At 36.8% G+C, this 59,196-nt stretch overlaps 1 protein-coding gene across 4 annotated transcripts; it reads left to right on the top strand.

The window, feature by feature from the left end:
- Nucleotides 1-3,063: 3,063 nt before the first annotated feature.
- LOC106081866 (acyl-CoA Delta-9 desaturase) lies at nt 3,064-58,961 on the top strand. Of its 4 annotated transcripts, none has more exons than XM_059362827.1 (5): nt 3,064-3,105; nt 50,715-50,986; nt 57,588-57,924; nt 58,043-58,228; nt 58,297-58,961. In XM_059362827.1, exons 2-5 carry the CDS (start codon nt 50,719-50,721, stop codon nt 58,613-58,615), a joined length of 1,110 nt encoding a protein of 369 aa, XP_059218810.1. In that variant the 5' UTR covers nt 3,064-3,105; nt 50,715-50,718; the 3' UTR covers nt 58,616-58,961. The 4 variants fall into 4 exon arrangements, with proteins under 4 accessions (XP_059218810.1, XP_013099564.1, XP_059218811.1 ...); XM_013244110.2 differs by lacking the exon at nt 3,064-3,105 and adding an exon at nt 28,887-29,002; XM_059362828.1 differs by lacking the exon at nt 3,064-3,105 and adding an exon at nt 29,154-29,195.
- Nucleotides 58,962-59,196: the final 235 nt, after the last annotated feature.

Raw genomic sequence — 59,196 nt, 5'->3', positions numbered from 1 at the left:
TTTATAGAGAGCTCTTCAATATACCGGATACAAATTCTGAAAGAAAATAAATGGAATCTGCTATACTAACTAGCCAAAAACCTGTGTTATAAATTGGTCTAAGACTGAAGGTCAAGAAATGAAATCCAAGTTCAAATCGGTTTGCAAATTAATTTTAAGTATGGGCCACAAAATAACTAGAGGAAATTCTTTTCTTGTTCGAAAAAATGCCATGTCATGCTCCTTGCCAACACCATCCAAAATCATTGCTTATGATGATGTCTTTGGGTTTTTATGCATATTATTATATAATAATTATTAATGATTTACGCTTTATGCGATATTTTTCATCACAATAAAAAAACGTATGTGGTAATTTGTTTAAAGCAAGTGGAATAAGTTTTTTTTTTTGGTTGCAGTTGTTCTTAACGGTTTTTTTTTTCACTCGGACAGAAAAATTGAGGTTCAAGTTCGAGTCGGTTCCAACAAACTGGTACCAATTCATCTATGACTGAAAACGCGCCATCACACATGAAGAAGACTCTTTATCATATCGTCGTTTTATTTACTTTGTTCTGGTTATTAATAAAATACACATTTTGGCAGATTTTTCTTGGGGTTTATTGATGAAGCGATCTATTGTCATGCGGCGGTTTATGATGCTAAAGAACTTATCGGAAATGTGAATTCAAAACAAAGAATAGCGTTTATGCGATTCTTTATGGCCAATTTCTATGATGAATGTTTCCATTCAACTCGCAATAACTCGTTTGCAATTCTATATGATTTGTGTTTAATATGTTTGCAAAAATTTATTTGTATCCTCAGGCGTTTATTAATCGGGTATGGCTTTTGAAAAAAGCCTTTCTATGTTAGTAGACTTTATTGAAACAGGCCCTTTTATGAAACAGCAAACCAAGTAGTAACCAAATTCTCAACTATGACTACTGATGTCATCTACATAGATAGTTGTTACTAACACCTCATCAATGCCGTAGCAACCAGTTTTGAACCGCCGGATGGGGGGTATACTAATTTCGTCATTCCGTTTGTAACACCTCGAAATATGCACCAGGACCCCAAAAAGTATATATATTCTTGATCGTTATGACATTTTAAGTCGATCTAGCCATGTCCGTCCGTCTGTCCGTTCGTTCGTCTGTCGAAAGCACGCTATCTTTCGAAGGAGTAAAGCTAGGCGCTTGAAATTTTTCTCAAATACTTCTTTTAGTGTAGGTGGGTTGTAAATAGGCCAAATTGGTCTATGTTTTGATATAGCTGCCATATAAACCGATCTGGGGTCTTGACTTCTTGAGCTTCTGGAGGACGCAATTCTTACCCGGTTTGGCTGAAAAATTTGCACGTAGTGTTTTGGTATCACTTCCGACAACTGTGCAAACACTGGTCAAAAATCGGTTGATAACCTGATATAGCTGCTATATAAACCGATCTTGGGTCTTGAGTTCTAGAGCTTCTAGAGGGCGCAATATTTATCCGATTTGGCTGAAATTGTGCATGAAGTGTTCTAGTATGACTCCCAACAACTGTGCCAAGTATAGTCTAAATCAGTCCATTACCTAATATAGCCACCATATAAATCGATCTCCCGATTAGACTTTTTGAGCCTATAGACGACGCTATTCCTATCGGAATAAAAATCGATTGGTAACCTGATATAGCTGCCATATAAACTGATCTTGGGTCTTGACTTGATTCTTATCCGATTTGCAATATTGCATGAATTGTTTTATTTTGATTTCCTACAACTGTGTCAAGTCTGGTCTGTCACAGTCAGTCCATATCCTCATATAACCGCCATATAAACCGATTTACCAATTAGACTTCTAGGGTTTCTGGAGAGCGCAGTTCTTATCCAATATGCTTGAAATTTTGCATATGTCGTTTTGGTATGACTTCCAAAAAATGTTTCAAGTATGGTCTAAATCGGTATATAACCTGATATAGCTGCCATATAAACCGACTTTTTGAGCCTCTGGAGGGCGCAATTATTATTCGATTACCCTGAAATATTGGCGGTGGTGTTTTTCTATGACTGGTGTTTTTCTTTTTGAAAAACTCATTCAAAGAACTTGACAAATGAGATCCATGGTGGAGAGTATATAAGATTCGGCCCGGCGGAACTTAGCACGTTTTTACTTGTTTGGGCTCTTGTTTCCTGTTGCGATGAAAGGAAACCATAGATCTTTTGCCAGAGCTGAATCGGTAGCATCGGTCGGTTTTTGTGAGGTGTCACCAATGTTTGTATTGGGTGTATTTTCGAATTAGCTCTGTTACAACAATTCGCAAACATGAAAATAATAAATAAGTTGCAGGTTGCTGTGGCAACACAGTTAACAGTAATGGTCCTACGGTGTAGGAATATGTGATCCCTCCGATATTTCCTCACGCAGCAATATTTGTATCACCTAAACCAAATCTGTGAACATTTGACAAAACCATTTATCTCGAGTTAAGACAATTTTCCAGGATTTTTTTTATAAATGTGTCTCTTGAAGGCGGTTCTTTCTGTCTTACCAAGGTCTTTCTAACATTTCTGGTTCCAGAGTTATCCAATTGGTCAAATCGACCTATCTTCGCTTTTTTGTGAAATTGCATATGACAAAAGAACATAAATCAATTTAGTTCCCCGTTTTTTCAAAAGATTCGAAAATCTGAATATGTTAAACTTGTTTTTCTCTCTTTTTTTTACAGACTATAACTTTTTTTACAGACTATAACTGTTCGTCAAAAGGTGTACTAATTTTTAACAAAATTGGATTGGTTTTCCACATTATTTCCCCGAATACCGGTACCAATGCAGAAACAAATAGAAAAGAAATTGGAGGAGTATTGCCGAGAGAACAATGACACACTTTATGAGCTTAGTTTCGGAGTCTATCAATGAGCCGCCGGATTTGAGGATTGTAACGACAAGCACCACTAAAAAAATCGTACACCTGTCATCTGTGAAGACCGAGGTTTCATTCTCCTAAAAAACAATAGCACGCGCATCCCACTCCTCTCTTCCAAGGAAGCAACCGCTAACCCTCTGTCAGTCAATCTCGGTGCCAGATAGTCTGTGACTTTATGTAGTCCCACTGAAGATCAAGCTACGAGTCTTAAATTGTAAGTATTCTTTTCTGTGTTGGTATCTTTAATATACCATCATCGTAGGGGGATGGGGGTATGCTAGTCCAGTCATTCCGAAATATTGCTCTTGATCGTTTTGTGGAAATAACGATAGCGATCAAACGCGTAAAGTTAGCAATTCGAAATTTTGCCCCGATAGAAGTATGCCAGACTATATCGGTTCAAATTTAATGTTCTGTTTAGCCTTCCAACATCCTTCCCTAGTATGGTCCAAATAGTGGCGCCTGGGAGCCGCAATTTTTGTCCGCTTTGGTTGAAATTTGGACGTAGAGTTCTGTTAGTTCTCTCGATACACTGATAGAAAAGTGACGGTACTTTTCCAATAACGCCAGGTATTGGTAATAAAAATCTTTGCCAATGAAGCGAACAAAATATTCATTGGCAAAGATTTTTAATACCATTTGGTATCAGTTCAATACCAGACAAAGGAGGGTTTTAAGAATTGACGGTGTCATATTTCATCGCACCAGAAGTGTTGTTGAGCTTGAGTGCGTAGAAACCTGTTCTAATACTCGAAAACGGTGAAAATGGAAATTGTACAAATTCTACATCAAAAACATGATAGTCTCTTGTGTGAAAAACGATGCTGTGTTGGTGTATTCATATGAAAACCACTTCTGTGAATCAACGGATATGGAATCAAATGCTGAATACAAAGAATTGAGGTTGGTCACGGTGTAAAATTACATTTTGTAATTATCAACATAAATAATCCAAATAAAATTGGATTAAAATTATTTTCAATGGTTTTTTGGTTAATAAGGGGGAAGAATCAATAACGGTTTCGCACTAAAACCAATAACGGTCTGGTGCTGAAACCAATAACAGATTGGTATTATAACCAATAGTTGTGCAATAAGCTAGTACCAAACGGTACTAATCATTGTATGTTCTTTATTTTTGTACCATACGGCGTTGCCTAGAAGTTTACATGTTTGTTTGATTCGGCAGAAATTAAGTACGTAAAGTACACTTGTGGCTTTTAACTAAGTTTATTTGTGTAGATTCGGCCCGGACTAATTTAAGACGTGTTTCTAATATATATATGTCAATTTTGTAAAAGAAAATTTTATTCTTTTTGGCAGATATATCCAATTATAAACCGATCTGAACAATATTAAGGTCGGATATCGTGAGGCTCAGAAAAACAAACTGTTTCAAATTTCAGCGAAATCGGGTATTAAATAAAGCTTTTATTGGCTTCAGACCCCTTATCGGCAGATCGGTCTATATGGCAGCTATATCTTAATATAGTCCGATCTAAACCATATTTAGGTCGGGTATGAGGAGGCTAAAAATAACTCACTGTTTTAAATTTTAGCGAAATCGGATAAAAAATAAAGCTTTTATGGCCTTCAAACCATTTATCGGAAGATCGGTCTATATGGCAACTTTATCTAAATATAGTCCGATCTGAACCATTTTTGGGTCAGATGACGGGAGGCTTAAGATAACCCACTGTTTTAAATTTCAGCGATATCGGGTAATAAATAAAGCTTTTATGGCCTTCAGACCCTTTATCGTGAGATCGGTCTACATGACAGCTATATCTAGATATAGTCTGATCTGAACCATATTAACGGCAGATGTCGGGAGACTTAAAATAATCCACTGTTTTAAATATCAGAGAAATCGAGTAATAAATAAAGCTTTTATGGGCTTCAGACCCTTTATCGGGAGATAGGTCTATATGACACCTATATCTAAATATGGACCGATCTAATCCATATTTAGGTCAGATGTCGGGAGGCTTAAAATAACCCACTGTTGCAAATTTCAGCGAAATCAGGTAAAAAATAAAGCTTTTATGGTCTTCAGACCCTTTACCCAGCTATATCTAAATATAGTTCGATCTGAATCATATTTGGGTCCTATGTTGGGAGGCCTAAAACTACTTACCATTTCAAATTTCAGGGAATTCGGATAAAAAAGAAAGCTTTTATGAGCTTTAGATCCTTTATCGGAAAATCGGTCTATATGGCAGCTATATCCAAATATGATCCGATTTGCCCCGTTCAAGAATTTTCAGCTCAATATCTCAATTTTTGAAGGCTGTAGAGTGATTATAACAGTCGGACGGACAGACGGATAGACGGACAGACACATGTACATCGTTCAATCGTCTTAGAATTTTAACGATGATCCGAAATATATATATGATATTTATATATGATATTAAAAATATGATATTTCGATGTGTTGCAAACGGAATGACTAAATGAATATACCCCCTATCCTACGGTGGCGGGTATAAAAATAAATAAAATACTATCTTTAAATTTAATTTCCTATAAACCAACGGACACGGCCATCAATTTCAAATTTCGATCGCTGATTGATACTTAGTTTACTACAAGGATTAGTGTTCAATTATTATGTTTTTGGAAAATTCGCTTTTTAAACTTGGCTTCTTAAGGTGGGTATAAATTTCGTGCACCAGTGAAATTTTTCACAAAACTTTGTTTTACCAATTGTAGAAGTTCAGTGAAGTCTACTCTCATTTCGGGATTTGACATCAAAAAAGCGTTATTTACAAGCAAAATACTATTTGGCAACCCTATTTGAAAAATGTTTCGTGCACACTTCCGTGTCAAATTTCCAATCAGTGAAGAACCGCTAATGAAAATGTTTTCACAAATTTTTTTCACTATTTCTTTTATTTGATGTTTCACTGTGAAATCAGAAATTAATACCCACCTTTAACCTAAGAATACTAAACATTTAAAGAAGCTCCTATTTCTAAGGCTATTTTGCGTCTTCAACTAAGGTACACTGTTATCTTGTCCCAAAGATAATTTCCTAACTTCTAACAATTTTTTGACCTTCATTTTAGATTTTTGTTTTTAATAACAAGAGGCCACCTTAGCGCAGAGGTTAGCATGTCCGCCAATGACGCTGAACGCCTGGGTTCGAATCCTGGAGAGAGCATCAGAAAATTTTTCAGCGGTGGTTATTCCCTCCTAATGGTGGTGATATTTGTAAGGTACTATGCAATGTAAAAACTTCTCCCCAAAGAGGTGTCGCTCTGCGGCACGGCGTTCGGACTCGGCTATGAAAAGAAGGTCCCTTATCATTGAGCTTAAAATTAAATCGGACCACCCTCAATGATTTGTGAGAAGTTTGCCCCAGTTCCTTAATGGAATGTTAATGGGCAAATTTGCAATAAAAAGACGCAAAGTTAAAGATCTATTTCAAATCTTTCCTTAAAAAATTTATCATCTTTAGACAAAGTTTGTTTATGTTTGGATTGAATCTTTAAAATTTGTATAAAAAAGTTTTCAGTGTAAGAAAAAAATAACTTACTAAACGCAATCCATGGTGCATTGGTTTTCATGAATTTAATTTGGTTTCCATTTCAAAAATATAAATCACTCTTTATATAAATCACTATATGAACTTGAAAGAAGACATTGACATTTTTTGTTGAAATGATATTGGAAAATATTTTCGAAAATAAGCAACTTTCTCCTTTTAAGTAACCTTGAATTTGGCAAAGCATCGTTTTAATTTAATTATTTGTCGTCAGAAACAAGAAATAGGAACCAAGTACAATAGTTTATTACTTGGAGGTTTTCGCCTATTCCTTTTTACTATAACTCAAGCGGAAGTCTTAGTTGATGTAAAAAAACAAAAATAAACTCAATTAAGTTCTTATATCTTATACTTCAGTTAAATTGCACATCCGTTAAACGCAATAACTGAGATGAATTCTTTTAACAACGATTTCTTGAATATTAGGTGCGTTTTGTTTATTACTTCCTAACGGTGTGAGACAAAATTAAACTGAATAAAATATGAAAACAGAGGCCGATAGAAAAGAAGCTCATCTGTGTTTGAATGTTAAGGTAATGAAAAAACCTTAAAAGAAGATTTAGGGAGAAATATCCCATTTCGGAAATACTCCATTCAATTCTCCCAAAATTCTTTACTTTAGCAAGATACCCTGTAAACACTGTCATTACTAAATAACCTGGTTGATATGCAAACGCTAAAATTTGTATACTACTTATTTTTAAGGGAGACATGAATTAATCATTGAATTACTTTTACATGGCGATATTCTAGGAAGTAAGTATTTATTTGCACTTTACCGGTGGCCATTGGTGTAACTAGTCATTTTCTCTAATGTGGGGCTTCAACTCGACCAAAAAAAATTTTTTTTGATTCGAAATTTTACAATGTTATATAATTTACTAGACGAACCGGGCCCACTCCACTGCGCCTTCTTTAACACTCTAATATCTTTTGGAGGGTGTTTTGGGGCTAGGGCGGCCACCGGCACTTTGCACTGAAAATATATATCAAATACGCTCTTTATTCCCAACGGAAATGAAGCACAGTTACGGGGGTGGTTTAGGGCATACCCCAAAACACTTGGCTCCACAATTGGATATCAAATTAGTTTTCTACTCTCAAATACCTTTTATTTGAGTCCCAAATTGTCAAATAATCCATTTAATGTATTTTTAGGAGGAAAAGCGCCACCTAGACTTGAATGCAAATTTTAATGTCATATTCGTAATCTACTCCCTAATACCTTTCATTTGAGTCCCATATAGCTATGGTCGGCTAATATGCCCATTTGGGGGTGGGCGACCTCCTATTACTTGGACCCAATGTTTTATGCCATATTTGTAATCAACTGCCTAATACTTTTCATTTGAATCCCATATTGACATGAACTTCGAATATATATGTTAAGAGGAGTTTTGGGGTTGGGGGGCCCCGCTGGGTACTTGGACCCAAATTGTAATACCATATTCGTTTTCTGGTCTCCTATAACTTCCATTTGATACCCTTATTGTGCCCATCGGACCACTTTCGGTTATGGGTGGCGTTTTCGGGGGAGGGTCCGCCCCCACTCGATAACTCAAAATTATATCACCTATGTTTCCTTCCAGACAAACGTACACAATCTATGCAAATTTTAAGAAAATCAGTTCAGCCAAGTATCATATAGTCATAATGGATATAATGGCGTTTTTCAGGGGTGGCGTGACCCCCTATACTTCGATTTGATTTTGTATGCCAGATTCGAAATCTACTCCCGAATAACATTCCCTCATACCTTTGAGCGCCACATTGAAATGAACGTCCAATATATCTGTTTGGGGGAGTTTTGTGGTTGGGAAGGTTCGATGGGTACTTAGACTCAAATTTTAATGCCATATTCGTTTTCTACTCTCCAATACCTTTCATTTGATACCTATATTGTCCCGATCGGTCCACTTTTGATTTAGGGTTGTGTTTTTGGCATAAGGGGGAGGGTCCGTCCCCCTTCCGTTACCGAAAAATTATATAGCCTATGTTTCCTTCCAGACCAACCTACACAATGTGCGAAAATTTCGAGAAAATCGGTTCTGCCGTTTTTCAGTCTATATGGAACAAATACATCAAGTCCCATATATCCGTGATTGGCTAATGAGCCCAATTTGGGCGCTTTTGTGGAGGTGGGGTGACCCTCTAAAATTCGACATCCACTTTTGATTTTGGGTGGTGTTTTTGTGGTAACGGTGGAGGGTCCGACCCCTTCCGTTATCAATAAATTATAGATCCAATTCGTACTTCCTGACCATATTCGTAATCTACACCCAAATACCTTTCATTTGAGTCCCATTTCGTCATTATCGTCCAATAAACCTATTTTGGGGGGTTTTTGGGGTCGGGGCGGCCTCCCAATTTTTAATATGGAATTTGTACTCTACTCTTGAATACCTTTAATTTAAGTCCCATATTGTGTCAATCGGTCTACTTTTATTTTTGGCTGGTACTTTTGGGGTAAGGGGGAGGGTCCGCCACCAATGCAATACCAAAAATGTATATAGCCTATTGCTCCTTCCAGACCACTCCCCACAATCTGTGAAAATTTCAAAGAAATAAGTTTAGCCGTTTTTTAGTCTATACGGAACAAACAAATTTACAAACCCACAAACAAACATACAAACAAACATACAAACACAAATTCATAATTATATATATTGTATATAGATTTACTTTGAATTAACAAAAAATCTGTAACTTCTCTTTTGATTCGTTCCACCATTAGATGGAGAATCGTTATTTTGGAATAAATAAATTAGTATTTTAATATAAATGAAATGAAAAGATTGGGTATGATGACTGCTTAAAACGAAGATTAACAATAATCACTCAATATTTGTTGTTAAGTTAAAACCCGACTAATTTTCAATATCATTAACTATTCAAACATTTTGAAAAACTCATGATTGCAAACACGTAAACGTTAGTTTTATGCATGTTCAAATATTCAATTCATTGATGGAAGTCATTTGTCAATTGACCCGATCACCTCTATGCAGATAAATTAACTGTTACTTGATCAACTCCTTATACAATGATGTTTTTTTTTGCTCTTCTTTCGCTCCTCTTTTTCGTTATGGTGTTTCCGCAATGCGTGTCGTTAATGATTAAAACGAATTATGTATTATGCAGATTTTTTTACATTTTAGCAAACGTTTAAAATGGAATATGTATGAGAGGCAACAAACAGCAAATAAAATAAGAGTAGAAGTCGAAGTTGGAATTACTTTTTATTGGCAATTTATAATTTTGGTTTAATTTTTATTTTATAAAATACTAGCTGAAATGGGCCCGCTCCACTGCGCATTGTTTTACTTTATATGGAACAAAATTATCCTTTGAATATTTATTTTCGACAATTAAAGAGCTTTTGGTGAAATACCATGCTACGAAAATAATATATGTATATAGTAAAAGTATAACAATATAAATGTCTTTATCTGAATCCCCTATGATCTTTATTGATCTATGAATTCGCTCGGAGGGTTTAGGGTCATTACAATTTGGTTGTTAGTTATACTCCATTATTAAAAGTCTTTATTTCGATATTGTAATGATGTCTGATTTAGGGGTGTTTTCGGAGGTGAAGTGGTCCCTTAAACACTTGGCTCTGAAAAATTATCAGCATCGTGCCCCTCTCTCAAATACCATTTATTTAAACCCCATATTGCCAATGGTTTAAGGGGAGTTTATGGGATGAGGCGTCCTCAAACATTTGGCCCCAAAATTTGTACTCTTTGGGGGGTGTTTTGTGGAAAGGGGCGGTTCCCCAAATACATGGTCCCACATTTTATTATGGATATCAGATTTGTATTCTATTCCCAAATACCTTTATTTGAGCCCCATATTGCGATGGATATCAGATTCGTATTCTATTCCCAAATACCTTTATTTGAGCCCCATATTGCGATGGTCAGTAAATAATTGTTGTTTGTGGGATGTTTTAGGAAAGGGGTAGACCCCCAGAAAATTGGTCCCTATAGAGGGTATCAAATTCGTACACTTCTCCCCAATACCTTTCATTTGATCCCCACATTGACGTGGTTGGTAAATATGCCCGATTTAGGGGTGTTTTGGGGAGTGGTGTGGTCTGCCAAACACTTAGCCCTGAAAATATATCAGCATCGTGCATTACTCTCAAATATCATTTATTTGAACCCTATATTGCCATTGTCCTTAAAATTTGATATCAAATTCGTTTTCTAATCTCAAATACCTTTCATTTAAATCCCTTATTGCAAAAGTCAGCTAATATGTCCGGTTTGGGGTATGGGGCCTTAAAACTATTATTGTAATATCGAGATCCACTCCCTTTAAGACCCAAAATTGTCATGGTGAGCAAATACGTCCTCTTTGGGCGATGTTATGAGGGTTGGGACGTCTCCTAGGCAGTTGGTCCCGAATGTTGATATCAGATTCGTAGTTTACTCCCAAATACCTTTCATTTGAGCCCCATATTTCCAGAGACGGCAAATATGACCGGTTTCGGGGGATGGGGCGGCCCGCTCATGGACTTGGCATGAAAATATATATCAGATTCGTGTTCTACTCCAAAAAATACTTCTTATACAGCCCCATATTGGAATGGTCAGCAAATACGTCCTATATGGGTGGTGCTATGGTGGTGGGGTGCTTACACACCGAATATTGATATGAGATTCGTGCTTTACTCCCAAAGATCTTTCATTTGAGTCCCATATTGCCAAGGTCGGTAAATTTGTCCTCTTTGGGGTTATTTTTGGGAGGGGCGGCCCCCCATATACTTGGTCCCTCTTTTGGATATCAGATTCGTATTCTGCACTTAAATAACATTTATTTGAACTCCATATTGCCATGATCAGTAAATAAGTCCTGTTTGGCGGTGTTTTGGGGAAGGGGTGCACCCACAGAAACTTGAGCCCACATTTGGATACCAAATTCGTATTATACTCGCAAATAACTCTCATTTGAGTCCCATATTGCCAAGGTCGGTTAATATGTCCATTTTAGGGGTTTTTGGGGGTTGAGGTGGTCCCCGAAACACATAGTGCGATGATTGGATGTCAAATACGTTTTCTGATCTTCAATGCCTTTTATTTGAGTCCCATATTGTCATGATTGGTCTATATATATATATATATTGGGTTGCGCAAAAAGTAGTTGCAGATTTTTCATAAAGTCGGCGTTGACAAATTTTTTCACAGCTTGTGGCTCTGTAATTGCATTCTTTCTTCTGTCAGTTATCAGCTGTTACTTTTAGCTTGCTTTAGAAAAAAAGTGTAAAAAAAGTATATTTGATTAAATTTCATTCTAAGTTTTATTGAAATGCATTTACTTTCTTTTAAAAAATCCGCAATTACTTTTTGGGCAACCCAATATATTTGGTAGGTTTTGGGGGTGGGGCTGCCCCGCTAGATACTGCAGCCGAAATTTGGATACCAAATTTGTATACCCTCCACCATAGGATGGGTGTATACTAATGTCGTCATTCTGTAACTCCTCGAAATATTCGTCTCAGACCCCATAAAGAATATATATTCTTGATCTTCATGACATTTGATGTCGATCTAGCCATGTCCGTCCGTCTGTCTGTCGAAAGCACGCTAACTTTGGGTGAAGCTAGGCGCATGAAATTTTGCACAAATCTTCTTATAGGTGTAGGTCGGTTGGGATTGTAAATGGACCATATCAGTCTATGTTTTGATATAGCTGCCATATAAACCTATCTTGAATCTTGACTTTTAGAGCCACTACAAGGCGCAATTTTTATACGATTTAGCTGAAATTTTGCCTAAGGTGTTTTTTATGATTTCTATCAACTGTTCTAAGTATGGTTTAAATCGGTCTGTAACCTGATATAGATGCCATATACACCGATCTGGGGTCTTGACGTCTTAAGAATCTAGAGGGCGCAATGTTACGTGTTTCGTAAAGACTTCCAACAACTGTGCCAAGTATGGTTAAAATAGGTTTATAACCTGATATAGCTGCTATATAAAGCGATCTTGAATGTTGACTTCTTGAGCCACTAGAGGACGAAATTCTTATCCGATTTGGTTGAAATCTTACAAGAGGTGTTTTGTTATAACTTGAGGTGTTTTATTATAACATAACTTGATATAGCTCCAATAGCATAGCAATTCTTTTCTCCTACCCTTCCCTTCTTTTGGTTGCCTAAAAAGAGACACTGGGAAAAGAACTTGACAAATGCTATCCATGATGGAGGGTATATAAGATTCGGCCCAGCCGAACTTAGCACGCTTTTACATGTTATTTTAAGGTTACTATAAGAGAGCACACAAAATTTCGCTTAAATTGCTTAAATCGGACCACCCATCACAGAGATCTGGCGTTTCTGAAAATTAGGATAAGGGAAATATCAAGAAAATCGGTTCAGCCGTTTTTGAGTTTATAAGGAACACACAAACAAACAAACGAACACAAATTGATTTTTATATATAAGAAGAAGATATCCATAACAATGGGCTGTAACAAATCGGGTATGGATTGTCTCAACGAGAGAAAATAATACATTCGGAAGCCTTGTTTAGATCATTACATTAAAAATATGTATATAAATGAAAATTATATGTTTCTACCGATAAATTGGCGTAAATAATAAATCGGAGTATATCCCTATAATTCTATTCATATATCATCCGACTTAATTTTCTTCACACCGATTTTTGTACAATTTTAATTGGCAACTTAAATTCAATTTTACTCCGAATTCCTTCGGTATATTGCTATTGTAAATATAACCACAAGAAACAATTCTTTTAAATTAAAATATGAATTATTTTACTCAAATAATGATATGCTTATCAAAAAAGTAATAATTGCTAAAAAATCAAGAAAAAAACTAGTTTCTTACATAATTCGTGCCAATAAACAATAAAAAACCAACAACAACCCAACACAACTATCATAATAAATGAATTTTATTGACATGCTTAAACTTCAGAGGTGAATTGCATAAATTATTTATGTTGCCCCGTCTTTAAGAAATCGTATTTTTTTGGATGCTGAATTTTAAACTCTGCATGAATTGACCATTGAAATTGAAAGCATTTTTTTACTCATGCAGTCTCAATGGCGGGATAAATATTTTATAGAAAATGTATATTTGATGCATTTAAAATGCTACTGTGGATATATCAGGGAAACTGACTAAATCCAAGTTGAAATTTTTAGACGAGTGTTTGAAGATTTTTTTTCAGTAAAATACTTTAACAATGATTAAACTCTACTTTATATGGCTCTCGTTGCTGGCCTTCTGGTACATATTTCTTAAAAAAAAACCTTTTTAATACATTTTTGATTGTAAGCCCAACTATTGATTTAATGTAATATATATTTTTATGTGTCTTTTTCATAGAATTATCAATATTCGTTTTGGTGACACCTTACTTACACGGCAAAAATTAGAAACATGGTTCAATTAAGAAATTTGTACATTCAATTAAAAAATTCGCCGAAATGGGACCTATAAATGAATTTGTATCATTGTTTTATGTGTCTTTTTCATAGAATTATCAATATTCGTTTTGGTGACACTTTACTTACACGGCAAAAATTAAAAACATGGTTCAATTAAGAAATTTGTACATTCAATTAAAAAATTCGCCGAAATCGGACCTATAAATGAATTTGTATCATTGATTAACAATTTTCTAATTTGGATTTATGACAAGTTCAAAAATCCAATTAAAGTGTTTATTAACTCAATAAACCAATTTATTTAAAAGTTGTCCCTTCTCTCAAATAACATTTTTACCAATTTGATACAAGGAAATAATTGATATATTTTGCATTAATAAACAATTTTTATTTGGTTGGAATAAATTGCAGATACAAGTAATATATTGTTTTAAAATATTTATTTTTTAATTTATATTTTCTAAAAGAAAGAATAAAAAGTTGTCTTTCCATTGTGAGCCTCTCTTCACTATTGGAAATGTATCAAGTTATAGTCCGACTCGGACCATAAATGAATTGAATGCTGAACATTGTAGAAGTCATTGTGTAATATTTCTATCCATTCGCATAATAATTGCGCCTTGTAGGGGGTCAAGAAGCAAAATCGGGAGGTCGGTTTATATGGTAGCTGCATAAAGCTATAGATCGATTCTGACTATATTGAACACGTATGTTGTTGGTCATGGGAGAAGCAGTTGTACAAAAGTTCTGCCTAATCGGATGAAAATCGCGCCCTCTAGAGGCTCAAGAAGTCAAGAACCCAGATCGGTTTATATGGCAGCTATATCAGGTTATGTACTGATTTGCGCCATACTTAGCATGGTTATTGGAAGTCATAACAAAACACCTCATGCAAAATTTCAACCAATTCGGATGAGAATTGCGCCCTCTAGCCGCTCAAGAAATCAAGATCCCAGATCGGTTTATATGGCAGATATACGATGTTATGAATCGATTTGAACCATACTTAGCATGGTTGTTGGAAGTGATACCAAAACACCACGTGCAAAATTGCAGCCAAATCAGACGAGAATTACGCCCCATAGAGGCTCAAGAAATCAACACCCATGATCGGTTTATATGGCAGCTATATCAAAACATAGACCGATTTGGCTCATTTACAATCCCAACCAACCTACACTAATAAGAAGTATTTGTGAAAAATTTCAAGCTCCTAGCTTTACTCCTTCGAAAGTTAGCGTGCTTTCAACAGACAGGCGGACGGATATGGCTAAATCGACTTAAAATGTCATGACGATCAAGAATATATATAATTTATGGGGTCTGAGACGCATATTTCGAGGTGTTTCAAACAGAATGATGGAATTAGTATACCTCCATCCTATGGTGGAGGGTATACAAATATTTATAAATACCACGTCTAACTTCTTCCATGTCCTTAAATTTCTTTCGTTTGAGGACCAAGAATTTACGATAAATAAATGTTATTATATTGGACTTATACCATTTAGACATTATACCGAGTAAATGTGTCCCTATGTAAAAGTATAAATTGGAATGCAATGATAAAGATTCGGTTAAAATTGCGTCAGAAATCAACAAAATGTTCGGCATGCCATTTTTTTGCATAAATCTGAAATTTTCAATCATAATCATGATTACAATTTAAAAATTTTCAGTTAAAAAGTTAATTGAATCAATAGTATTTTTAATTGAATCCAAAAAGTTTGAGTTACAAATTGGTGTTAGACCCTATACCCCTTTTTTTATAATACATGCAATGTAGCCTGGAAGCAGGAAGGTCCATTGTCCCACATTTCGGTAAATTTATAGCAATCCCATGGCAGCCAAACCAGATTTCAAAAAAATTCAATCATTTGAAATGTCAATAATTTCAATAATTTTTTTAACTGAATATAACACTTTTTTTTTGAAGTTTTTTCAATTACTTCTTCACAAACGGTGATTGTTTTTATAATTTTCATGATTGAAGTATTTTCAACTAAAAAATTAATTGTATTCATTAATTTCGTGATTGAAACCAATTTTTATTTCTTTCTGTGTAGTGTTTTGTTACAACTTTGAACAATCGTGCCCAGTATGGTCTGAATTGGTCTATAACCTTATATAGGTCCCATATAAACCGATATCCCGATTTGACATCCTGAGCCTCTAAAAGCCGCAATTGTTAATTGGTTGGGGTGGAATTTTGCTTCAGTGTTTCGTTACGACTTCCAACAATCGTACCATGTATGGTCTAAATTATTTAAATGTTTGCAGAAATTTTTAGCAGAATCCATGGTGGTGGATTCCCAAAATTCGTCCCGGCTGAACTTAACACGTTTTTACTTGACCTATTTAAACCGTACTGGGCATAGTAGTTGGAAGTCAAAACAAAACACTTTACGCAAAATTTCGACCAAATCGGATAAGAATTGCTCCCTTTAGAGGTTCAAGAATTAAAAATCCTAGATCGGTTAGTATGGGGGCTATCTCTAAATACGGACCGATATGGCACATTTATAATCCCAACTGACTTACACTTCCAGGAAGTAATACTACTAATTTAGCGTGGAAAGCACGCTAAATTACTAAATACTTTGTAATTTAGCGTGCTTTCCACTAACGGACAGACGGACAGTCATGGCTTGATCAACTTAAAATGTCATGGCGATCAAGAGTATGAATACTTTATGGGGTCTTGGACCAATATATCGATGTGTTGCAAACGAAATGATGAGGTTAGTATACCCCCATTCTAGGTGGAGAGTATAAAAAGAGACGAATAATCTTCAGCAAAGCTGAAAATATACGTATACTCCAAATTAAGGTAGTAACTGAAAAGTCATATTTCATACATATTGGAGGCCAGTGTAGTAATTGTATATTAAATAACATTACTGATGCTGATTGTGCAAAATTCACATGCGTCTTGTCAGCTTATAACAAGTTTTGTACTTTGGTCGACAAAACCTTTATGCAGACTGTTGTTTCAAAAACGTTTCTTGCTTTGCAAAGTATAACTGGGCGCCCCCAAACAATACCATTATTTTGTTTTTGCGAGATTTATGTTATAATTTTTGTTAAAGCGAAATGGAATTGTGTTATGTGGTCATATGCAATAAGCCATCTCTAGTACAAATGAGTACAAATAAACCGCATAGAATTGTTGCAAAGGGATCAGATCAATCACGGTGATTCTTCTTTTCTTTTAGGTATTACACACAAATTCACCAAGTTATATCAATCATACATTGTACCACAGTATCGTTGTAGGGTAAAATATGAAAGAACCTTATGTCCTAGTAGAGCCCCAAACTCTTCATTTGATGAATGTTTAAAAAAAATCTGTTCAGTTGCTCTTGACTATAAACAGAATTAAAACCTTCAAGCAAGCTTATGATAACTCTCGCCAGACTATCTGTAATATACAATGAATATAGCTTTAGCCATTTTGGCGCCTATACATTTAAAACAAATAAAACACAAGAGCTTTATTATACCCACCACCGAAGGATGGGGGTGTAATCATTTTGTCATTCCGTTTGCAACACATCGAAATATCCATTTCCGACCCTATGAAGTATATATATTCTTGATCGTCGTAATAATCTTAGACGATCAAGCCATGTCCGTCCGTACGTCTGTCTGCTGAAATCACGCTACAGTCTTTCAAAATAGAGATATTGAGCTGAAATTTTGCACAGATTCTTTCTTTGTCCATAGGCAGGTTAAGTTCGAAAATGGGCTATATCGGACTATATCTTGATATAGCTCCCATATAGACCGATCCGCCAATTTAAGATCTTAGGCTCATTAAGGCCACATTTATTATCCGATTTTGCTGAAATTTGGGACAGAGAGTTGTATTAGATCACTCGACATTATTCTTCAATGTGACCCAGATTTGCATATAGCTGCCATATAGACCGATGTCTAGATTTAAGGTTTTGGGCACATAAAAGGCGCATTTATTGTCTGATGTCATCGAAATTTAGGGCAGTGAGTTATGTTGGATGCCATCGTTGCGCAGAGGTTAGCATGTCCGCCTATGACGCTGAACGCCTGGGTTCGAATCCTGGTGAGACCATAAGAAACATTTTTCAGCAGTGATTTTTCCCCTCCTAATGCTGGCAACATTTGCGAGGTACTATGCCATGTAAAACTTCTCTCCCAAGAGGTGTCGCACTGCGGCACCCCGTTCGGATTCGGCTATAAAACCGAGGCTGCTTATCATTGAGCTTAAACATGAATCGGATTGCACTCATTGATATGTGAGAAGTTTTCCCCTGTTCCTTAGTGGAATGTTCATGGGCAAAATTTGCAAATTTGCATTTGAATTGCATCTTTCTGCAATTTGGCCCAGATCGGTGCAGATTTGGATATAGCTCTCTAGATTTAAGGTTTTGGGCCCATAAAAGGCGCATTTATTGTCCGATGTCGCCGAAATTTGGAACAGTGAGTTGTGTTAGGCTCCTCGACATCTTTCTGCAATTTGGCTCAGATCGGATCAGATTTGGATATAAAGGGTGATTTTTTTGAGGTTAGGATTTTCATGCATTAGTATTGGACAGATCACGTGGGATTTCAGACATGGTGTCAAAGAGAAAGATGCTCAGTATGCTTTGACATTTCATCATGAATAGACTTACTAACGAGCAACGCTTGCAAATCATTGAATTTTATTACCAAAATCAGTGTTCGGTTCGAAATGTGTTCAAATTTTGACAAATTTTGTTCAGCGATGAGGCTCATTTCTGGTTGAATGGCTACGTAAATAAGCAAAATTGCCGCATTTGGAGTGAAGAGCAACCAGAAGCCGTTCAAGAACTGCCCATGCATCCCGAAAAATGCACTGTTTGGTGTGGTTTGTACGCTGGTGGAATCATTGGACCGTATTTTTTCAAAGATGCTGTTGGACGCAACGTTACGGTGAATGAACACATTTCGAACCGAACACTGATTTTGGTAATAAAATTTAATGATTTGCAAGCGTTGCTCGTTAGTAAGTCTATTCATGATGAAATGTCAAAGCATACTGAGCATCTTTCTCTTTGACACCATGTCTGAAATCCCACGTGATCTGTCAAATACTAATGCATGAAAATCCTAACCTCAAAAAAATCACCCTTTAGCTGCCATATAGACCGATCTCTAGATTTACGGTTTTGGGCCCATAAAAGGCGCATTTATTGTCCGATGTCGCCGAAATTTGGAACAGTGAGTTGTGTTAGGCTCCTCGACATCTTTCTGCAATTTGGCTCAGATCGGATCAGATTTGGATATAGCTTCCATATAGACCGATCTCTAGATTTAAGGTCATGGACCCATAAAAGGAGCATTTTTCATTCGGTTTCGCCGAAATTTGACACATTGACTTATGTTAGGCTTTTCGACATGCTACCAAAATATATAGCTACCAAAAATACCAACACTTTAATCCACAAAATTGAACAATAACTTGTAAAATGTTCGTGCCGAATTTAGTGCAAATCGGACCATATTTCGATACATGTATTTTTCACCGGATTATGATTTAAGGGTGTTTACTATATACCCGAGGTTGTGGATTCGGCATGTATTTTTCACCGGATTATGACTTAAGGTGATTTACATATATACCCTAGGTGGTGGGTATCCAAAGGTTGGCCCGGCCGAACTTAACGCCTTATTAAGTTGCCAGCCATACCTCACAAAAGTCGCCAGCGTTAAGAGGGGATAACCCCCACTGAAAATTGTTCTTATGTTCTCATCAGGGTTCAAACCCAGGCGTTCAGCGTAAAAGACGGACATGATAACCTCTGCGCTACGGTAGCCTCCGTTGACCATTTTGGGCCATTTACAATACTAATAAGAAGTATTGGCACATAATTAGCGTTCTTTTGACAGACATAGGGACGGGCATGCTTCAATCGAATTAGAAAGTCATATGCAGGTTCTCAGATCAATATTTCGATGATTTACAGGCCTAAGTTCGTAGGCTATGAAAATATCCTCATACTACCTAATATTCAAGGGATATACAAAAGTTTAAAACAATCTTATTTTTCTAGTTGTATGAATATTAAAGAGTCTATTAAACGAATTCATTGTATGCAAAATTGACAAGATAAACCACTTAGCTGCCAACTTAAATATAGAATATACATATTTTTTAATATATTCGATGAAAATCTACAACATTCTTAAGAAAAAATGTCTTGTCATTCTTTAAATTACATATTCAAGAAATGACAACGATGGCTACCACTATGATTACCATTGGTAGGTAGTAACAGTAACACCGATATTAAATGGGGAAACACCTCGTTTTAGCTTCCGCTGCTTCTATGACACATTTTTGGTTTCAAATAGGCGATTTGCATTTACTTCCATGCCGGCAAAAAATAAAATAGAAAAACTTGATACACATTCGAACCTATCTTGCTAAACAGTTGGCATTGAAATTACTCTGGACCTTGTGATCTTGACACACGAGTTGCGTGGTAGGTTTGGGATATTTTTAGTTCAAACTTGAACGTGGCCACCTAAGCAATCGCAGTTGTATCGCAACTAATTCTCGATTTGTTTGAAACATAGTCTGTCTAATTTAAATTGTGCCTACTGCAAACAAACTATGTCAAACATGCTCAATGTTAAAATTAGCCCTTCCCTTCAATAATTGAAACACATTAGTTTGATGAGTTAACTAAAGTGTTATATTATGCATTAAAATGATTCTCAATCAGATATTGAGATAAAGTAATTTTTATACTGTGTGTTGTCTAATTGGCTAGTAACACTCAAAAACTAAGAATAAATCTATGTCTGACAGTAATCTGATCGAGTGAACACAATTTAATAATACGATTAGTTATCAAGTTCAAAATTTTTGCAAAATTTGGTGGGGTTAATGATGAGATTTTTGAAATTGAAAGTAATTAAAAGAAATGCATTACAACAGTTTCAACATTAAAAAAAAATAAAAATACCGTCGATGGGATTCACACGGGAAATCTTGAAACTACAAGATTTACTTACGTACAATGTGGATTCTCTAGCATACAACAAGAAACAATTATAAGCTTGACATCAGTCCTCCGCGGTAGCACCAAACGCAAATTTCGCCAAGTCCGAACTGCAGAGCAACATATTAGTATTACACATCTGAATACCTCACATATGTCGCCACTATTAGTACGAAGATAATTACTTTAACGTGCTGAGCTTTGAGCCCCGGTAGCTTCGCTTTATAACTAGTGGACTAATAATTTAGATGAAGCCAATTTATCCATTACCCATTTGTTAGTTCGATCTTACTGGCCCTAGAATCATGGAACTGAATTCTGGACTCAACGAACATAGCCAAAATTTATTTTCAGAGAATTTAAAGCACTTTTATTAATGGAGCACTATTATTAAAGTCGTTCCAACCAGATCACTAGTCATATTTGGAATTTATCGAAGCCCCATAAAATGAAACGGGCAATTTCCTAATGTGGCGATAAATATCCGGCACTGATTAACCTATTGTGGGGTTGTTGAAATGATCGATAATTTTCTAAGTATACACTGAGATGAATCAGCAGTTTAGCACTAGACCGCTCTTTTGAACTGAGGATTATTGTACTCTACGTACCAAAATTCTGCCAAACTAATCAAAAATTTAAGCTTCAAGCCTTAGAAAACTACTTAGGATATTGGATTTATGGTAGCAATATCAGGTATATGGGTATGTAAGCCAAAAAAAAAAAAAAAACACTAATTGCAAAATCGAACCAGAATTGCGACTGTCGGGGGCTGAAGAATTCAAGTCGAAGGACCACTATATAACTTTAATTGGCTATGACAGCCACTATATATGGGAGCTCTATCCGAATCGGAGGCGATATGATCATTTGCAATCTTCAACGACCTACATCAATAAGAAATAACTTTGCCAAATTTCAAGCGAATAACTTTATTCGTTCGACCGATTCGACAGACGGACGTCCGTCGGTTTGTCGAATATATCGATTTGGCGAATGTCAAGGCGATCTAGAATATATTTACTTTATGAGTTCGCAGATATAAAATCCGAGGTGTTACAGATTATTTTATTATACACCCATACCTATGGTGGGTGTATACGCTTTAAAACGCCAGAGGAGTTTTAATACGCCGACAAGCTCAGTTAGGCAGATCCCAAAAATAAAATAAAATGCTGAATCATCACTCTTTACATATCCCCCAAATGGTAACGATAACATATCATTTGAACATAGACAAATTTAGATGTTGTCTACAGCTGTTTTACACCATTTGTATTTGTCATATGACATGACAAATTTGAATGTTGAAACAAATATGTAATTTCATTGATTTAAGAGATCTCTATCTTCATCCAACGTACTTGCATACACATGTGTATAAAAAAACTACAATACATAAGACAAATATATGCCGATTAGAGCGCCCTTTATTCGTAGCTGACCTACATATTGAAAGCCATATGGATTGAGAAATGGCATGTCATTTGACAAATGCATATCGTCTGATAAAAACATAAGCAAAATCTACCGGTTTGTAAGCGCAGCATAGCAGCCAAACAAATAACCCTTTTTTATGGTTGGGCAACCACCGTCCAGATATGTCATGTTGGACATTCGTGATCTTTAAGGTGCTATTACACGACATGTAGATGTCTTATGACATTTCACTTTTTGTATTCATTGTAATTGAAAATGTTTGTCTGTCAATTTACAAACGATTCATCATTTTAGCTATCACACCTGTATGTTATTTTCGTATGAAATAACCTAAAAATTTGAGCAAAAGCTGATTTCTATTATGCGTAAAAATTGTCTAAGTTGTGAGAAAGCTAATCAAATCATAAATATGTAAAAACAATTTAATTTGAGGTTGCTTTCATTCGACTGACAAAAAAAAAACAGCTGATTTCTTTATGCTTGTGTGTGCTAAATTTGACATATCATAAGACAACTACATGCCGTGTAATAGAGCCTTTAGGTAAATGTTCAAAGTTACAAAAGGGACACTCTAGTTTAAGCAGCGTATCAGGCGGGTTTAAATATCATTCACGATCATATCGTTACGGAAGCGGGAAGCAGCTACCAAAGGTATGCCGTTCTTGAAGACCATCAGCTCCCCATACCAGCTAGAGAAATTAATGTCCCTCGGCAAACAAGGGTAGCACTGGTTTCAAGTATGTTTCGTCAGAGCAGTCAGTTTAATTCTGCTCGATTAGGATTGCTGTAAACTTGCTATATGTATATTCTGCTACACGGCACAGGGGCTACAAGACACACACCACTCTAACTACCAGAGTGAGTTTTTTATACTCACCATTGAAGGATGAGGGTATATTCATTTTGTCATTCCGTTTGCAACACATCGAAATATCCATTTCCAGCCCTATAAAGTATATATATTCTTGATCAGCGTAAAAATCTAAGACGATCAAGCCATGTCCGTCCGTCTGTCTGTTGAAATCACGCTACAGTCTTTAAAATAGAGATATTGAGCTGAAACATTGTACAGATTCTTTTTTTGTTCGAAGATGGGCTATATCGGAATATATCTTAATATAACCCCCATATAGACCGATCCGCCGATTTAGAGTCTTAGGCCCATAAAAGAACATTTATTATCGGATTTTGTTGAAATATGGGACAGTGAGTTGCGTAAGGCCACTCGACATCCATCTTCAAAGTGGCTCAGGTCGGTCCAGATTTGGATATAGCTTCCATATAGACAGATCTCTCGATTTAAGGTGTTGGGCCCATAAAAGGCGCATTTATTGTCTGATTTTGCCAAAATTTGAGACAGTGAGTTGTGTTGGTCCCTTCAATATCATTTTTCTATTCGGCTCAGATTGGTTCAGATTTAGATATATGTAGCTGCCATATAAACCAATCTCTCGATTTAAGGTTTTGGGCCTATATAATGCGCATTTACTGTTCGATGTTGTCAAAATGTGGGACAGTGAGTTATGTTAGGCCCCTCAACAACTTTTTGCAATATTGCACTGATCGGTTCAGAATTGTATATAGCTGCCATATAGAGTGACCTCTCGATTTAAGGTCGCATTTATTGTCCGATTTCACCGAAATTTGATACAGTGTGTTGTGTTAGGTTGTGTTGTCGATTTAAGGTTTTGGGCCTATATAATGCGCATTTACTGTTCGATGTTGTCAAAATGTGGGACAGTGAGTTATGTTAGGCCCCTCAACAACTTTTTGCAATATTGCACTGATCGGTTCAGAATTGTATATAGCTGCCATATAGAGTGACCTCTCGATTTAAGGTCGCATTTATTGTCCGATTTCACCGAAATTTGATACAGTGTGTTGTGTTAGGCCCTTCAAAATTCTTCTTAAATTTGGCTCAGATCGCTCCAGATTTGGATAAAGCTGCCATATAGAGCGATCTCTCGATTTAAGGTCTTGGGCCCATGAAAGGCGCATTTATTATCCGATTTACCCGAAATTTGGGACAGTGAGTTGTGATAGGCTCTTCGACAACTTTCTTCATTTTAGCCCAGATCGGATCCGTGTCGTATATGGTTCACATCGGTCAATATTTGGATATGGCTCCCAAAAAGACCTATATTTTGTTCTGCAAAATTGAACAATGACTTGTACTTATTAGACCACTCAATATCCATGTCGAATTTGGTCCAAATCGGACCATATTTCGATAAAGCTTCTATGTGGGCATAAATTATGCATTTTTCACCGGATTCTGACGAAAGGTGGTTTACCCACCGAGGTGGTGGGTATCCAAAGTTAGATCCGGCCGAACTTAACGCATTTTTAGTTGTTTAATAATAAAAATATGACCTCAATATTACATCCGACAAATACCGGCAGCCACAAATAATTGTGACTTATTTAATACGGGAGGGGCAATTGTGATGTCAAAGCTGTTTTAGACCGGACGATGTCCGATTGTAAAGCTTTTTTATCTTTTAACTTCAACGAAAGACTCACAGAAAATGTTTCGTGCTATCAGTACGTTCTTCATTTTTCTTCATTCAGATATTTGCTCAAGTTCTCCAAAAGCGGCAGCAGCTGCATTTTTTTTTGCATGTTGTCTCTGCCCATTTGTACCTAAAACAAACCACTCTATGTTGTTGGTTATAGTTGACTCTTGAAGTTTTTGATTGCTGTCATTGATTTGCATTCTTTTACGTGACAATTCTTAATATGCACTGCTTTATCGACTTCCCGAATAATGATAATTTTGTTTACATTTATCAAATTGAGCCAGTTTTTTTGTGGCGCATGAATCAAATACGATGCTGTAATATTTTTATAAAGAAATGTTATTGTTATACCAAAACAATATTTTACGCAGAGACCTTTTTATACTCAAAACTATAAGATTCGTTAAGAAAAAATGTCAATGCTAAAGAGAGTCCACACTGAACAAAAGGGTATCGTATAATGTAATAAAAAATTTACACAAAATTGATGGAATTTTATTGCGCTTTAGAAAATTTTGATTTTTGGTCCAGATCGGTCCAGATTTGAATATAGCTGCCATATGGACGGATCTTTCGATTTAAGGCCTTGGGCCCATATAGTTCGCATTTATTGTCCGATTTTGCTGAAATTTGGGTGAATGAGTTGTGTTAGGCTCTTCGACATATAACTGCCATATAGATCGATATCTCGATTTAAAGTCTTGGCCCCACAAAAGGCGCAAAAGGCCCCACACTGAAAAAAAGTGTATCGTATAATGTAATAAAAAATTTACATAAAATTAATGGAATTTTATTGCACTTTAGAAAATTTTGATTTTTATATATCGATGTTTGTTGCAACAGAATATTTCGCAAGAGGTGCATACTCAGCTTAAGGCTGTACTGGTAATTTATCCAGAACTTGATTCTACTGCATAGATGTCATTTTTCATTTTCGTGTTAGGCCCTTCGACATCCTCCTTCAATTTAGCCCAGATCGGTCCAGATTTGGATATAGCTGCCATATAGACCGATCCTCCGATATAGGGTCTAAGGCCCATAAAAGCCATATTTATTATCGGATTTTGTAAAAATTTGAGACAGTTAGTTGGGTTAGGCCCTTTAACATATTTTTTAATTTGGTGGTCCAGATCGGTCCAGATTTGAATATAGCTGCCATATAGACGGATCTTTCGATTTAAGGCCTTGGGCCCATAAAGTTCGCATTTATTGTCCGATTTTGCTGAAATTTGGGTGAGTGAGTTGTTTTAGGCTCTTCGACGTTCTTCTTTAATTTGGCCCAGATCGGTCCAGATTTAGATATGGCTGCCATATAGATCGATATCTCGATTTAAAGCCTTGGCCCCACAAAAGGCGCAAAAGGCCCCTTTATTCCAAAAAGGAACGACTTTCCGTACACGTTTGTGCAAATTTTTGAGAACGCGAACCTTAAAAGAGTACGAGAAATTTATAACTTTCTATTTAAGACACAAACTAAAATAGTTTTTATATAAATGATAATTAAAATGCGTAAAAAATTATAAAAATTAAATATAAAAGTGTTAAAAAACTTTTTAATATAGACCTTAGGTTAGGTTAGGTTGAAAAGAGGGTGCCGATATTAATTCACCCCATCGGCTTGTTGTGCGCTCTCAAAACTATAAAGTAAACTCTAAAAAGAAAATTTTAATTTAAGAATTCCGTGCTACTTACAACATCCTTAATTGTTTTCAATACTACTCCCCTAAGTTGGTTCATGTCTGATATTGTGTCTCCACTTAAGTACCTGTATCTGTTGGACGCGAAAACCGGGTAATGACAAAGGAAATGCTCCAACGTCTCGTCATCTACCCCGCATGCCCTATACATGCTATCACTTGCCGCACCGATTTTACATAAGTGAGCTCGTAGTCCTATGTGTCCCGTTATGATACCAATAGCTATACTGACCTCCTTCTTGCTTCCTTTCAGTAATAGCCTCGTCTTCTCACTATCTGGATCTACCCTTAGGATTTTCGCCATCCTACCGACCGTTTCGCTGTTCCACAATGTTGCATGCGCATTCGTCGCCCAGTTAAGTTTATTGACGGCAGTTCCCTGGCCTTCAACGCCAAATCGTCTGCCCTTTCATTTCCCCTTACTCCATTATGGTCTGGCACCCAAATGATGCAGATTTTGCCATCCTCAGAGAGAAGGCGTTAATTTCTTACACTGCAAGACTGTTCGTGACCTTATCGTCCTGGTTGTTATTGCCCTTATGGCAATTTTACTGTCGGTAAAGATGTTCACACACGTTAGTACCACACCACTTCACTCCTTCCGTGATCGCCCGGATCTTCGCCTGCAGGACCGTATAATGGTCAGGCAGTCTAAAACACACCTCAGTCCCTGGGTTCTCAATGTAGACCCCCAGGCCCACTCTGTCCTCTAGCTTTGATCCATCCGTTTATCATGATCTTCCAGATGGCAATACTAGGGTTCCGTCAATCCAAGACTGTGCCGATGGCAGCAGTGCCTCGCACTCGGTTTCAAGGTTCATCTCAAATATCCGATCGGAAACCTTTTCCCTTCCTTCCAGGTTTCCTAACGTCGCCTCGATTATACCGCGATGGTATGAGCTGCTCCCATCCTCAATCCATTCTCCCATCGCCTTAAGTCTCATAGCCGCAGTGGCTGCCTCACACTTAATCTGTATGTCAATAGGTTGGATATCTAGAATGGTCTCCAGTGTCCTAGTGGGCGTGGTTTTCATTGCTCCGCCCATGCCAAGACAACATGTTCTCTGAACCTGTTGTATGGTCCTTATGTTGCACTTTTTCTCCATAGCAGTCCACCAAACTACTGAGGCGTCGGTAAGTATTGGTCTAATCACGCTCCTGTAGAGCCAGTGCACTATCCTCGGATTCAGGCCCCGTTTCGAGGCTACGGCCCGTCTACATATTGCCCAACATCTGTGAGCCTTCCAGTACGCTTCTGAATGTGACACTTCCAATTCAGTTTCCTGTCCAAGATCACACCTAAGTATTTGACCTTGTCAGATATCGAAATCGTTTTATTGAAGAAACGTGGTACGTTAAATGGGCCCACCCTCGTCTTCCTCGTGAACAGGCATATTTCGGTCTTCTCTGATTAACATTGAGACCTCTAGGGTTAGCCCAGTCATATGCCGTGTGCAAGATCTTTCGGCCCTTCTGCATAGCTCGTTCGGATTCTTTCCCCCTAGAAGTATCATAACATCGTCTGCCTAGCAGAAGGGTTCAAATCCCTCCTCAGTCAGCATCCGTAATAGGTCATTTATGGTGGTCACCCATAGGAGTGGCGTAAAAATGCCCCCCTGTGGCGTGCCTTGTACCACTTTCTCCCTTATAAACCTTAAGGGACTTTATAAACTTCTGCCTCATTGTTAAATGTTTTAAGTTTGAACTTTCATGACACTTAAATATATTTATTAAATTAACCAAGAGCTTAAACAAGTAATTATTATTGACAATTAAAAAATAACAACTATTAATTAAAATAATAATTAAATTATTATGTTTATCTACTGCCATCAGTGTGACAATGCAATGCTTTTTACCAAAACGATGGGAAATGATTTAACACCTGCTCGTGAGCGAAAGTGCCAAAGAAGGGCCGTTTCTTTGCTATGGGAACTGCGACACCAAAAAAAGTGAAGATAATCCATGGACAATTAAATTTTCTACTGGCTACTGAGTGCTGTGTGACATCATGACACATTTCGAAGGTAATGTGATAAAGACTTCACTTAAGCTGATGATGATAATTTCCCAGAAGAATAATGCTTAACGAATTTTCTTTTTTGGTCATCTCACTGCGGCTGCGTTACGACTACATTTCTGTCTAGACCAGATATCCACGGCTATGCTAATGAAGCCCATAATCGAGTTTTTCGTTGGCGTTATGTTAATAATGCCTATGCCCATGCCCAAGTCCAAAAACCATGCGCGTGCACAAAAAAAGGTATCACCCAAGCCACATCTTTTCAATGCGAAGATGGAATAGTAGACGAACGCTGTTTGGCAAATATATCAGTCAGTCTACCGCTATAAGTTGGCGGCATTAGTCGAGTGTCTCTTGTGTTTGACTTTTGAATTGTTGTCGGATTGTGCAGTTCAGTGAATTTTTGTTTAAAATAAAATAAAAGAAAAGAAAAAAGTTTTGTGTTTCGTAAGTTGCCCTGCCTGTTTTGTTTTTAACCTAGGGATTTGTTAAGATCACCTTCATGGTTTTGGAGAAAAAAAAACTGAAGTTAAAGAGACACACTTCAGGTGTAAATAAACAATGGACCGTTTTCTTAATTAAAAAAAACTTAACGATTGCATTGCTTGGTGTTTTGTGTGTTTAAACATTTGTTAATTGAGTGAGTTTATCAAAGACAAACGCATTGCCAATCCTCCCAGTGTCATAGTAAAATCAACCTTGTGATTACTTAAACTATATGTGAAATAAACACCAAAAACTTTTGGAAACCTACACTTATTTTGCGGTCTATGCCGTGTTCCTCAAGAGTTCCTTGGGAAATAGTGAGGAAACTTGAAAAAACGTTTGAAATTTTATTAAAAGATCACAAATTGGATTAGTGGTATTTTAATATAAATTTCAAGCTAAATTGAGTTAGTTTGTTTTGTTTTTTGCAACTATTTTTGGGGTAAGTTTGACAACAAGAAAGAGGAATTGGAAAAGGTATCAATTGACACCGTTGTGGTATTTTGTGATGCCACTAAAAGACAATGCCTACAACTTATTAATTATTATGTTTCAATTTATACAAAATTTAATCTTTGCAAAATTGGCTTTCAAGAACAAGTAATACATTTTTATAGCCATAAAATCTATATAAATTAGTCATAGTTGTTGGAAGTCATAGCCCAATACGTGGTGCAAAATCTTATTCCAATCGGGTATGAATTGCGCCCTCTAGAGGCTCAAGAAGTCAAGACCCAAGATCAGTTTATATGGCTGCTATATCCGGTTATAGACCGATTTGAAACATACTTAGCACAGTTGTTGGATATCATAAAAAAACGCCTTCTAGAGGCTCAAGAATTCAAGACCCAAGATCGGTTTATATGGCAGCTATATCAAAACATGAATATCATAAAAAACACGTCGTGAAATATTTCATTCCAATCGAATAAGAATTGCGCCTTCTAGAGGCTCAAGAATTCAAGACCCAAGATCGGTTTATATGGCAGCTATATCAAAACATGGACCGATATGGCCCATTTACAATCCCAACCGACCTACACTAATAAGAAGTATTAGTATAAAATTTCAAGCGTCTAGCTTTACTCCTTTGAAAGTTAGCGTGCTTTCGACAGACAGACGGACGGACGGACAGACGGACATGGCTAGATAGACATAAAATGACACGACGATCAAGAATATATTGGGTTGCCCAAAAAGTAGTTGCGGATTTTTCATATAGTCGGCGTTGACAAATTTTTTCACAGCTTGTGACTCTGTAATTGCATTCTTTCTTCTGTCAGTTATCAGCTGTTACTTTTAGCTTGCTTTTGAAAAAAAGTGTAAAAAAAGTATATTTGATTAAAGTTCATTCTATGTACTATAAAAAATGCATTTACTTTCTTTTAAAAAATCCGCAATTACTTTTTGGGCAAGCCAATATATACTTTGTGGGGTCTCAGACGAATATTTCGAGTAGTTACAAACGGAATGACGAAATTAGTATACCCCCATCCTATGGTGGAGGGTATAAAAAGGGATCTTCTGTTTTGAATTTACATTTTTATACCCTCCACCATAGGATGGGGGTATCTATCTAATGTCTTTCACTCTATTTTACTTCTTGAGCCCATAAAAAGCGCAATCCTTATTCGAAATGGCTGACATTTTTCACAGGTCTCCAACATATAATTTAATTGTGGTCCGAACCGGACCATATCTTGATATCGCCCTTATAGCAGAGCAAATCTTTTCTTATATCCTTTTTTTGCCTAAGAAGAAATCGACAAATGAGACCTATGGTGGAGGGTATATAAGATTCGGTCCGGCCGAACTTATTACGTTTTTACTTGTTATACCCTACACCATTACTGTGGTACAGGGTATTATAACTTTGTGAATTAGTTTGTAACACCCAAAAGGAAGAGAGATAGACCCATTGATAAGTATACCGATCGACTCAGAATCTCTTTCTGATTCGATTTAGCTATGTCCGTCTGTCCGCCTTTTCATGTTAATTTGTGTACAAACTAAAGTTCGCAATTTTTTCGGTCTAGAGACGAAGCCTATTGAAATTGGAAAAAATCGGTTCAGATTTGGATATAGCGAATTTTCTAATGACTCTCGTCATTACTGGTGAATTTCATGGAAATCTGTTCAGTATTAATTTTAGCTCCCATATATATGTACTACAGATTTTAGGTAATTTGCAATAATGTTGTAATTTGTCAACCGTAGTTATTACAGTTTGAACATATTTTTGCTCGCCGAGGTCCATCAAAAAGTGTTCATAATTGGATATAGCTCCCACATTGTACTTATAGGGTAGGTGAAGGGTATTATACAGTCGGTACCGCTCGACTTTTGCCTTTCCTTAACAATTTGATGGACTTCGGCGGATGTTTTCAAATGGCTTATTAAACAATCCGTATTAAATTGCGAGCAAATATGTTCAAACTGTAATAACTATGGTTGGCAAATGACAATATTATTGTAAATTACCCAAAATCTGACGAACAAATGTATGCGATCTATATCTAAATCTGAACCGATTTCGACCAAACCCTATAGATATTGTAGTAGTCATCGAAGAAAGCGTTGTGGAAAATGTTGGTAAGAATGGTCAATAAATGCGCTTGCATTGGCTATGAAAGTGAAAATCGAACGATATACATATATGACAGCTATATCTAAATTTGAACCGATCTCTATGAAATTCACCAGTAATATTAAGGGTCATAAGAAAATCCTTCCTGCCAAATTTCGAGAGAATTTGTTTCAGTGTCAAACGTCTTCAGTTTGGCCTATAATTTAACCATGAATCGGCTACAAATGAACAACGCTTGCAAATTATTTATTTTATTATCAAAATGCGTACTCTGTTAAGAAAGTTCATCGCGCGCTTCTTCCATTGAGTGACGAAGCTCATGGGTACGTAAATAAGCAATATGACATTTAAGTCGATCCAGCCATGTCCGTCCGTTTGTTTAAAATTTAAATTTTGCAGAAATACTTCCTATTAGTGTAGGTCGGATGGGTTTGTTAATGGGCCAAATCGGTCTATGTTTTGATATAACTTCCATATAAACTGATCTCCCGTTTATACTTTTTGAGTCTCTAGAGAGCTCAATTCTTATCCGATTTGTCTGAAATTTTGTACTATGTTGTTTTCTATGATAATCGACAGAAGCGCCAAGTATGGTACTAATAGGTCCAAAACCTGATAGAGCTTCCATATAATCCCGATCTCCGGATTATATTTCTTGTGTCTCTAGAGGGCGATTTGGGTGAAATTTTGCACAACGACTTCTCCTTTGACTTCAACATATGAGCCAAATACGGTAAGAATCGGTCCATAACCTGATATAGCTCCTATATGATCCCGGTCTTCCGATCATACTTCTTGTGTCTCTAGAGGACGATTTGGGTGAAATTTTGCACAACGACTTCTCCTTTGACCTTCAACATATGTGCCAAATTTGGTAAGAATCGGTCCATAACCTGATATGCCGATTTGACTTTAAGATGACATTGTGCACAAAGATTTCTACCATGGTCTCCAACATCCATACCAGGAACGGCTCGAAATGGTCCAAAGCTATATTAAGATCACCTGATATAGCTCCAATAGCATAGCAATTCTTTTCCATTATCCATTATCGGCCGAACTTAACACGCTTTTGCTAGTTTTTGTATCTGAAATACTGTCTGTAGCCATTCAATGCAATTCTATCTGATTTTGTATTTTTAGACGCAATCACGTTCAAGTATGAATTCATTGCCCAAATTCATGTTTTATACAGTTCAACTTCCTTTAGATACTCAAGAAAACAATATACCAAAAGTTATATCAAGAGACTTTCTGACAAATTCTATCGCTTTCTCATTTCCCGAAATATCATTGTGTCACGAAACCCAAGCGACCTCTATGCCATAGGTCCGGAGCTTATTCAGCGATTCTGAACACAGTGGCACCCATATCGATCCAACTGTCTTTGAATCCGAGGCCTATTCGAAAATCCCGAGTTCCGAGGGTGGTAAATTCCCTCCAAGATTTTAGTTGACGTTAATGATCAAATCACTGTCTAGAGGACAGACATACCGATACCAAGTTTATTGTAGTAGACTCCAGTCCCCGTCTGCATCTTGGAGGCATCAGTGTAGACCGACGTCTCATTGTCCTTAAAGACAGAATTCGCCTCCCAAACGTCTCTTTCTGGATAGAAAATTCTGTAGATCCTATCTCGAATCGGTCTCGATGCAGACATTTCTCTGCCTTCCCTCCGAATATATATGAGCCAGAATGGAACTGTGTCTGCATCCGTTTTTTTTTTTCAGAAAGTCTGATAGCAGCCTTGGTCGCATAGTTCCGATTATAAACCTCAATAGTCTGCATATTCACCATCGCTTCCAAATCTACCTGCGGTGGGGACCTCAACATTTCCTTGATTCCTATGCAGGCCAATATCCATGGTATCCTAATAGCCGTGTGCATCCTGAATAATGAATAACAAAATTTGGTAAACTCCCCTCTTCTGACCGACGTCCCCCTGTATGGAAAGAAGGCGAAAACTGCTTTTTATACCCTCCACCATAAGATGGGGGGTATACTAATTTCGTCATTCTGATTGTAACTACTCGAAATATTCGTCTGAGACCCCATAAAGTATATATATTCTTGATCGTCGTGAAATTTTATGTCGATCTAGCCATGTCCGTCCGTCTGTCTGTCGAAAGCACGCTAACTTCCGAAGGAGTAAAGCTAGCCGCTTGAAATTTTGCACAAATACTTCTTATTAGTGTAGGTCGGTTGGTATTGTAAATGAGCCATATCGGTCCATGTTTTGATATAGCTGCCATATAAACCGATCTTGGGTCTTGACTTTTTGAGCCTCTAAAGAGCGCAATTCTTATCCGATTGGGATGAAATTTTGCACGACGTATTTTGTTATGATATTCAACAACTGTGCCAAGTATGGTTCAAATCGGTCAATAACCTGATATAGCTGTCATATAAACAGATCCGGGGTCTTGACTTCTTGAGCCTCTAGAGTGCGCAATTCTTAACTGATTGGAATGAAATTTTGCACAACGTGTTTTGTTATTATATCCAACAACTGTGCCAAGTATGGTTCAAATCGGTCCTTAACCTGATATAGCTGCCATATAAACCGATCTTGGGTCTTGACTTCTTGAGCCTCTAGAGTGTGCAATTCTTATCCGATTGGAATGAAATTTTGCACGACGTGTTTTGTTACGATATCCAACAACTGTGCCAAGTATGGTTCAAATCGGTCCATAACCTGATATAGCTGCCATATAAACCGATCTTGGGTCTTGACTTCTAGAGCCTCTAGAGTGCGCAATTCTTATCCGATTGGAATGAAATTTCGCACGACGTGTTTTGTCATGATATCCAACAACTATGCCAAGAATGGTTCAAATCGGTCTATAACCTGATATAGCTGTCATATAAACCGATCTTGGGTCTTAACTTCTTGAACCTCTAGAGGGCGCAATTCTTATCCGATTTGAATGAATTTTGGCACGACGTGTTTTGTTATGATATCCAACAACTTTGGCAAGTATGGTTCAAATCGGTTCATAACCTAATATAGCTGTCATATAAACCGATCTGGGATCTTGACTTCTTGAGCCTCTAGAGGTCGCAATTAGTATCCGATTTGCCTGAAATTTTGTACGACGGATTCTCTCATGACCATCAACATACGTGTTTATTATGGTCTGAATCGGTCAATAGCCCGATACAGCTTCCATATAAATCGATCTCTCTATTTTACTTCTTGAGCCCCCAAAGGGCGCAATTCTTATTCGAATTGGCTGACGTTTTACACAGGCCTCCTACATATAATTCAATTGTGGTCCAAACCGGACCATATCTTGATATCGCTCTAATAGCAGAGGAAATCTTTTCTTATATCCTTTTTTCCCAAAGAAGAGATGCCCGGAAAAGAACTCGACAAATGCGATCCATGGTGGAGGGTATATAAGATTCGGCCCGGCCGAACTTAGCACGCTTTTACTTGTTGTCTTTCTTCCTATTACTGGACAATTTAGAATGATGAACTAGCCCCTGGTATTCCTATGATAGCTGTAAAATGATATTTTACCTCCGGGTGGAAAGTACAAACTGCGTCTTTCTTGGGTTCATATTTAACTCACTTCTCGTAGCCCACCATGACAGTCTTTTCAGTGTCCTTTCGGTGATCCCACTTATCGTCTACAGAAGTATGGCTTGGACCAGCAGCACGACATTATCCACATATTCCATTAATTTTGTGCTATTCCTGTTGAGGTCCGAAGAAGTGGCGAGAACACATCGAGTTTGCACTGCTTATGCTGCTGCAAAGATATAATTCGGCCATTGTGAGATATTTGTATGGACTAACATATAATCTCTGGAGAAAGCATTGATGTCACAAATTTCTCAACGAGATAACTGAAAGTTAACAAGTAAAAAGGCGTTAAGTTCCCCTTTGGATACTCACCACCTCGGGTATATATGTAAACCAGCTTTAGTCATAATCCGGTAAAAAATTCATAATTTATGCCCCCATAGCAGCTTTATCGAAATATGGTCCGATTTGGACCAAATTCGACATGGATATTGAGTGGTCTAATAAGTACATGTCATTGTTCAATTTTGCAGAACAAAATATTGATCTTTTTGGTAGCCTTATCCAAATATAGACCGATATGAACCATATACGACACGGATGTCGAAAAGCCTATCATAAATCACTGTGTCAAATTTCAGCGAAATCGGATTTAAATGTGCCTTTAATGGGCCCAAGACCCTAAATCGAGAGATCGGCCTTTATGGCAGCTATATCCAAATCTAGACTGATCTGTGCCTTATTGCAGAAAGATGTCGAGGGGCTAAATACAACTCACTATCCCAAGTTTCGGCGACATCGGACAATAAAAACCTTAAGTGGAAAGATCGGTGTATATGGCTGTATTAAAATCTGAACCGTTCTGGGCTAAATTGCAGAAAGTTGTCGAAGAACCTAACGCAACTCACTGCCCCAAATTTTGGCGAAATCGGATAATAAATGCGCCTTTTATGGGCCCAAAACCTTAAATCGAGAGATCAGTCTATATGGAAATAATCGGATAATAAATGTAGTTTTTATGGGCCTAAGACCCTAAATCGGCGGATCGGTCTATATGGGGGCTATATTAAGATATAGTCCGATATAGCCCATCTTCGAACGTAATCTGCTTATAGACAAAAAAATACTTAGTGCGATTTCAACAGACAGATGGACGGGCGGACATGGCTAGATCGTCTTAGATTTTTACGCTGATCAAGAATATATATACAAAATCTGAACCGATCTGGGCTAAATTGCAGAAAGATGTCGAAGAACCTAACGCAACTCACTGCCCCAAATTTTGGCGAAATCGGATAATAAATGCGCCTTTTATGGGCCCAAAACCTTAAATCGAGAGATCAGTCTATATGGAAATAATCGGATAATAAATGTAGTTTTTATGGGCCTAAGACCCTAAATCGGCGGATCGGTCTATATGGGGGCTATATTAAGATATAGTCCGATATAGCCCATCTTCGAACGTAATCTGCTTATAGACAAAAAAATACTTAGTGCGATTTCAACAGACAGATGGACGGGCGGACATGGCTAGATCGTCTTAGATTTTTACGCTGATCAAGAATATATATACAAAATCTGAACCGATCTGGGCTAAATTGCAGAAAGATGTCGAAGAACCTAACGCAACTCACTGCCCCAAATTTTGGCGAAATCGGATAATAAATGCGCCTTTTATGGGCCCAAAACCTTAAATCGAGAGATCGGTCTATATGGCAATAATCGGATAATAAATGTAGTTTTTATGGGCCTAAGACCCTAAATCGGCGGATCGGTCTATATGGGGGCTATATCAAGATATAGTTCAATATGGCCCAAAAAAAATAATTAGCGCGATTTCAACAGACAGACGGAGGGACAGACGGGCGGACATGGCTAGATGGTCTTAGATTTTTACGCTGATCAAGAATTTATATACTTTATAGGGTCGGAAATGGATATTTCGATCTGTTGCAAGCGGAATGACAAAATGAATATACCCCCATCCTTCAGTGATGGGTATAAAAATTTTCAATGTACATATTACATGGTATTAAATAACTCCGGCAAGAACACCGTGAAAATTTTCAGATTTGGTTATTCCCTTTGAGTGGTAGCATGCCATGTTTACATGACATAGAAGCCATGTACAACTTCCCTACAAAGAGGTGGTGCCAAGTGACATGCCGTTCAGGCTCAGGTACAAAAAGGAGAACGTTTATCATTGATATTTAAATTTGAATTGGACAGAACTCATTGATATATGTGAAATTTACCCCCAGTTCCTTAATGGAATGTTATTTTGGTATCAAGCAATGGACTAAGTGAGACGGATTATATCACACCATAAATTAACGTTTTCGTGGTAGTTACAAATACGATGCTTAAATATTTGGAATTAAAAATCGATTATAAATGGCAGAAGTGTTTGATTTGAATCCACAAAATTTGCATTTGAATCCATTAGATTTGGATTTGAATTTTTAATTCAAAATCCTTTATTCCCATGTATATTTGCGTAATATTAATCAGTGCTTTCCAATATATGAATCCCCTAAAGATTTCACAAATGCCGCCAGCATTTGGGTTGAAAATTTGCGTCTTATGTTAGTAGTGAATATTATATGTAAACATTATATTTTTAAATGAGAAATTTTATATATAAAATAAATTAATTAAACTTATAAATATTAAAACATACTATGATACCAGAACCAGAACAAACCAGAAATATTATTACAGCAACCCATTCCAAAGATATTCAAATATAACCGACGATAAATCTATCTGTTAACGATATTCTACAATATTCTGCGCATTGTAGAATCTTCTTGAAACACTGGCTTCTTGTAAATAAGTAAGCAAAATCCATTAACTAAACAAATAATGCCTTGGATTAATTAATTCACTTTTTAAGATGAACCTAATTTGAAATGCCTAAAACATATGTAAATTTTAAAACTTTATAAATAGATAACCGTATTCAAATAGTTCCCTATCATGTTAACATGTAAATTTTGAACAAATAATTAGTTGCGAATACATATATATTGAAGAAATTTCTAAAGAGTTCCGATCCCAAATGAAATTCTGTAAGGGAAATTAGTTCAATAAACCCTCTTAAACTAGTTTGAATGTTAACTTTGTAAAATTCAGTATATCATTGAGTTTAAGATATTTGTTGCAATTAAATTTTTAAACTATATATTATATTTATTAATTAATTTAAAATTTATTGATATTTTATACGATGTTATATTCGCTTAGCGTTTTTTGATATTTGCGTTCATTCATTGATAAATCGTACAGATAGTTAACATTTGCATATGTTAGATAATGCGAACAGCTTTGACTATAAGGGGAGTAGTTTCTTTCATGTAAAAGACATTTCTTCTTATTGCTGAACAGTTTTCATAAAACCATGATAAAGCGTCACGGCATTTACCACATTACTCGTGAAGTGATTAGATGGTGATAAATCGTAACCATATTTCCACCAGGATGCACTAATAAGGTGAAGTCAGGTGAGCAGTTGAATACAATTTTTTTATTTCTGTTTTAATTTTGCAGTACTTCTAAATGTCAAAGGCTCGATATCACAGCTGTGATATATTTCTAAAATCTTAAAAACATGTTTGATCCGATATTCCACACATATGCAACAAAACAGTGTTCTTGCGATGATAATATAAATATAAAACACATCTGTAGAAGATAACTTGTAAAATAAAGTTTATTTCTAGAACCACTTTGACATTTCATTTTACGGCATTTGCCACTCAAGGTAGTTTCGTTGAGGGTAGATTTTTGTTGTTCTGCTAATGACCCTACCTCTCTTAATTGTACCATGTATTTCTACAAACCTGAAGTGTATGTGGCATATCGCCATTTCCCGGTTATGGTTAAACACGAAATTGTTGATTGCTTTCCGGCAAGGAGGTTGGGATATGTGAAGAACGACACTTAATTGCTTCTTCAAATGAATAAAAACACTAATTGAATGTATCGGCGACCACAGCTGCCCATACCATTACATGAGATGAAAAAATAACAAGTAAAAGCGTGCTAAGTTTGGCCGGACCGAATCTTGGGAAACCACCACCATGAATTCTGCTAAAAATTTGCAAATGCAAATTTGCCCATGAACATTCCATTAAGGAACTCGGGCAAACTTCTCACATATCAATGAGTGTTGTCCGATTCAATTTTAGGCTCAATGATAAGCGGCCTCCTTTTTATAGCCGAGTCCGAACGGCGTGCCGCAGAGAGACACCTCTTTGGGGAGAAGTTTTTATATGGCAAAGTACCTCACAAATGTCGCCAACATAACCAGGGGATAACCACCGCTGAAAATTTTTCTGATGTTTCCGCCAGGATTCGAACCCGTGCGTTCAGCATCATAAGCGGACATGCTAACCTCTGCGCTACCGTGGCCTTCCTGCTAAAAATTTATACAAAATAAATTTAGTTGAAGGGCATAATTTTCTACATATAAAACTTCTGTTGAACCAGAAAAAATTAAAGCTTCTAGGAACCGAACAAGGATAATTGAGAGACCGGTTTACACGGGAGCAATATCAGGTTATAAATTGATTTGGACCATATTTCAGCCAAATAGGAGAAAAATTGCGGCTTGTAAGGGTTTAATAAGCCAAATCGAGACATCGGTTTATATGGGAGCTATATCTGGTTATGGAACAATGTGGACCACACTTGACGCAGTTGTTGGAAGTCATAACAGAAAAAATGAAAAATTTCAGCCAAATAGGACAAAAATTGCGGCTTGTAAGGGTTCAAGAAGTCAAATCGGTAGATCGGTTTATATGAAAGCTATATCAGGTTATATACCGGTTCGGACCGTACTTTGCACAGTTGTTGAAAGTCACAACAAAGCAATACTTGCTCCATTTCAGCCAACAGCCAAAAATTGCAGATTGTAAGGGCTCAAGAAGTCAAATCCGAAAATCTGTTCATATTTGAGCTATATCAGGTTATATACCGATCTGAACCGTACTTAGCACAGTTGTTAGAAGCCGTAACGGAACACTATATGTAAATTTTAGCCAAATCGGACAAAAATTGCGGCTTCCAGGGGTTCAAGAAGTCAAATCCGAAGATCGGTTTATACGGGAGCTATATCCAATTCTGAACCGATATGGCCCATTTGCAATCCCCAACGACCAACATAAATATTAATTATCTGTGCTATCGTGATTTCAACAGACGGACGGACGGAACGACGGTCGGACGGACGGACATGCCTAGATCTACTCCGGATGTCCAGACGATCAAGAATATATATACTAATAGTGTCCTAGATCAATATTTCGGGGTCTTACAAACGGAATGACTAGAGTAGTAAACCCCCATCCTATGGTAGTGTGTCTTTCGTAGATTCAAATTCTCGTTTGGGCGCTCTGTTAAGTAAATACGACCATTTTTGTGGAGTTTGTTAATTTCTCATTTCTCGATAGAGAAAAATATTTTCGGAAATTCACCATGTTCGTGCAAACGCAGCTTCTTTGCTCGAAATCGACATCGGAATATCCATTTCCTACCCTAAAAAGTCAATTTTTTGTATGTCCGTCTGTTGTAATCATACTGCTGTCTTCGAAAATTGAGATATTCAGCTAAAATTTGGAAAATCGGATCATATACCTGCCTTGTATAGGGCAGGTATAGGATCCGATTTTCCAAATTTTAGCGATCTCACGATTCAGGGTCTCAACCCCACAACAGTCTCATTTCTCTCTCTCTCAAAAGTGAGTAGCCCTAGGCACTTGTAAAGCAGACGTGGCAGTGCTTGGGGTGTTTGAGAGACCAGTTTGCATTGATGGAGAGTATCGGCGTCCAATAAACTTCCAACGGTATGAGCTGTATGACGACGCACAGTGGGACTAAATCGAAAAAAGCTAATAAGAAATATGCCGTGTAAGAACGGGTAAAGATATCTTTTGGAGTTAGTTAGTCTTATGGTCTTATTAGAGCTGAAGTGTTAGCGAGACCATGTGCAAAATTTCAAGGCCATAGGTTGTCCGGGGGCCTTTTTAAAAGTGCCCCTAAAGATGGTCACCTCGGTATTTCGAAAATTGTCCGGGCTGCCAAATCTTTATTTGTGGACCTTTTTTTTTTGCTGGATAGTGCTTAAAAATCCCTACAAAAAGTCAACTTGAGGTGTACATCATCTCCACTAGTTTTGGGGATATACCAGTTTTAATTTTTATTTGTTAAAATTTGGGCCGAGATTGGCTTTATATTTTGGAATTTACGAAGACATTTGTAAATTGCAAATTTTTTTGCATGATTTGCAATTATAAGTTATACAGCTAGGACATCAAAAAATGTGAAAAAGTGTATTTTTTTAATTTTTTTGATCAAAAAAAGTATTTTCACTGATAAGTTAAATACCTTAAGTCAATACCTCAATTTTTTTCTTTTTGTTTGTGAAGAAGATATATTATAGGTGCTTTTAAGTTAAATTTGAACAAAAATTGGAAAACCTATCGAGTTCAAAAACTCCAAAGCCCAGATCCCCCATTTTGGGGACGTGTGTTTTTACTCCATATGTCCCTTAAACTCATGCAAAAAATTATTTGCACCTAACAATTTTTGTAGCCTACACAGCAAATTTACTAAAAAAATACCAATTTTAAAACCATCTTTACCCGAAAAGGGTATTTTGGGAATTTTTGTAAAAAATTAGGGCAGAATTTATTTATAGGTTTTTAAGGACATTTTATCTGCAATATTCAAAAAGAGTTACTAAGCTATCCCTATTCGTTTTTTTTTTAATAAGAATAAGATATTTGAAAATCGAACCATATATATGAAGAATTGGCAGCCCGAAAACTTTTTCGAAACAAGGAAGTGACCAACTTTATGTTGGTCAAATGCGCCAAATGCCAAAATGCGCCCGGACAACCTAGGGTCTTGAAATTTTGCACACGATCTCGCTAAAACCCATTTCAAATTCAAAGAGATATATTCACCCGTTCTCATATGACATATGTTTTACTAGTTTTTATCGATTTTCTCCCATTTTCCAACATTAGCATAGTTAAACGGTTTCATTGGCCATGGTCATGTTGTCAGAATGATAAAGATTTTCAGCAAAGAAGTCTTTTGAAGACAATCACAAACCGAGGCGACATAAACCTCGTTGGGTTGTTCATAGCCAATTAATGTAAAGTAAAAGGGTTGCACTAGGTGATTTGAAGACCACTTGATTTTGGTGACTTGGGGCCAACAGTAGAGCAGAGGTTAGCATATTCACCAACTTAGGAGAGTGGCATGGAAAAAAATTAAGGAATTTGTAAATAGCACAGGATTCCTAACTTAGATTTTCTTTTTCGGGGTTACTTCTAATTTGTATTTAGAGCGCTCAACAATCCGATTTCTGGCTTAGGTGTATGTCCATAGTGTCATAGGGCGGATTAATATCTGCACCCTCTATTCAACCTAACCTAGCATATTCACCAGGCTGAACGCTTGAGGTCGAATCATGGCGAGAAAATCAGCAAACATTTTTCATCGATGGTTATCCCCATATAATGCTGGCGAGATTTGTGAGGTACTATGCCATTTAAAAACTTGCTTCTAAGTATGGAACAATGAGTGAAATTAATCCTCTCGACATCCGCAACCAATATGGTACCGATCGGTTCCGTTATTTATATAGCTGCCATACAAACCGAACTCTAGTTTTGATGTCTAAGGCTTATAAAAGGCAAATTTTTACCCCATTTCTCTCAAATTTAAGACAGTGAGCTAGGTTAGGCTATCGACTTCCGCGCCGTGTATGGTCTAGATCGTACCACATAAGGATATAAGACTCTTATAGACCCATCTCCCGATTGGAGCTTTTTGGATCAGATTTCGCTGAATTGCTATGCCGAGTACTGTTCAGATCAAATATTTGCTATGTTAGATTATATATTCTTTACTAAGTAAGCCCAAGCTAGCCCAACCATGATAATGTTTTTAAACAAATAAGTTATTTCTCTAAGTGGATAATATCTTAACAAATGTTTCGAGAAATCCCCATTTTTTTGAATTTATTTGTGTGAGTTATTGTAGTTTTTTTGCTGATATTCATAGAAACTAATTTGAATTCATGCATACATACGTACCTCGACGATATATTGAGCTTAAACCTTTTGAACAAGCGATGAATTCGTTCGAAACGAAAGTTAGTTTTATGATCCCTGTGACGAAGATGAGAAATATCTAGCTTTTAAAATCAAACAAAAAATTTATGAAATAATGAACGAGTTTTTTTTTTTACAAATCCACTTCATATGTTATAAATAGCTTTAAACTTTCAAGAAGAAGAAACAATAATGGATGGTAGCTGGTGAGATATTAATCGTCTGGTGTCCACCACTGTGGTATTATAATTTCATATTCATAACCTTTACCATTTTCATAAACCTATATGCTAAAAACTCATATACTTTTGCAAAAAATTATGTTGAATCTATCGTGTGGTGGATTTGAATTTTATAATATTTTATATAGATAATTGTTTTTGTAAAAAGAGTTTAGGCTTAGGTATTTCTACCGTTTTCGAAGAATTTATATATTTAAGAAAGTTTTTTTTTCGAATTTTAAATTATGCATAGGATTTTTAGGGAGGTGGCTTAATAATTGGTAGAAGATTTTTCTTGGGATTCATTGGATATTTTAGAGCAGACGATTTTTGCAAATTAGCCCATGAACATACCATTAAAGAATAGGGGCAACCCTCTCGCATATCAATGAGTCTCGTCCGATTCATATTTTAAGCTCAATGATAAGAGCAGAGGATTACAATTATATATTGTGAGAAAAAATTTAGCTTTAAGAATGTGTCTCCTCACCATGATAAAAAGTTCAAAAGCAAAATTTAGCTGAAGCATTTACTTATCGGTTAGATTGGCAACAGGGTACAGATTATAACCCGGCCAAGCCACTATGGGCATTAAAAAGACAAATGACATAGGCATAGACAAATGCCCATGAACATTTCATTAAGGAACAGGGGGCAAACTTCTTACAGCATGTTTGACTTGTTCATCTATTGTATCTCTTTCATTTGCAAGAGAGTGTGCGCGTGTAAGGGCGCACGTCCAAAATGAAAATTTTACTGTATGTGTGAAATACTCTTTATAAGTATTTTTAATTCTTTCAATATTTACAAATTAATTGGATAAATGACACCAACCATTTAATATTCTTTTCCAGCGTTAAATCAATAAAAATCCCTGTTTTTTTAACTAAAAACAGAAAAACAATGTGGTTACCCCTTCGCATGTTTATTCGTTGCTGTCTCAACAACGGCTGAAACAAAGAGCATAAGAATACGTGTGACTTGCCATCAACGCTACCGTAAAGGGCTGGGCATCGCTGTTTTATACCCACCACCATAAGAAAGGCGGTTTATTCATTTAGTGATTCCGTTTGCAACACATCGAAATATCCATTTCCGACCCTACAAAGTACATATAATCTTGATCGTCGTAAAATTCTTAGACGATTTAACGTTGTCCTTGTGTCTGTCCGTCTGTTGTAATCACCCTATAGCCTTCAAAAATTGAGATATTAAGCTGAAATTTGGCACTGACCCGTATTTTCCATACCCAAGATAAGTTCTTGAATGGGTAAAATCAGACCACGTTTACATCTAGCTGCCATATAGACCGACCTGCGGATTCAGGGACTTAAGCCCATAAAAGGGCATTTATTGTCCGATTTCACTGATCTGGAAGTGTGAGTTATGCTGTGGCCCCGATATCCGAATATGGTCCAGATGGCACTACATTTAGATATAGCTGCCATATAGACCACTCGGCCGATTTGGGGTCTGAAGCCCAAAACTGCTGCATTTATTAACCGATTTCGCTAGAATTGGGAACAGAAAGTTTTATTATGCCCCTCGCATCCTAACTGAAAATAATCCAGATTGTAGCATATTCTAATATAGTCGTCATATAGACCGATCTCTCGATTTAGGGTCTGAAGTTAATAGAAGCATTATTTATTGCCTTATTTCGCTGAAATTTAGAACAGTGAGTTGAGTTGATCCACCCGATATCCAAACCAAGTATGGTCCACATCCACATCAGAACACATTTGCACATAGCTGCCATCAAGACAGATCTGCGGATTCAGAGACTAAAAAAAGCCTAATTTATAACTCTATTTTACTGAAATTTGGATCAGTGAGATGGACAAGGCCATCCAATATCCGGACCGAGTATGGTTAACATCTGACTACATTTGAATATAGCTGTCATATGGACTAAGGGTCTTTAGCGAGCATTAATCATCCGTTTTAACTGAAATTTGGAACAATGAGTTGCAGTAGGGCAACCCATATTTAAATGGAGTATTGTTTAAATCGAACCATATTTTGATATAGCTGCCATAAAGACCGATCTGCCGATTCAGGGTCTTAGGCCCATAAAAGCCGCATTTATTACTCGATTTTGCTGAAATTTGGAATAGTGAGATGCAGTAACCTAATGTTTGATCGGATCAGATCGGCCTATAATATAATATAGGAGCTAATTGCTTCTATATAAATCGATCTCCTGATTTTTACTTCTCATTTTTGTTTGAAATATAGGTGAAGGGAAATGAACGATTGTATCGATATTGTCGATATTTATTATTAAAACTATCGAAAATATCGAATGTTGCGACTATCGATAGTTTTCCAGCTCTAGTCTTAAGCCCTTAAAAAGTGCATTTATTGTACGATTTTGCATAAATTTCAAACAGTGATTTGCATTAAGACTCCTGCCATCCGGTTTAAATATGGTCCAGATTGGACTGTATTTAGATATAGCTGCCATATAGAACCATTTGCCGATTTAGGGACTTTAGACATAAGGAGGGGCATTTATTTCCCGATTTCGCCAAAAATATAAAATAGTGAATTATATTATACCCTTTGATATTAATAGCCCTTTCCTTGACAATAATTGCCCGGTTTCGCTGAAACTGTGAATTGTATAAGGCGTCTCAGGGCCTAAATTAAATATGATTCAGATCAGCCCTTATGTCAAAGTGTGCAGTTTTATCTCAATGATATGGGTCCTCCTTTTTCGAACGATTCACTGGTTTTTTACGCAACATGTGCGTTCTTATCCCATGTTCCTATGTCGCTACGGCCTGACACCCTAAGGATCCTTTTTAAACTTTATCTTTAGCGTTGGCTATGGCATTTGATTCAAAACCTCTGTTAGTCTAAATATGAGGGTCCAAAGTCATGCGGGCCAAAAGTCATAATTGAAACAAAAATTGACTCTAATGTACCCGAAGCTAAGAGTGGTATGCACTCCTTGGTCTGAGGCTACAAAAAAAAGGAATCTACCTGTTTTACCGCGAACGACTATAGCAATCAAATTGATTGTCTCTGTAATCTAACTAAGTAAACATAAATTTTACATTTGTTTTGCAGGGGATTCTCGGGCTTTAGCCAACAAGAAAGCAAACTGAAAACTCATTGAGTTCGGCCGGGACGAACTTTGGTAATCCACCACCTTGGATATACATGTTAACCTTATAATGTCACGTCCGATAAAAATACACCCTTAAATAACCTTTGCAGTTATATAGAAATATGGTCCGATTAAGACCAAACTCGCCTGGGATGTCGAGGGCTTTCACACAATTTTCTGTCCTAGACCATAAAAAGTCGATATCCTAATTAAGTCTAATATACACCATATACAGGATGTGTAGGGGTCTAATACAACTCATCATGTTTTTTCAATAAACGTTAATCAATGAAAATATTTTTTTAGACCAAAAGATCAAAAACTTACTTTTTTACATTTTTGTTTCTAAAGCAGTATAACTTTTAACTGTTATTGTACATTTTGTCACAAATCCAAAACATATTTAAAAATCCAAATGAAATGCCCTGGCATGGGATGGCTATGAGCACCGAACGGGTTGGAACTATGGGCTCCGATATGTGTGGTAGTTCATTTTCATCACAAGAAGCTCAGCTGGGAGCTACACCCGGTAGCCTTGAGACAATCAGCGATATCGAGTAGATGGCACCGAATCTTGCTTAAATACTGGGTGTCAGTGATACTCGATAAGACAAGGCGAGTTATTGGAGCCTTTGAATAACCCAGGGCCATAACGTTCTCGAGGCGTTCCATGGACTGGTACGAGGAGCTTGAGGAGGATTCTTACATACAAAACAACATTTTTTAAAATGAAAATTAAGCCACAAATACATTCGAAAATTGCAAAATACGAAGCCAATTGCGTCTAAAAATTTTAAAAGATAAAAATTAACAATATAAAGGGTGATTTTTTTGAGGTTAGGATTTTCATGCATTAGTATTTGACAGATCACGTGGGATTTCAGACATGGTGTCAAAGAGAAAGATGCTCAGTATGCTTTGACATTTCATCATGAATAGACTTACTAACGAGCAACGCTTGCAAATCATTGAATTTTATTACCAAAATCAGTGTTCGGTTCGAAATGTGTTCAAATTTTGTTCAGCGATGAGGCTCATTTCTGGTTGAATGGCTACGTAAATAAGCAAAATTGCCGCATTTGGAGTGAAGAGCAACCAGAAGCCGTTCAAGAACTGCCCATGCATCCCGAAAAATGCACTGTTTGGTGTGGTTTGTACGCTTGTGGAATCATTGAACCGTATTTTTTCAAAGATGCTGTTGGACGCAACGTTACGGTGAATGAACACATTTCGAACCGAACACTGATTTTGGTAATAAAATTCAATGATTTGCAAGCGTTGCTCGTTAGTAAGTCTATTCATGATGAAATGTCAAAGCATACTGAGCATCTTTCTCTTTGACACCATGTCTGAAATCCCACGTGATCTGTCAAATACTAATGCATGAAAATCCTAACCTCAAAAAAATCACCCTTTACAATAATATCCTTGGCACCAGAAAAAATATTATAGACATCAAGCTGGCTTTTGTCGTAGGTGCACTATCCAGTTAAAAAAAAAAACTTATGAATCGGATCACAAATGCAGCCCGAACAATTTTTCGAAATGCTGATGTGTTCTGCCAAGAGGTGCCCGAACGCCCTAGGGCCTCATCTCGATAACACCTCAGCTCTTACCATCCAACATTTTGAAACAGTTGTCTCTACAGTTCTCAAATGGCATTTTTTTAAACTAGTCTTTTTCGTTTCTTTCCCACTGTGTGTTGGTTCTGGTTTGCATACAGTATTCATATAAACAAATTTACCTTCTTAAGCCTCCAGAAGCCTCAGTTTTTATACGATCTGACCTAAATTTGGCAGATATAGCTCCAGCTGCGAACCAATGACATATTTCCCATCCCTAAGTCGAAGACACTCGAATCTGTTGGTATTATTGATGCATCATTGGTTACTTCTTTCTTTAGTTGCAAATTTAATTAATGACCCATTCATTACTATAGTACTTCGAATGCGCGACACTCGACCACAAATTAATGACATGGGAGTCAACTTATACCTCATTTGCAGGTCTATAAATTAAATTGAATTAATTTATTAAAGAAGTCATAAAAGCGTGAATATGTCCAGGGTCATATTATCTCTGCTAACTACCCAAGTTTGTATAAAATCACCATAGTTTCTATTTATCATTTAAGGGCATAGATAACAAGGTGATATTGCAACAAACTTAGTAGGCAAGTGATTAGTTGACATTTGATCTTTGTAGCATTAAGACGCGTTAATCATGTATCGCGAAAAGTAAGTTAGACCTAAAAAGAAAGAAAAAAAAAAAAACAATTATATATGTCCATTAACTTATTTAGATTAGAATTTCAAAAGTGTTTAGCAAACATTGGAGAATATGTAAACAGTTTAGTAAAAAACTTAAAAAAAAAACGGAACAAAAGTTTAACACAAAATTCAGTTAGCAGCTAAAACAAAGCAAACTGAAAACGAAATACGTTAAGCATGGAATAATACATACAAAGGAAAGCAAATCGATTAGTAATCAAACGGCAAAACATTTCAAACTAGATGAGGGTTTTTTTATCCTTAAAAAAGGAAATAAAACAAGAAAAAGCGTGCTCAGTTCGGCCGGGCCGAATCTTACATACCCTCCACCATGGATTGTATTTGTCGAGTTGTATTCTCGGCATCTCTTCTTAGTCAAAAAAAGGATATATGAAAAGATTTGCTCTGCTATTATAGCAATATCAAGATATGGTCCGGTTTGGACCACATTTAAATTATATGTTGGAGACCTGTGTAAAACGTCAGCCAATTCGTATAAGAATTGCGCCCTTTGGGGGCTCAAGAAGTAAAATAGAGAGATCGATTTATATGGGAGTTGTATCGGGCTATAGACCGATTCAGACCATAATAAACACGTATGTTGATGGTCATGAGAGAATTCGTCGTACAAAATTTTAGGGAAATCGGATAATTATTGCGACATCTAGAGGCTTAAGAAGTCAAGATCCCAGATCGGTTTATATGGCAGCTATATCAGGTTATGAAACGATTTGAACCATAGTTGGCACAGTTGTTGGATATCATAACAAAACACATCGTGCAAAATTTCATTCTAATCGGATAAGAATTGCGCACTCAAGAGGCTCAAGAAGTCAAGACCCAAGATCGGTTTATATGGCAGCTATATGAAAACATGGACGGATATGGCCCATTTACAATACCAACCGACCTACACTAATAAGAAGTATTTGTGCAAAATTTCAAGCGGCTAGCTTTACTCCTTCGGAAGTTAGCGTGCTTTCGACAGACCGAAGGACGGACAGACGGACGGACATGGCTAGATCGATATAAAACTTCACGACGATCAAGAATATATATACTTTATGAGGTTTTAGACGAATATTTCGAGTAGGTACAAACAGAATGACGAAATTAATATACCCCCCATCCTATGGTGGAGGGTATAAAAATTAGTCCATTACGACGAAGTTCACATAAGAAAGACATTTTAAAACAAATCCATATATGGTAACCATTTAAGACAAATTAATACTTCTTCGAACCAACAAAAAGAAAACAATTTGTGTAAAAATTTTTTTTTTTTTTTGTAAATTTTTCATAACATGAAATTTCATAAAATTCTTTTTCAACGTTTTGTTTTGTATTATATTCTCATGAACTTAATTTTAATTAAAACCATGTTTACAAAAACGTTATTTGCTTTGTTAATATGTAATGTTGTGATAATCGAAAGCAGTTATGGGCAAATACACCCACACTGTGGCACATTATTGTGTACGCACACAAGAACATAAGCCCATAGACTTTAAAAAAATACACACATGTGTTTTTCTGTCCATCGCCACCAAAGACATAAAATAATTATGAACAAACGAAAATTAGAAATGGAAATTATTGCAAATGTGTTAGTGTGTCCATCGTTTCACTAAAGCTAAAGCATACAACATTGGTAAACAGACAAAAAAAAATATTTTTTGTAATTTTTATTTATATGTGAACCAAAACAATAGATTTAAGACACAAACTTTGTTTTACCTTGAAAGCAGGACTTTTTATATAACAAATGCATATAATAATTTATTTTCTACGAAATAATTGTTTCTCATTGTTTTGTTCATTTCAGAACCATGCCACCAAACGCAAATGCTACAGTTAATGATAATGAACACATATCAACAGTACCAGAAAATACAGCCACCGGAGTTTTATCCGAACAGGAAGCTGAAACCATTGATGGAGGTTTAGCCAAAGACATTGCACCATTAAAAAAGGCCAGTGAACGTAAATTGGAATTGGTATGGCAGAATATCATAGGTTTTATCTATCTATATTGTGCCACGTTCTACGGCTTCTACCTAATGGCTACATCAGCAAAATGGCAAACGAATATTTGTGGTAAGTACTTGTAGTAAATATTACAAGGCAATGCAAGTAAAAAGATTAACATTATGGCCAACATAATTTCTAAGAGGTTTTGGATTTGAGATGCTTGCGATGATACTTGAGGTGGAGTGAAAGGCTCTGTTGCCACCAACACAATCTTGGTATGAAGTGATTCTGGCATTCCCATCTTGTAGTTTATCCTACACAGATGGATAAAAATTGGAAGAGAGGAGGTCTCTGGGTTTCTACATTGGGGATCCAGAGACCAACTTCTGTCTCTGGCTTCCAGATCATAATACAGCTGGCGGAGAATCAATTTTTAAAGGGCCAGTCACCAAGCCGTTATCAAAATCGTAATCTACGATCTAGGAAAGCACGAAGTGTTACCAATTCAAATGATCATGTTTTTTGTGAAAATATTTTTATACCCCACCATAGGATGGGGGTATACTTATTTCGTCATTCCGTTTGTAACCCATCAAAATATTGATCTTAGACCCAATAAAGAATATATATCTTGAACTTCTTGACATGCTAAGTCAATTTAGCAATGTCCTTCCGTCCGATGTAAGTCTATCGAAATCAGGCTTACTTTCGAAGGAATAAAGCTAAGCGTTTAAAATTTTTTTATTAGTATGGAGGCCACCCTAACGCAGGGATTATCATGTACGCCTTTGACGCTGAATCCTTGGGTTCGAATCCTGGCAAGAACATTAGAAAAAAAATTTTAACGTTGGCTATCCCCTCCTAATGCTAGCGACATTTGTGAGGTACTTTGCCATGTAAAAGTTGGGCCCCAAAGAGGTGTTGCACTGCGGCACGCCGTTCATACTCGTCTATAAAAAGGAGGCCCCTTATCATTGAGCTAAAACTTGAATCGAAACGTTTGTGAGAAGTTTTCCCCAGTTCTTTAATGTAATGCTCATGGGGAAATTTGCAATTTTACTTCCTATTTGTGTAGGTCGGTTGTGGATCATATCGGTTCATGTTTTAGTATAGCTGCCATATAAACCGATCTCGTATCTTGACTTTTTGGCCCTCTACCATGCGCCATTATTGTCTGATTTGGCTGAAATTTTGCATGAAGTGTCAAGTTTGCCTCAGTTCCTTAAAGGAATGCTCATGGGCAAATTTGCAATTTTTCTTCCTATTAGTGTAGGTCGGTTGTGGGTCATATCGGTTCATGTTTTAATGTAGCTGCCATATAAACTGATCTCGTATCTTGATTTTTGGCCCTATACAATGCGCCGTTATTGTCTGATTTGACTAAAATTTTGTATGAAGTGTTTTGTTTTGACTCTTAACATTTGTATCAAGTATGGTTTAAATCGGTCGATAACCTGATATAGCTGCCATATAAACCAATCTCGGATCTTGATTAATTAAGTCTCAAGGGAGCGCAAGGGAGGTTCGACTGAAAACTTGCATAAGTTTTTTTGTTTTGACTTCCAATAACTGTACCAAGAATGGTCCAAATCGGTTCAGAACCTGATGTAGCTGCCATATAAACCGATCCCGGATCTTAACTTCTTGATTTTCGCAATTTTTATCCGATTAGGCTAAAATTCAGTACATGGTCTTTTGTTTTGACTTCCAACAACTGTGCCAAGCATGGTTCAAATATATCCATAACCTGTCATAGCTGTCACATTAACCGATCGCCCAATTTGACTTCTTGAGCCTCTAGATGATGCAATTATTCCTATTTGAAATGTTGTACTATTACGTTTCCTTTTACATTCTACAGATGTGCCAAATATGGTACGAATTTGTCCAATACCATAAGAATTGTTATCTATTATCCTTTGTTTGCCTGTAAAGAGATACTTGTCAAATGCTATCCATGGTGAAGATACCCAATATAAGATTCGTTCCAGCCCGGCTGAATACGCTTTTTCTTATTTTTAAATAAACTCAGAAGAAACTGCTTTAATTGTTTTGTAAACAATACAATAAGCTGTCAATAAAACAACTTTCATGTAGCTTTCATTTCTAGTTTGCCAGATATACCAACGTGAACTTGGTAAAACTTTGTATTAGCTACCCAGTATTATTTAAAATTGGAAACGGATATTTCGCCCAAGAAACAATTGGTTTTCAATCAAAATCCAGCTTACAGTTTATAACGAGAAACATTTGTTGTTGCCTTCTATAGGAGGTTGTTTCTCTAGGAGGCGTTTCTCTTTAGTCTTGTCTGAATTAGCGGATGTGTACATTCCCAATTTAGATTTGAAAAAGCGATTTGGCCACCGTAGCGCAAAGGTTAGCATGTACACCTATGACGCCGAACGCCTGGGTTCGAATCCTGGCGAGACCATGAGTAAAAATTTTCAGCGGTGGTTTTCCCCTCCTAATGCTGGCGAAATTTGTGAGGTACTATGCCATGTACAACTTCTCTCCAAAGAGATGTCGCACTGCGGCACGCCGTTCGGACTCGGCCATAAAAAGGAGGCCCCATATCATTGAGCTTAAACAAGTAAAAAGGCGTTAAGTTCGGCCGGGCCGAACTTTGGATACCCACCACCTAGGGTATATATGTAAACCACCTTTTGTCAAAATCCGGTGAAAAATGTATACCTTATGCCCCATAGTAGCTATATCAAAATATGTTCCGATTTGAACCAAATACTAATAACTACACGTCATTGTTCAATTGCGTGTAAGAAAATATTGATGTTTTAAGTAGCCATATCTAAAACTAAACCGATCTTAACAAAAGACGATACAGATGTCGAAAAGCCTAAGTCATTGTGACAAATTTCAGTAAAATCGGGCAAAGTTGCAGAAAAATGCAAAGCCTTACACAACTCACTGTCCCAAATTTCGGCGAAATTGGACAATAAATGGCCCTTTTATTGGCCCAAAACCTTAAATTGAGAGATCGGTCTATATGGCAGCTATATCCAAATCTGGACCGATTTAAGCCAAATTGAAAAAGAATGTCGAAGGGCCCAAAACAACTCACTGTCCCAAATTTCGGCGACATCGAACAATAAATGCGCCTTTTATTGGTCCAAAGCCTTAAATCGAGAGATCGGTCTATATGGCAGCTACATCCAAATCTGGACCGATCTAAGCCAAATTGATGAAGGATGTTGAAGGGCCTAACACAAATCACTGTCTAAAATTTCAGCACAATCGGATAATAAATGTGGCTTTAATGGCCCTGAGACCTTAAATCGGCGGATCGGTCTATATGGGGGCTACATGAAGATATACTCCGATATAGCCCATCTTCGAACTTAACCTGCTAATGGACAAAAAATAATCTTTGTAAAGACTGTAGCGTGATTTCAACAGACAGACGGACGGACATGGCTAGATAGTCCACTTTTACGCTGATCAAGAATATATATACTTTACAGGGTCGGAAAAGGATTTTTCGATGTGTTGTAACGGAATGAAAAAATTAATATTCCCCCATCCTTCGATGGTGGGTATAAAAACTTAAATCGGACTGCACTCATTCCTTAGTGGAGTGTTCATGGGAAAAATTTGCAATTTGCAAAGCGATTTGGCCAGATCGATGGTAGAAAGCAGATAACTTCTCAATAGATTCTTCTGCCTAACATTACTAACTAGGAATAGCATGAAAATTTTCCAAACAAACAAATGGATACCTCCCATAATACCAATTTATTTGAGTAAAAAATTTACTCTACATTCATTGAAACTTAAAAATTTACTCAATGTTTGTATTTTATCCATAAAATATTTCTTAAGCAAGTTTAATCCATTGATTTGTTTAAAACTGCACCAAGCTCTGAAAATGATAATATAGGCAGCGTGCATATATTAAAAAAAACAAGTCAATGCACTTCCGTTGAGTGCGTTATATAACGTTATGATGAGCACATCTATGCGCTTAACATTAGCTGACATTAACATTTTAACAATGCATAAGCGACCTTCATTTTTTGTTGTTGTTATACTTTTCAATATTGACTAAGTCTATACTGCTGAGTCTCTGGATTGAGAAAGGTAGAAAGTTAAGTGGGATGAGACCTCAGTCATCTTTGTATGCAATGCTATATTTAGGGGTGCCATCAGCACAAAATATTTCTGAATTTTTAGCGATGGCAACCAAAGTCTCCAGTAAAATAAGAAAGTTATTTCATTTTATTTTTATTATACCCTCCACCATAGCATGGGGGTATACTAATTTCGTCATTCTGTTTGTAACTACTCAAAATATTCATCTGAGACGCCATATAGTATATATATTCTTGATATTTTATGTCGATCTAGCCATGCCCGTCCGTCTGTCTGCCAACTCCCAAAACAACCCTAAATCGGACATATTTACCGATCATGGCAATATGGGACTCAAATGAAAGGTATTTGCGAGTAGAATACGAATCTGATATCCAAATTTGGGACCACGTTTCTGGGGGGTGGACCCCTTCACCAACACACCCCCCCAAACAGGACTTATTTACTGACCATGGGAATATAGGACTTAAATAAAAGGTATTTGATTGGAGAATTAGAATCTGATATCCAAATATGGGACCAAGTGTTTGGGGGGCCGCCTCTCCCCAAAAACATCCCCCAAAGGGGACGAATTTACGACCATAACCATATGGAGCTCAAATAGGAGTGCACGAATCTGATATCAATATTTGGGAAAAGTGTCTATGGGACCACCCCACCCCCACAACAGTACCCAAATATTGGGTTGCCCAAAAAGTAATTGCGGATTTTTCATATAGTCGGCGTTGACAAATTTTTTCACAGCTTGTGACTCTGTAATTGCATTTATTCTTCTGTCAGTTATCAGCTGTTAATTTTAGCTTGCATTAGAAAAAAAAAGTGTAAAAAAAGTATATTTGATTAAAGTTCATTATAAGTTTTATTAAAAATGCATTTACTTTCATTTAAAAAATCCGCAATTACTTTTTGGGCAACCCATAGTAAGTATATGCAGACTTTTGCAATATGAGGCTCAAATAAGAGGGTTTTTAGAGTGGAACACGAATCCGATATATATTTCCAAGGCCAACTCACTGAGTGGCCGCCCATCCCTCAAAACACCCCCCAAGCCGGTCACGTTTGCCGACTACGGAAATACGGGGCTCAAATTAAAGGTATTTGGAAGTAGACCACGTATCTGATATCAACATTAGGGACCAACTGTCTAGGGGACGTCCCACCACCATAACAACCCCCAAATAGGACGAATTTGCTCACCAAGACTATTTGGGTCATAAAGAGAGTGGAACTAAATATTTATAGTTTTTAGGGCCAATACCCCAAACCGGACATATTTTCTGACTTTTGCAATAAGGAGTTTAAATGAGATTTGAAAACCAATTTTATATCCAATTTTGAGGCCAATGGCAATATGGGGTTTAAAAAAATGATATATAGATATATGAGAATAGAGCTTGGGGGGACCTCGGCCATATATACCGACCATGTCAATGTGGAGATTAAATGAAAGGTATTGAGGGGTAGAGCAAGAATTGATACCCACTTTCGGGACCAATTTTTGGGGGTCAACCCCTTTCCCAAAATACCCCACAAGCAGAATTTTTTAGTGACCATCTCAAAATGGGGCTCAAATAAAGGTATTTGGGAGTAGAATACGAATTTGATATCCAAATTTAGGACCATGTATTTAGGGCATCACCCCTTCCCTAAAACACCCCGCAAAGGGTAAACATTTCTCGAGCATGCCAATATTTGGTATTTAATATTAGAAAACTATATTGATAACCTATTTTTGGCCATGTGTTTGGGGGACGCCTCATCGTGTAAACTTCCCTAAACCAATGGCAATATGAGGTTTAAATAAATGGTTTTTGAAAGAAGAGCACGATGTTGATATTTTTCAGGGTCAAGTGCCTGGAGGACAACCTCACCCCGGAAACACCACTAAATCAGACATCATGAGAATATCGGGCTGAAATGAAGTATTTTATGAATGGAGTACACCTTACATCCAAACTTAAATTCGTAGACCAATAAAGATCATTTGGGATTCAGATAAAGTTACTTTTATTGTTAAACAATTAGTTCATAACCTCATATAGCTGTCATATAAACCGATCTGGGGTTTTGACTTCTTGAGCCTCTAGAGGGCGCAATTACTATCCGATTTAGCTGAAATTTGGAACAACGGTTTCTCCCATTACCTTCAAGGTACGTGTCAAATGCGGTTCGAATCGGTCTATAGCCTGATACAGCTCCCATATAAACCGATTTCCCTATTTTTCTTCTTGAGCCTCTAGAGGGCGCAATTCCTATCCGATTTGGCTGAAATTTGGCATGACATGTTTTGTTATGGCTTCCAACAATTGGTATAGCTGTCATATAAACCGATCTAGTATCTTGACTTCTTGAATCTCTGATTAGGCTGAAATTTTGTACAACGGTTTCTTTCATGACTTTCAACATACATGTCAAATATGGTCTAAATCGGTCTATAGCCTGAAACAGCACAACAGAGATACCGGGAAAAGAACTCGACAAATTTGATCCATGGTGGAGGGTATATAAGATTCGACCAGGCCGAACTTATTACGCTTTTACTTGTTTCATGTCTATTATTTTATAATATTTTGCTTTATTTTCATTGTTCTCTTAAAATTTCATTATTTCTTTTTTCCAGGACTTCTCCTAACTTATCTCACCGGTTTTGGCATCACTGCTGCGGCACATCGTTTATGGGCTCATAAAGCGTATAAAGCAAATTTACCTATGCGCATAATGTTGATTATCTTCAATACTATTGCATTCCAAAATTCCGTTTATGTTTGGGCCCGTGATCATCGGGTGCATCATAAATTCTCGGAAACCGATGCTGATCCACATAATGCTACACGTGGTATGTTCTTTTCGCACATCGGTTGGTTGATGTGCAAAAAGCATCCCGAAGTCAAGGAGAAGGGCAAGACCATTGATATGTCAGATTTGGAAGCCGATCCCATTGTTATGTTCCAACACAAGTGAGTGCCTTTAAGATGAGTCAAGTTGTAGTTTCTCAATTCCGTTGAAGTGATTCGTAGATTTTTGGGACTTTCAACATTAAAATGAAAAAAATTAACAAATTTTCTTGTATTTCAGATACTACTACCTTTTGATGCCTATTGCTTGTTTTGTGTTCCCCGCATGGTTACCCATGTATTTCTGGAATGAGACTTTCTCCAACGCATGGCATATTTGTGTATTGGCACGTTGGTGTTTCCTTCTCAATTCGGCCTGGTTGATCAACAGTGCTGGTCATAAATATGGCAGCAAACCTTACGATAAGTATGGATACTAAAACTTCAACAAAATACCGCAATGGTAACATTTCACACATTTTTGTGTTACTTTAGAAACTACAATCCTGCTGAGAATGCCTTCATTGCCATTTTGACTTTGGGCGAAGGCTGGCACAACTATCATCATGTCTTCCCCTGGGATTACAAGACTTCCGAATTGGGCAATTACTCCATGAACTATAGCACAGCCTTCATTGATTTCTTTGCTAAACTTGGCTGGGCCTATGATTTGAAAACTGTCTCGGAGGATATCATAAGGAAGCGTTGTCAACGTACCGGTGATGGTACTCATCCCATTTGGGGTTGGGGTGACAAAGATCAGGATAAAGAAGAAATGAGGGATGCTGTTATAATTAATAAGAAGAAGAAGTAACTTGTTAGGGATATCTACAATAAAAGGGTTGTCGCCCCTAGGAGTACACCCTTGGAAATAAACTTTAAAACTTTTCCAGTGTTTCGACATAGTATTCGATGTAGAACTTTAGTTGTATAGCCTTGTTCAACTTATTCTCTTGTTTAATATTTAACATTTTCTTTTTTTACAAATTCCAAATGAGGTCTATTTCTATAGCAAAGAACAGGTTAAGCATAATAAGGGGGGCACATTAGCATTAGCATATGCATTATATGTATATCGTTTATAGCATGTCAGGGGTTTAAATGTAAGTCATATTTAAAGCACAATCAATCATACATTTGTACATCATATAATTGATAAATAAAAAAAAATGTTTATATTATTTTTAAAATAAGAAAGAGTGTTAATAATTACATCTCAGTAAAGATATCCATGTATATGTGTTATACAGTCCAACTAATTGAAATACTGAGCAGAGTATTTACTCTGGGTAAGGATTAGGTTCTTTAATGACTTCATGTTCTTGAGTAATACGAGTGTAACACTAAAATTTTATTAAACGTTCTAGAAATAATAATTGAAACAAGTAAAAGCGT

Source organism: Stomoxys calcitrans, chromosome 2 (genome assembly GCF_963082655.1).
Source record: "Stomoxys calcitrans chromosome 2, idStoCalc2.1, whole genome shotgun sequence".
In the NCBI taxonomy this organism is placed as follows: domain Eukaryota; kingdom Metazoa; phylum Arthropoda; class Insecta; order Diptera; family Muscidae; genus Stomoxys; species Stomoxys calcitrans.
Note: the sequence above shows the minus strand (reverse complement) of the source record. Positions and strands in the feature narration are given on the sequence as shown.

Bases quoted from the DNA above. Each gene is read 5' to 3' on its own strand.
- LOC106081866 (XM_059362826.1), top strand. The intron at 50,987-57,587 runs GTAAGTACTTGT...TCTTTTTTCCAG, and splicing joins ATGGCAAACGAATATTTGTG to GACTTCTCCTAACTTATCTC. The intron at 57,925-58,042 runs GTGAGTGCCTTT...CTTGTATTTCAG, and splicing joins ATTGTTATGTTCCAACACAA to ATACTACTACCTTTTGATGC.